Source organism: Salvia miltiorrhiza, chromosome 7 (genome assembly GCF_028751815.1).
Source record: "Salvia miltiorrhiza cultivar Shanhuang (shh) chromosome 7, IMPLAD_Smil_shh, whole genome shotgun sequence".
Lineage (NCBI taxonomy): Eukaryota > Viridiplantae > Streptophyta > Magnoliopsida > Lamiales > Lamiaceae > Salvia > Salvia miltiorrhiza.
The window spans coordinates 46,941,455-47,013,543 of record NC_080393.1 but is presented as its reverse complement, the minus strand read 5'-3'; the positions used below and the strand labels follow the sequence as shown (position 1 = coordinate 47,013,543).

At 39.7% G+C, this 72,089-nt stretch overlaps 4 protein-coding genes and 1 long non-coding RNA gene across 9 annotated transcripts in view; 4 read left to right on the top strand and 1 right to left on the bottom strand.

Annotated features, from left to right (window-relative positions):
• Positions 1 to 23,645: 23,645 nt before the first annotated feature.
• Positions 23,646 to 34,293, bottom strand: LOC130992811 (uncharacterized). 4 transcript variants are annotated; one of them, XM_057917561.1, is made up of 5 exons: positions 34,058 to 34,278; positions 33,849 to 33,977; positions 33,180 to 33,247; positions 32,191 to 32,390; positions 23,646 to 23,929 (listed from the first exon to the last, which is right to left on the bottom strand). In XM_057917561.1, the coding sequence occupies exons 1-5, from the start codon at positions 34,201 to 34,203 to the stop codon at positions 23,861 to 23,863; spliced, it is 612 nt and encodes a 203-aa protein (XP_057773544.1). In that variant the 5' UTR covers positions 34,204 to 34,278; the 3' UTR covers positions 23,646 to 23,860. The 4 variants fall into 4 exon arrangements, with proteins under 4 accessions (XP_057773544.1, XP_057773546.1, XP_057773545.1 ...); XM_057917563.1 differs by having other exon boundaries at positions 23,646 to 23,982; positions 34,058 to 34,267; XM_057917562.1 differs by lacking the exon at positions 23,646 to 23,929 and adding an exon at positions 27,580 to 27,829 and having other exon boundaries at positions 34,058 to 34,268.
• On the top strand, positions 30,485 to 35,773 carry LOC130992812 (uncharacterized). The gene is made up of 2 exons (XR_009091408.1): positions 30,485 to 30,834; positions 35,371 to 35,773. It is a non-coding gene; the product is annotated as an uncharacterized LOC130992812 (long non-coding RNA).
• Positions 35,774 to 56,364: 20,591 nt separating this feature from the next.
• LOC130994299 (uncharacterized) lies at positions 56,365 to 57,333 on the top strand. The gene has a single exon (XM_057919346.1). The coding sequence runs from the start codon at positions 56,365 to 56,367 to the stop codon at positions 57,331 to 57,333; it is 969 nt and encodes a 322-aa protein (XP_057775329.1).
• A 1,538-nt stretch (positions 57,334 to 58,871) lies between these two features.
• LOC130994298 (uncharacterized) lies at positions 58,872 to 60,941 on the top strand. The gene has a single exon (XM_057919345.1). The coding sequence runs from the start codon at positions 58,872 to 58,874 to the stop codon at positions 60,939 to 60,941; it is 2,070 nt and encodes a 689-aa protein (XP_057775328.1).
• A 7,424-nt stretch (positions 60,942 to 68,365) lies between these two features.
• Positions 68,366 to 72,089, top strand: part of LOC130992810 (chaperone protein dnaJ 13) — an 11,129-nt gene continuing 7,405 nt past the window's right edge. Inside the window, exons 1-5 of one of the 2 annotated variants that reach the window (XM_057917558.1) lie at positions 68,366 to 68,694; positions 69,620 to 69,906; positions 70,812 to 71,009; positions 71,095 to 71,209; positions 71,444 to 71,530. In XM_057917558.1, the coding sequence (XP_057773541.1) occupies positions 68,551 to 68,694; positions 69,620 to 69,906; positions 70,812 to 71,009; positions 71,095 to 71,209; positions 71,444 to 71,530 (831 nt within the window). In that variant the 5' untranslated portion in view covers positions 68,366 to 68,550. Of the gene's footprint in view, positions 68,739 to 69,619; positions 69,907 to 70,811; positions 71,010 to 71,094; positions 71,210 to 71,443; positions 71,531 to 72,089 lie in introns of both variants that reach the window. The other variant, XM_057917559.1, reaches the window with a different exon arrangement.

Here is a 72,089-nt window from a genome sequence, read left to right as displayed (position 1 = left end):
GTCTCCAATGGAGGAGAGAGAGAATGTCGTGAGGGAGAGAGAAGAAGTTGAAGAGCCGAAAATGATGAGAAATGACGGAGAGAGAGAGAGACTCATCGGTTTTAACAAGATTCTTATTCTCTAAGATAAGAAGCATTAAATGCTCAATAGTATTTTGTCTCCCCCTTAGCAGCAAGTCTCATCCGCCAATTATCCACATGTGAGAAAGGGCTTAAAATATTGATTGAGAGTGTAGAAGTGTGCGGCGGTAATATAAATCATGTGTGTTAAAATTTCGAAAATCATACTGACTCAAAAATAAGTGCACACATATCAGATAAATCACATAACGTCAATTTAATAGCTCACAAGGCTATCGCATTAAAACAGATCATCACTCGTCATTTATCTAATCATCACTCTAGCTTAATCCTCTTTATAGTGACTCTCAGTCACTACCTCGACTCTATCTCTCGTCTTTCATCTCATCTCAAAATCAATCAACGTCTCCATCTCAATTCTAACATCATTCTCAATTCTCTCAACATCATATTACCATCCATCGATAACTCAAGGGTTCTCTCCCTCTCTTCCTTGACTCTATGTCAAACCCATTATTCCTATTTTCTTAATAGGACAGTCAATTTCTGATAACTCGATATCCGGTAATTCTATTCCCGGTAATCGGAAGTAAAATCTCAACTCAATTCAATCAGCATCTCTAACTCAACTCGTTTCTCAAATCTCATCACTCTAACTCCATCATGAGTTTGTCCACTCATAACTCATAATCTCGCATCTCGACATCTCAGTATCCTCAATAGTGTTGAAACACTATCTCTCAACATAAGGAAAAGTACGGGGTGTTACATCCTACCCCCCTTAAAAGAAATTTCATCCCGAAATTTGAGTTATTCACCTTCGGGAAAGAGCTCTGGGTACTCCTCTTTCATCATCTCTTCAAGCTCTGGGGGAATACACTCCCGCTGATTTCAAGTAGCCCATCTATTGTGACTATCAAATTCTTCTTCGCTTTTTAGCCATCTAGAATTTTGTGCTCCGTAGCCATTAGAGTTTATTAGAGATTGGCTATTTTGCAACTGATGCTTTAAACATCTGATTACATCCATCTTCTCTTCAAGTTCTCATGTTGACTTTCTTTGATCATAATGTCTCCATTGGATTTTCACCAAGGAATCGACTTGTTCCTCAATTATTGGATCTTTCAGTCCAGTGTAGCATCAGGTCTCTCTCTTCGTAGCTCAAAACTGGTACCAGGGACTCTTCTTCTTGATGGATGACGTGTTTTGGATCAAACACGTACTTTCTCAGTTGAGAAACATGAAAAACGTCTTGGACGTTCGCGAAGCTCGGAGGCGACGCTAGTTTATAGGCTATTTGGCCTACTTCTTCTTAATACATCATAAGGTCCTATATATCTCGGTTTGAGTCTTTCTTAACTCGAAAAAATAACATGCTCCCCGAGATAGGGAAAACTCATATTAACAACATTTCTAACGTCAAAAGAATCTATCAAAGATTACTCAACTGTCGGATTTCCTTCTCTCAATTGCTAATCAATGTCATAACTCATGGTACGTGGTCTCACTTCTATTGGGGAAGTCTCTAACAGGTGTAAATTGTATGAGGCTGCCCAAGTGGCGCCTTCATGCAACAACGCATCAAACATCTTTCTGCGAAAGGTGCCATTTCTCGCCTTTTACTCTCTATTCAAAACGTCGTTTCAGTCTTGGCACGTATTCATACCTTCTTTGTCAAAGCAGCGAGATCACTAACCAGAGCAGCGGAATCACTGATCAGAACAGCGAATTCTAAAAGCCAGAGGAATCGAATTCCAAAGCAGCGGAATGAGTCGTCAGAGAAATGGCTTCCGCTCTGGCGCAGCTATCTCATCTCGTCATCAACTTATGTTTATTCCTCAGCGCTCTCGTCTCATCAAAAGGTGTAACTCTAATGCTCGATATCTCTATTTATAATCATAACTCCATTTCATCTTAATAAAAATCTCGTATCTCAGTACCGTAGTACTCTCTGCAGTGTATCGACACTACTATAACTCATAAGGGTATGGATTCACTCGTGATTCCATTCTTCAGCTCTTCTTTATCAGGCACGCTCAGTCTCTTTTCTTAAACAAAATGGCATTATATGCCGCCTCTTAATAATTCTCTACTCTCTCTCGGTTCGAAACCTTATCCGAAATCTTTCCACCTTCTCATCTTCTCATCCTTCTCTGCCAGAGCAGAGGAATCGAGATTTCTCTGTCAGAGCAGAGGAATCGGCGTCAGCTCTGTCTAAAACAAAGACCGCTCAACACATAGGCTCTATTGGTAGAGCAGAGCTCCTCGGTCGTGAGTCTGGTGTAATGCTCAGTACTTTGCGGGGGTATTATTATTACCTTCAAATTCATCTTCTCGAATTCCTTAATTCACTTCTCGAGTAAGGAAAAATCTTAACTCTCCCTGATTCTCTCTCCTTAACGCGTCAGTTACAACGTCAGAGGGATCACTTCGTCCGCGGAATCACTTTGTCAGCGGAATCCCTAACTCTCTGCCAGAGCAGAGCTAAAACTCAGCAGCACTCGGCAAAACAAACAGAACTCATTTCAACACTTCTAATCATCAATCCAAACCAGCATTTAATATCATAGCATGCTCAAGAACTCATATACACTTAAATCCTCAAATCGACTTATGAACTCCAAGATTTTTCCCAAAATCTTGGGTAACTCATCTCACTTAAATCATCATCAACCTTCTATAAACTCATGAATCATGCTCGTAGTCCTTCACTGACTCTGATCGTCTCCTTCGTTGCTCAAAGAAAAATTTGAGACTTTTACGATCGATGTACATCTCACATTGTGCTTCATAGAGATGGTGTCTCCAGGTCTTCAAAGCATGCTCTACGGCTGCTAAATCTAAATCTTGCGTTAGATACTTCATCTCGCGTGGTCTCCACTTGCTTTAACTCCTTTCTTTCTGACATTAGTTCCGCACGAGGGCAGAGAAATCGGCGCTAGTGCAGAGGAATGCTCTCAGCTCTGTCGTCAGAGCAGAGCAGAGCTCAACTTCAGTTCTGCTTCCAGCGCAGAGCTCGGCTATAACTATCGAAAGATAAGATATCTTTTCTCCCTTGCATCAGCACACATCTTAGACCATTTTTCGATGCATCAAAGTAAATTGCATACTAAGTCTCTTCTTTAGCTCTTGAAAACTTTGCTCACAATCGTTCGGCCAACCAAACTTGACCTCTTCAAGTCCAAGACTCGCATTTAACTTCTCAATTCACAATCTCTCTAACGCGATCCTCAACCGCTCTTCGTGTTCTCGTTTACTCTTCAAGTAAATCAGGATATAGTCTATGGAGACTAACACGAACTTGTTTAAGTATTCGTGAAAAACGCGATTCATGAGTTCCATGAATACAGTCGGGTCATTCGTTCAAACCAAAAGACATCATTATAAACTCATGGTATCTATGTCTCGTACGAAATGCCGTCTTCGGAAATATTTTCTGATCGTATCTTCAGCTGGTGGTATCTCATTCTCAAATCGAACTTCGAAAAAGTGCTCCCCCTTTGGAGTTAATCGAATAGATCATCAATTCGTGGTAATGGATACTTATTCTTTATCATCACTTTATTCATCTCTTCGATAATCGATACACAATCTCAAGCTTCCATCCTCCTCTTTTACTAAAGAACTGGTGCTTCCCACGGAAAAACACTAGATCACAAGAAGTCCAATTCTAGGAGTTCTTGGAGTTGCAACTTTTAACTCTCGCAACTCTGTGGGGCCATTCTGTATGGCGCTTTCTACGTCGGTGACGCGCTAGGCTCTAAATCAATCGTAACCCAAACTGTCGGTCTGGGGGTAATCCCGACAAAGTCTTAGGGAAAAACATCTTTATACTCTCGCGCGACTGGCATCATCAACATCTGCTTTGGATTTGTCTCTCCGGGTCGGATATACAACGTACGCGGTTGTATCAATTCTTCCCAAGAACTTTCTTGCTCGCAGTGCCGAGATGATCAGCATCTTCTTCCATTTTCTCTCAATGCCAATGAAGGAAGTAGGTTCTTGGCCAGGTGGCTAAAAGATATTCGTCTCTCCTTGCATTGTATCTTTACATGGTTCCCTCAAACCAGTCCATTTCAAAAATTATATCCAAGTGCCACTTAGGCATCAATCTCGGGTCTCTCACCTCGAGCTTAATCGTTCTCAACTCGAATTCTAAGTTAAGGCACACGGATGGAACCGTAGTGGTTCAGCCTATGGGTGCGATTGCTCTATAGAGGTTGTGGAACAGGCTCTTCGTTCGGTGTCGAACAAAAACTATGGGCACATCTTTCAATTCGCCTTTATCTGAAAACTTCTTCTATTCTTGTCTGGTGCTTTCTACTCAAGCGCGAACAGTCTCTGATGATGCGGTTGATTCGCCTGCGGGGCTGGTGGTTGCCTTCTTAACTGATGTGGTCAGTAGGTTGGCTGTTGTCGCTGTGGTGGAGGTAACAGTAGAGTTCCCTCCATTACTCTCGAGTTGCGGCTAAGCTGACTTGGTTGTCCTTTGCTTCAACTTTGCTGCCGATTCAGACACTGGTTCGAGTAGTGCCCGACCCTTCCGCAGGTGTAACAGCTGTTCTGTCTCATCTTACATCATCTCAAATGTAATTTATTGCTCTTCGTCAAGGCAACATTCCTCGCGGTTCTTGAAGGTTTACTGCTACTAGGGCAGTTGGGCCAACATAAGGCCGTATATCTCAGCTCTTTTATTGCGGTGGCGCATTCTAACTCTGCCACGGCTTCTTAGGGCTTTAACTTCGGTCGTCTCATTTTCTCTTTCCTTCTTGCCCTTGTTCAGGAAAAGGTAGATTGCACATTCAAGTGCTCTCACTCGTTAAAACTTCTCGTACCTCTTATCTCAAATCTAATCGAAACAATTCTGACATCTTCTCGTTCATCTCTTCTCAATATGTGGCATACCGAACCAAGTCACGAAACTGACGTTCGTATTTAGCTTACGGTTTTATTGCCTTATCTCATATCATCAACTCTATTTCTTTCTTCCATCGGTTTCTCTTTCTCAGCAAAGTCTAAGGGGACATACATCAACCTTAGAACTAATCCTCATAACTCACATATCATAAGACTCTTACTCAATCATCATATTATTTCCTAAATTCTCATAACTCAACATCAAAGACATATTCCATGTCCATCATCGTAACATCAGATCAAAGCTCTACTCAAGCATAGGGACTCTCTGGTCATCGTCGTATAGACACATAAGAAAATTTTCTCTTTCGAGAACTTGTACCCTAAGCGGGGCATAACGGAAATAAAACATCCCGTAATACTACGACGTTGCTACTTCCATACTAGTCGTCATCTCAGTCTGCTATCGTGAAAAACGTCATCTGTTCTAATCTGTCATCTCGATCTCCTTGAATCTGCTATTGCCTATTCTGGCTTAGCATCCCTTCCTCTCATCCTCGAAAAGGTTAACTTCCTGCATACTTGGCTAATATAAGAGAATCCATAATCGAACAGTTGTGCTCGTCCCGTAATAATATATTCTACGACTGCTCCCATAACTCGTGTTTTCTTCCAAAAACTCTTCTTGTCATACCATCCTAGTTACCTAGACATTCCTAACTCTTGTCGGATGTGGTAGGGACTAGGATGTAATGAATAAAAAAAATGTCTGATCTTGAACAAGACGAGCTCATGTAATGGAGTGATTCCATAATAGCCAGTGCTATCTCAAGGATAATGAAGAAGTTACAATCAAAGGAAGATCAAAAGCTAGAACAGAAACTGGAAATAAAACTGAGATATAATATGATGGGGGCAATTCAATACTGGAAGTAGAAGCAATCCACTAAGTGGAAAATGAATAAATTGTCCACTGTTTAAGCAAGGGGTAAGGATTTCCCACACAAATAGCTTAGGCTCGAACACAGTGGATCTTAGAAAAATTTCTCAATAGCAATTAGTTCATCTCATGTAGGAGTTCAAATGGATGCCGAAAAAAATTAAATACGACCAATCAGTATAGGGACTCAATAAGTCTATTCTCATGATTACTCTAGCGATAATACGCGCGGTCCCGGTGAAAGTACCTCTATTACGAAGTACCATTGGTCGAAAGTATCTATGCATCCTATGAGGTCTCCATAATACGTTCGCCCTATTAGGGTCGTGTCTATAAATCGCGATGAAGTCTCTAACTCTTATCGCATTATCTCAACTATCTCTCTCTGCTTCTCTTCTTCATCTTCTTCTCGGTTTATGTTCCTTCCGTTCCCTCTTCTTCTTGGAGGTATACTTCAAAGGAAAAGAATTATATAACTATCGATTTCGAAACTAGCCGTTCGTCAAAACAAAATACTAATTCTCTACTTCGCTTCTATATCTCATAAGTGATCTCAAAATTCTTGTCCACTCTTGTCTCGTTTATCCTTATTCAAAATTCTCGTCAGTCTCTAATTCTCATCTATCATCAAGCATCTACATCATCATCGTTCTCAAAGCTCTGTTAAAGAAAGTGAAACTCACTAATCATCAACCTCTCTGTATATATATAAGGAAAACTGCTTCTCTCTCTCGAGGTCTTTTACAAGAAAAAGGTCTTAAGTACCAAAGCTCTAACTCCAAAATGATGCTCTAACTATACAAGCATCATGGGTACTGAGCACCTATATGTTCTATACCATGCTTCTAGCTATGTACATTAGCTAAGCATCACTATAGATATATCTATACATCTCTAGATAGTCTCGGTCGTCATCTAACAATCTCCCATCTCGTCATCATCGTCGTCATCACCTGATATCCTACTCCAACATCATCAGTCGGTGCATCCTCACTTGACTCCGACTGTGTCTCCTCATACTCGTCTATGATCCGATACATGCTATCATCGCTCGGCTCATCCTCGACATTGGTGTCTACCGTCGGACCATAAACCGGCATCTCAAGAACAGGTACTCATGTCTCAACTCCGTCAGCAGTAATATGATGTTGCAATGGCTAGGTCCGTCCGCAGCCAACCGTCATCTCTGGAGTCTCCTCATCCGGATCCTTCTCATCACTATCAACGTGTGCTGGCTGGAGAGTCTCCCTCCTGGGTGTCTCGGAACGGTGGATATGAAATCGAGTGCACATACATCTGAAAGGCCAAAGTGCCTAGTTCAGGCAAAGGGGCAATCCTCGAATAAGAATCAAAAGGGAACTCGCTCAATCTGAGGCTCCGTAGGAACAATTGGCTGTGAAACATCAGACTCAAGAGAAACTGGAATCGAATCAGCTGGGGGTAGAGGTGCAATCGAAAATAGCTCCTCGGGAAGTGGGGGCATAACAACTAACTCCCCTCCCTGGGCTGGTCCCTCAAGCTCTCCATACTGCGGTGAAGGTGGCTCGCCATAAGTAAAGTAGCGGTGGCTCAAAGTCGCGATGAAGCCACGAAAATTGACGCTCATAAAACGCCCGAACTCAGTCCTCAAGATATGTTGCGGCACCAGCGAAGCCGCCTAGTCTTGCCACTTGGGTGGCAGCTGTGGAATCAAAAGCGTAATGACCTCTGCGCCATCGATCTCATAGGGAATAGCCCTCCTCCATCATCGGTGATAGTGTGCCCACAGTTCACCCAAGGTGTCATCCTCGTCCGGGATATACTCCCTGAACCATCGCTGCATCGCTATCTCAATATAACTCAGCATCTCATCCTCGTTTGGTACGGTGGGGTATCGGCTATACTAGCCTCAACATCTCTCCTCATCTTCCACATCGACTTCCTTACATCAGAATTCATCATCTCAAACGATTTCGTCATCAAAACAATACATAACTCATTAGTGCATCAAACTCAGTTCTCATCAGAAAAGCGATAAGAAACAACATCAACTTCTTACCTCGTTAAGCCGGAGGAGATGGGGTGCGGGGGTTTCGTTTCACAAAGACTCTCTCTAAAACTAGTCTAAGAACTCAAATTAGACTAGTACTCAATCAAGCAATTAACTCAGAGCAGACGACCTGCTCTGATACCACTCTGTCGCAGCCCGAAATCCCAACGCTAGTAATAGCGGGGTACGAGTATCGATACGACTAAAATAATTGAATAAAGAACCATAAGACTTGAATTGAACATCGGCGGAAGCTTACATCAAAATTATACCAAGGCAAAGCATTATAATTTGGCTCAAGAGTATATACGTCAACACCATTATAACTTCTTGAATATCAGGAATTTCAAGAAGAAAAGCAAAGTAGGTACTGCTTATTTTTCATATGGAAGTATAATATCCAGAGTAACACAGCAAAAAGTGTAACAATTATATGTATGAAGACATATAATCGCGAGTATATTGCTTGATTTTAAAGGAATAATGTATCTTCTCACTAGGGTTTCATCAATAAAGGAAAACAAAGTTCATCATCCTTAAGACTCTATCATCAAGGGAAAACAGCAAGAAAACTTCATCAGTGAAACCATCCCCACCAGCACCAGTCCAATCTCGCTCCAAAGCTTAACCTGCACATTTAGAAATATATGCAGGGCGTGAGTAATAATACTCAGTGGGCAAACGCCGGAAAAACATCAAAGGCGCTCTTAGAGCTATATGTTTGAAGCTTGCCATATCATCAGCAATACACAGAAATAAATTAGCATCAAAGAATATGTGCATGCAGTTTTCATAATCATAACATCATAAGTAAACGATAGCGCTATCAAAGTATTCATCATGTATGTACCACATCTACAACTCATCATTATCAGCACTGAGAAGTAGGCCTCCCTCTCAAGTACCGTGACTGGCCGACCCGAAGACGGCTCACAGTCACCTCTGTGCACAAAATCCCGCTTGTGGCAGGACCGAATTCGTCTCATCAGTAGAGGGTAACATACAAGCTCATCAAAAATTGGCAAGTCAAACAGTTCATAAACATCATTTATCTCAATATTTGATAAACTCATAAATATCATCAATTCATCATTTTAGAAAGCTCATACGATATTCGTATACTCAAAATATTGCCCACCTGGAGTCCTTCGCTTAAGTGCGGCTAGGAATAGGTGACTTACTTCTTCGTCTCGCTCGGGTCTTCATAAATCATCAACATCATCACGAAGGTTCATGTGATAAAACAAACCTCAGTTAGAACTCAATACTAAAAATCCATTCTCATCTCAATAATAACTCCTCACTCAGCGTCTATTTACCCAATGAAACTAAATCTCTAGGTATACTCAACCTCTAAGGTTTCACACGTCTTACACTCGATTTATCTCTCAACTCGGACCATACTCATAGCAAACAAGCACATAGGCATGCACAATCACATAAGCATACAACTTCACATAAACATATCACAAACAAACAAACAAACAAACATAAGTTTGACTCGGAGACCAGAGCAGAGAAATGCTCGGTGGTCAGAGTGGAAAACTCGGCAGCGCAGAGCAGACTAGCTCGGCAGAGCAGAGAAGAAAATACTCACCAGAGAAATCAATAGTCAGAGGAATGACTTCGTCAGAGGAATCGATCGTCAGAGGAATCACGAACTCTCTGTCATACCAGAGGAATGACTTCTCGGGTCAGGGCAGAGAAATGACGAACTCTCTGGCCTATCAGCAGAGAAATGAATTCGCTGGCAGGGCAGCGGAGAAATGAATTCTCTGGCATGCCAGCGGGGAAAAGACTTCTCTGGCATGCCGGCGGGAAAATGAACTCTCTGGCATACCAGCGGAATCACAACCCGGCAGAGCAGAACAAGACTCAAGGCAGAACAGTGCCATCAAGAGCAACTCGAAAACTCATCAACTTTTCATTCCCAAAAGCATCAAAAATTACTATCACTCAACATCATAGCCAACTCAAAGACTCATCTAAACTCTTCATTCATCAAACATTACGTTAATCTTTCATATATTCATGCTCATCATCAAATCATCATTCAAGACATAACTTACAGATTTTTCCCAATTCTTACATCAAACTAAATTTTGTAAAAACTCATATCTCAAGACTAAGTTTTGAAAAACACCTCTTAATCACTTCAAATCATCACGTATAACATACATCTCATCACATATAACACATTTCTCACCCCCTTTTTAGAAAAGAATCAGAAAGATTTTTAAAGGGCATGAACCCTAATTCCGAAAATGAAGAAAAAGTAGGAGGGGAAGTTTCTCATGCTTAAAAACATCTTTTTACGCACACATATCACCACATACATCTCACAACAAGTCTAGATCCAAAAGGTCAAAACACTTACTCAACAGTTTCAAGAAAAATGACGTCTTTTCTCGATTTCATCCGGTTATAACTCAACAATTCTTCTTGAAACAAGCGTGGAAAGTGTTTAAGGCTAGATTTAGCGGAGTATTTTATCTCAGTTATGGCTGGTGAAGCTTTGAGCTTAGTCTCCAATGGAGGAGAGAGAGAATGTCGTGAGGGAAAGAGAAGAAGTTGAAGAGCCGAAAATGATGAGAAATGACGGAGAGAGAGAGAGACTCATCGGTTTTAACAAGATTCTTATTCTCTAAGATAAGAAGCATTAAATGCTCAATAGTATTTTGTCTCCCCCTTAGCAGCAAGTCTCATCCGCCAATTATCCACATGTGAGAAAGGGCTTAAAATATTGATTGAGAGTGTAGAAGTGTGCGGCGGTAATATAAATCATGTGTGCTAAAATTTCGAAAATCATACTGACTCAAAAATAAGTGCACACATATCAGATAAATCACATAACGTCAATTTAATAGCTCACAAGGCTATCGCATTAAAACAGATCATCACTCGTCATTTATCTAATCATCACTCTAGCTTAATCCTCTTTATAGTGACTCTCAGTCACTACCTCGACTCTATCTCTCGTCTTTCATCTCATCTCAAAATCAATCAACGTCTCCATCTCAATTCTAACATCATTCTCAATTCTCTCAACATCTCTATTTTACTCATATTACCATCCATCGATAACTCAAGGGTTCTCTCCCTCTCTTCCTTGACTCTATGTCAAACCCATTATTCCTATTTTCTTAATAGGACAGTCAATTTCTGATAACTCGGTATCAGGTAATTCTATTCCCGGTAATCGGAAGTAAAATCTCAACTCAATTCAATCAGCATCTCTAACTCAACTCGTTTCTCAAATCTCATCACTCTAACTCCATCATGAGTTTGGCCACTCATAACTCATAATCTCGCATCTCGACATCTCAGTATCCTCAATAGTGTTGAAACACTATCTCTCAACATAAGGAAAAGTACGGGGTGTTACACTAGTACCTTGAACCAGATTCAAAAGCAGCAACAACCAGGGAATCTCCACAACTGATGAAGCCGTCGTTTAAGCTTCGCGCAAATAAATTTATCTTGTGCCTACAACTAGGTTATCTAGTACTAAGTCCAGAGTCGAATCCACAAGGAACTGAGCGTAATCTCTCCTGCAAGGGTGTATCTAAAAAGAGTTTTATTTCTGATGGTTCTGACCACAACTTGCTTATGGGCATAACAGGATTTCGGACCAAACTGAAATAACAAAAGTAACTTGATCAAATAACAAAACAATTCTGACTTGGGATTGACTCACTAAACATGAACTAGGCACTCGGTCATTGGTTTAAAGATGTTTCACTACACTTGTATACCAATTAGTTATAGGCAAAAGACAGCTACGCTCCTAATTGTCACGTGTCATGCACATAACAACCCTCTACATAATCTATCGTTTCAGTATATAACCCCTTAGAAGTTATCAGCTAATGGAAGTTAACTATCCCAGGCAACATCCACCCCCTACATTGGCCTCTCGGTTGAGAGTGCTTTGCCCAAGATGCATTCGAATTTAGATAGACCCAACTTGACTATTGCATGAAATATTTCACCACAGTCATGGCTCCAACACCCGTTGTACTCTCCGGAGGTCGATGGCATTTTGCCTTTGCCCAGAGGTTACTTGTGGCCTAAACTCCCTAGTTAATTAATCAAGTTTCCCAAACCGTATTTTAATCAAACTTAGTGTATCAGGAATACACGCGTGCAGTTATTATGCCCAAATTAGACCTCTCGAGTTAAGTGTTCATGCTTAGATCATCTCGCCCAAATCAGAATATAAAATTAGCTAGACATAAAGTAAATAACAAAGCAAAAAAAATATTGAAAGACATGAAGAAAAAGAGTTGAATTGAAATTACTTAAAGAAAATAAGTACTTACGACCAAAAGTGCCGTTCCAAACATAAACAAAGTAAAAACTAACTACGCCCACAGCCTGGGCAAAGCTCGAACCTTCAACAAAATAAACTCTTACGCAGCAGCCGACCTCTCAATGAATTGCTTTCCAGGCGAAGCCCTTCGAGTATTAACAGAGGCGATTAAGGCTAGGGAAGGCCCATCCCATGATGTTGCGGCTGGATCCGAATCTTGGAGATGCGACCAAATCTTCAGACCTAATATTAAAGAGATTTCTTTCCTTAGATGGACGGAGTACTGGTTTGACCCCGTCGGCCTCTTCTTGGTCGCTGCCACCTTCTACCCATATCAAACCTCCACACCGAGTTCCTACCTCGTCCGTCCGCTACGCTTCTTTGACCTTCCTTCTTTCTCCTTCTCCTCTATACCTGCTGAATCATACACGGTACTTTTGGGCAAAGGATTGATTTGCCCAACTTGCTGCTTTTCGAACTTTTGATCCTGAAATAGTTCATCATGCTCTCCAAATCCCCATGCATAAAAATTGTGCCTCTTTGATGGTATGCAGCAGCATCTTACCCCAAAAGCACATAGAGCGGGCCTGCCTTGGAACTACGCCCTCCCAGGCGATACGACACTAACAAAACAAGGAAAAAGACTATCTAGACCTAAATCAGACGCAGAAATAGAGCACAACATGGGCTCATCACACGCACACACAAGCGTGCACACAGGATTATGGTCAACAGATAGACTCGAGCAGACACAAAATAAAAATAAAATGCAAACGAGACTCAAAACACTAGCATAGCCAAAATCATGAAACAAAATTGCAAGAGAAAATAGCCAAGTAAAATATGCGCAACAGCTATAAAAGTATGCCATCAGTTGAGTCAAGAAGAGACTTATGGGCGTAAGGATGTTCCTCCCATCGCTCATTCTCTCAAGTGTTTAGGGATGTGTTTACGCTCTGGACATCTTGCTAGGTTTGGCCAGGCTTGCCTATCTTCTACTGTCTCCCCCTTTAGTCAAAGCCTCAGTGCATCTCATTAGGTCTTATATGAGTTGTAATGTGGCTTAAGACATAAGGTGGGACAATTTTTAGCTTGAGGCTAGGGTCTTCCTGAACTTCATTCTAGGCAACAGACATCGCGGATTTATGATAGACCTTTGCCCATTCTTGCGGGCCTAAGCAGACACTTCCCATGACACATTATATATATATATATATATATATATATATATTTTTTTTTTTCTTTTTGTCCTTTATTTTCTTATCCTTCTTTTTTTTCTGGACTTTTCTTTAGTGGGATTTTAATTTCCCATTTCTGCAATTTTTGCACTAGTCCTGGCCATAAGCTCCACTTACACTATCTCCCCTTCTTTTGCCCTTAAGTTCAGTTTGACCGGGACGACTCAAATCTTGGCAAAGTTATAAGTGAATTCAAATAAATTATTAAGTTGAAAAAGGGTTCACAAGTGATAGATGTAGGGTTGGTCAATTTGGTTATGTGGGCTAAAGAAAGAATTGCCTAAATTATTTAATACACCTAGACAATGTACACATGGTTCAACTAAGAATCAAGGCAAGTTCTAGCGTCCCCTAAGCGAGATGTCAATGTTCACACAAGAAAAAAAGGTTGTTCTGGGCATAATACAACATAAATATAAGCTTAAATCCTCACAAAGTTTTGCCCCACAGTCCTATCCATCATCCTCAACTACATGCGGCATGTATAGGAAAATTTATTCCTAAACTATTTGCGCAAAAATGAAACTCAACAACCAATCATGCTCAAATGAATCATAATAATGACATACTAAACACGACTCAAAAAACATAAAAACATGGGTCTTCCCCCCCCCCCCTCCCTCACACACACTTTGCTTTGGGCAAAGTGGGTGTGTAGAGGGGGTCGAAGAACATACTCAAAACGAACAAACAAAATAAAAACTAAACATGGCCAAAGCTTCGGGTGCCCTCACCATATGTTTTTCTTTGGGCAAACCATAAGTGAAGGCATAAGGGTTATCCCTTCCCTCAGCTCTAGCCAGACAGACACAACAAACAAAACCAAACAAAATAGAAAACACAAAGACAAACAAACAAAAAAAAATTAAAGACTCATAGGGAGGGTTTGGTCAAGACGAGGTTCTAGGGGGGGTACCTGAAACCTTGGTGCTTGAAGAAAGCGAAGAGCGCTCTCTGGGTCTCATCAATCTTGGCCTCCATTCTGGCCAACTAATCCTCTTCATCCTCTTCAGCAGGTGAGGTGGGCTCTTCCAGTTTTTCTTTCCCTTTGCCCACAGCAGGGCTCTGGCCTTCGATCGCCGATGTCTCTCGTTCTTCTGGGGTGATGAACCTGGGAATTCCTCCATCCTTCCAAACATCCTTCATCCTGATCAAGCTTTCCACGTTGAGCTTCTCTACCTCGATCTCTGCAATCTCAATTTCACAAGTATTTGTGAAGGCTGTGATAAAGTAAATGCATGAGAGGCGCTGTGATGGCTTGCCCATGATCGAGGCAATATGGTCGATGAGGAATGCTCCGAAGTTGAGCTTCACCTTCTTCCACATTCCCTAAAGGATATAGAGATCCTTTTTGAATATAGCATTTTCGATATCTGTTTTCCCGAACATGGCATAGGAGAGGATTTGATGGCAAACCCTAAGAGCAGGGTCCCTGATCCTATGCCCCTTCGTCTTCTGCGAGATGAACACTCTCCCATCACCTATGTCTGCCGACATATCGTCCCAATCCTTTGGCTGAAAATTCTGGACTCCTCGTTTTGCCTCCTTGTACTCCTTCTTCTGCAAGTCCTTGAGTCGGACCATCCCTAGGTTCTGATTCAGATCGTTGAGGGAGACATCCATTGACTCATCCTTGAGCATAAAGCTTATGCCCAAAGGACCGTAGGTGGAATGGATCTCCGGCTTGGCCGTGTCAAACACCTTCCTGACCACCTCCAAATAAGCCGTCGAGGGCCAATCCAAGAATGATGCCCATCTGATGTTGTCGAAGTACCTCCTAATCTTCTCAACCACGCCCAGATGGTGGAGTGATGGCATATCCAGGACCTTAGGAATTGCAATCCCCTTTTGCCCTTGGGGTTCCGCTGTTTTTTTCCTACTTCTCATGGCGGAAGTCGGCTCTCCTTTGATCGTCTGGAGTGGTGTCGTCTCTTTCATCTTCTTCTTCTTTCTTAGCGGCGTATCCTCCTCCACGTCTTCCTCCGACTCATCCTGCCCTTCCTGTGCTACAGAGCCCGAAGGCTCGTTTTTCTCCGTTGATGATTCTTTGGCAAGCGTTGCCGATTTCTCGGCCACCGGTTTCTTGCGCTTCGAGGAGGACGGCGGTGGTTTCTTCTTCGTCGAGGTTTTTCCGACCTTTTTGGTGCTTGGTGCTTCTTCTCATTCAGTAGCAGGCTGGGGCTCCATCTCTAAAGATGGTTATTCAACTCCACCGTGCGTTGCTCGATGTTTACCTCTTTCACCGGCGAAGGACTCTTGGCCACCGGTGGGGTTTAGCAAGTAGGTGTGTAGGTGATTTCCATGGTAGTCGGCTTTTTAGTGTGGGTCTAAACTTAGCTTTGGTTTTGGTGGGGGTTAGATTTTCTCTGGTGAGGTCTATCTTCGTTCCTTCATGAATTCCTTGGAGCTTGTTCTTTGGTCTAGTGGCTACCATGGCTATGGAGGGAAAGAGAGTTTTGTATGAGGGGCGGTGAGATTTTCGGGGTAGTGATTATGGAAGTTGAAAGGGAAGAGGGGTAGTGACGTCGTTGGTAGGCGGTTAGGGTTTGATAGCTGCGCCTGACACCTGTCACTTGATGTGACAGTATGTCACGCGGCTTCCCCGATGGTGAGCCCAAGAGCCCCTCCTGCCTTGAAATCGTACGCCTTTTCTTTGAAGTTGCATTGCCATTTCCTTTGCCCCTTGAAAATTTGCATAATGACAAAACTCCCGAGCGCGGGAAAATTTAAATGACAGAACTATAGGCATGACGTGGTACACCTCTTCTCAATATTGCTCCTCATCTTGGATCTGGTTTGTCTCTTCCTCCAGATCCGGCTTATGCCCATAATAAGCTTTCAGCCTCTGTCCATTGACCTTAAAAACCTTCCATGTCTTTGGGTTTTTCACTTCAACAATTTCATTTGGGAATTGAGCCTGTACTTCAAATGGTCCTGTCCATTTCGTTCCCAATTTTCCAATAGTTGAACTGCTTCTTCACTATTATTGCATCGTGGGTCTTCTTCATTCTTTCCCTGTACAACACCGCATTGTCGTATGTCTCCCTCCTGATTTCCTCGAGCTCTTGTATCTCCAACTTTCTTGCTCGCCCAGCTTCATCCCAATCATAGTTCACCTTGTTGACTGCCCAGAAAGTTTATGTTCTAGTTCCACGAGCAAATGGCATCTCCTGCCATACACCATCCAAAGGGGGTTTTGTAGGCTGTTCGATATGCCCATAAGGCATTGTCCATGCGCATGCTCCAATCCTTCCCTGTTGATCCCACTATTTTTCTTAGGATGATTTTGATGATACGATTGGAGAATTCAGCTTGGCCATTGGCTTGGGGTGGTATGCAGTTAAGACCCGATGTTGGACTCCATACTTCTTGAATAGGTTTTCGACCGAGAGATTGCAAAAATGAGAGCCTTGGTCATTGATGATGGCTTTGGGCACACCAAACCTGCGAAAGATGTTAGTTTTCAAAAACTGCACTACCACCTTGGAATCATTTGTTAGGGATGTCTTTGCCTCAACCTAATTTGAGACATAGTCCACCAAGAGCAGGATATATTGATTGCCCTTTGAACTGGGAAGTGGTCCCATAAAGTTCATACCCCAAATGTCGAACACTTCCAAAGACATAACTGGAATCATGGGCATTTCATTTCTTCGAGTGATGTTTCCTTCACTCTGGCATTGAGGGTAATTTTTGCACACGAGGTAGCTATCTTTGAACAAGATTGGCCAATAGAATCCGCACTGCAGAACCTTCCTCGCAGTCCATTTATGCCCAAAATGACCTCCACATTCCTTTCAGTGGTAAAACTGTAGAATGTTTCCTTGCTCCTCTTGAGGTATACACCTTCTCAACATCTGGTCTCCGCATAGTTTCCATAGATATGGCTCGTCCCAGATGTATTCTTTGCTTTCCTTCCTCAATTTCTTCTTCTAGGCATATGAGTATTCTGGGGGAATGTAACCCGAGCTGATGTAATTGCATAAATCTGCATACCATGGGTCCTTCCTTCTGTCTTGGGCATAGGTGAGTTGCTCGTCAGGAAACATCTCCCCTATAGGTTCCCCATTGTATTTCTGTATTATCCTGCTTTGATGGCCCGCCACTTGATTCTGTGCCCCATCTTTATCTTTGATCTCCACATCAAATTCTTGTAAAAGTAAGATCCATCGAATTAATCTAGGCTTAGAATCCTTCTTGGCCATAAGGTACTTCAGGGCAGCATGGTCGGTATAAACAATGGTTTTTCCTCCCAACAAGTATGACCTGAATTTTTCAAATGCGAACACCACAAACAATAACTCTTTCTTCGTGATCGTATAATTAATCTGGGCTCCATTGAGGGTTTTGGATGCATAGTAAATGGTGTGGCTCTCCTTCCCTCGCTTTTGCCCAAGAACTGCGCCTACGATATAACCACTAGCGTCACACATAACCTCGAAAGGCATTTCCCAGTCGGGTGGTTGGATGATGGATGCTGTGACCAAATTGTTCTTCAGGATATGAAAGGTCTTCTTGCACTCCTCATCAAAATTCCATTCCACGTCGTTCTGGAGTAGTCTAGTCACAGGCTGACCTATCTTGGCAAAGTCTTTAACAAATCTTTTGTAGAAACTTGCATGCCCAAGGAACCCTCTTAATTGTATGGCAGCTTTGCAATGATCTCGATCTTTGCTTTGTCCACTTTGATTCCCCTGCTCGAGATGACATGTCCGAGCACAATCCATTCTTTGACCATGAAGTGACACTTCTCATTGTTCAGTACAAGGCTTTTGTCCACACACCTTTTCATTACTTTGCCCAGGTTGGCAAGAGATGAGTCGAAGGTTTGCCCATAAACTAGGAAGTCATCCATAAAAACCTCGATGCAATTCTTGAGAACATTCGAGAATATGCTTATCATACACCTTTTGAAAGAACCTGGAGCATTGCATAGCCCAAATGTCATCCTTCTGTATGCAAAAGTTTTGAAGGGGCATGTGAAGGTTGTTGTTAGCTCCGGAGGGTCTCGAATAGGTGTATGGGGGGGGAATACACCTATGGGCTACTTTTCTTTTCTCTAAAAATAGAGGGATCTCAAGGTAGAGACCGAAACGAAACTTTACACGCAAACTATGACACCTGTTAACTTAAATGAGTTTTGACCAACAGGGTTGACGACTGATACTGAAAACTCTTCAGTAAGGAGTTATCAGTTAAGTTACTGGAACTTAACTGATGCACGTAAGGGCTTCAGTCGAGTTTGCTAAAACAGAGATGATATAAATCTTCCTGACTATCAGAGGATGAATCAGTCAGACTGATATCATACGCAGCTGAAATAACTTTGTTTCGTAATAGCCTCGGTTGAGCACGTTGTTAGTCTTAGGTTTCTCTTTACAGTTATTCAGTATTCAGTTTATCAAAAGTAAGAACACAAGTAAGTATGTAAAAACTGAAAGCTGTAAGTAACACAAAGACTTTTACGTGGTTCGAAAAATACTTTCCTACATCCACGGTCGGTTGATCAGACCAACAATCCACTCCGCAAGTGCTTAACTGGTGCACTGCCAACCGAACCGTGTGCTTGCCGGGTGAACACAATCGTTTCACTGAAGATTCCACTCTTCAGTACCCACACTTCACTCGTGTCAGATTTCTCACTCCTAGCACGACCTTGCACTAGGAAATCACGGAGTTAGAGTACCTTCCTGAACTCCTTTACCACTCAAACACTCTATTTGTTTCTCTCGAAATGAGGTTTGAAAAACTTGCCAACTATACTTCAAAGAACAAGTTCTTTGGAGCAAGTTTGACCTAGGCTTCTGGGTAAACAGAGGTTTGCCTAAGGTCTAAGAGAATGTGTGTAATCAACAGTGACTGATTTTTGGCTTTGGAATTCTCTTCTTTGATTCAAACTTTGGGGAGGTTAAGCTTTGAGCTGAGTAGCAATTTTGGCAGAGCTTCAGCTTATGTCGTTGAATCGGTGAAGATTGAAGTGATCCTCGAGCGCTACTTATAGGAGAGATCCTGAATAGATCCGTTGGTGGAGAACGTCTTCAAGATTTCTTCCGTTGGAGAGCTTTTTGAATTTGGGCTGAGGCTTCAATCTTCGAGGTTCCTTGTTTGGTGGGAACGGCTATCTTGATGGGCAGGAGATGCGACGTCTCTGATAAAGTAGCCACCAAATAGGAATGACCTCTGCAGAGAGGAATGATCCTGAGATCTTTGCATTTAATGCGGCTGTACTATGTGAGCAAGTGGCTTCCTTTGAACGTTGGAAGTTCAGTCCGAGGAAAAATGTTTAACTGATACTTGACTTTAGTATCAGTCCGCTGAGTTCACGGAGCACGCATTAAGTAATCAGTTCAGAACTGATTCTTCAACTGATACTTCAGTTGGTAACTCCAGTCTTCAGTCCTTCGTTCTTCAGTCTTCAGAATCGCAAACTAAACTAGAAACGAACTCTAACACTTGAGTTCAAACTGTTCTAGTCTATTACAAATTAAACCTAAGGATTTTCATATCATCAAAACAAGACACGATATTCCATGGGGTTCCCAACAGTTGTCTTGCCCTGATCCTCCTCTACTCCCCAAATCTGCATGTAGCTCGAGTAACCGTCTAGGAAGCAGAAGTATTGATTACCCGCAAGTCTCTCGAGCATCTCATCGATGAAGGGCAAATGGAAATGATCATTCCTCGTCTTTTGGTTTAGCTTCTGGTAGTCAATACATACTCTCCATCCCGTCTGAAGTCGTGTGGCAATAAACTCATGTTTCTCATTCTTCACCACTTGTATGCCCGACTTCTTGGGCACAACATGCACTGGACTTACCCACCGACTGTCTGATACTTGGTATATTATGCCAAGATCGAGTAGTTTGAGGATCTCCTTCATGACTATTTCCTTCATGGCTGGGTTTAGCTTTCGTTGTGGATCGCGAACCGGTACTGCATTTTCTTCCATGAGAATATGATGCATGCACACAATTGGACTTATGCCCTTGATGTCAGCTAGAGTCCAGCCAATTGCCTCCTTGTACATGCTCAAAACTTTCTGGACTTGCTTCTCTTCTTCCTGGGTCAGCTCGACATTGATAATTACGGGCAAAGTCTCATTCTCGCCTAAACAGATATATTTCAGATGCTTGGGCAAAGGTTTCAACTCCAACTTCGGTGTCCTTTCTAGGGATGGCACCAATCGATCTTCTGGCTTGATGTTTGGTATACTCAAAGCTTCAGTGTACCATACTTCTTCCTCCCAGGCTTCTAACATCTTGACTGCTTCCCTCATATGCTCATTGTGGGCAATATGTTCTACCAGGCTTCCTTGAATCACAACGTCTATTGGATCAAGAAATGTTATTTGGGGCAATTGATCTTCCACGATTTGTTCTACCAAATCCACGCTCTTGACCATCTCAGTGTTCGTAGGATGCTTCATAGCTTGATAGATATAGAAGGTTACTGTCTCCCCTGCAAACTGACACGTCAATTTTCCTGTATCACAGTCTATGCGTGTTCTGGCAGTTTTCAGGAATGGCCTCCCAAGCAACATCACCGGTTCTCGCGCCTTTGACTTCCCCATATCTAGGATGTAAAAATCTGCTGGGAAAATCAGTTCTTCGACCTTGACAAGGACATCTTCTAATATGCCCTCCGGATATACGTTCGACATGTCCGCCAACTGGATTACAACCCTTGTGGGTTTCAATGGTCCCATCCCCAGATCCTGATACATTGATAAGGGCATAACGTTGATTGAGGCCCCTAGGTCCAGCATGGCCTTCTCCACCTTCATTGTGCCAATTACGCAGGGAATGTAGAACATCCCTGAATCTCCACACTTTGTGGGCATATCACGTTGCAGGACCGTCGATACACTTTCGCCCACTTGAAATCTGGCATTGTCCGTATACTTCATCTTTTGGGTGCATAATTTTTTCAGGAATTTTGCGCATTTGGGCATAGAGCGCAAAGCAGTCAGTAAGGGTAAATTGATGTCCACCTTTTTGAATACCTGCAGCATCTCTATTAACTCCTCATTTTCTTGCTCCTTAGCTTGTCTTCCTAGGAAGGGTAGCCTGGGCTCAGGTTTAATGAGTCTTTCCACCTTTTTTTTTTTTTTTCAGCTGCTTTCTTCTTGATAGCTCTCTCCCGGGCAAACTCCTCTTCATCCGCTGAACCCATTCCAACTTCTTCTTGTTCTTCCTGGTCCACTTGTTCTTCTTCGGGTTCTTTGACTGCTGATGGTAACTCTTTCCCACTTCTAAGTGTCACAACGTTCATCTTCTTAACCTCCTCTTGGGTAGGAAGCTCTCCCTGCTTTTTCTCCAGGTTAGCAATGGCTTGGGCAAGATGGGATAACTGGGCATTGATATTTTGCATTCCTCCCCGAGTTTCCATCTTGAACTTCTCGGTCTCCTCCTAGGCTATTGCATTTTCTTGTGCCATGGAGTGCACAAGTTATGCCAAGGAAGGCCCTCTTGCCTGTTGAGGCTATTGTGAGTACTGTTGTTGGTTCATTGGCAGTCCCTGGTTTGCTCCCTGATGGTTGTTGTTGCCATATCTCAGGTTCTCATGTTGTCTCCACCCTTGATTGTTGAACTGTTGTTTGTAGGGCTCAAAAGACTTCTGACCATTATCTCTGTTGTTTCCCCCTTGTTGCCCAAGTGCGTTGACCTCCTCTTCACCCTCAAAAAGTTGAGGACATTCGTCGGTTGCACAGTGATGAGGAGTAAAATATGTCAAAATTCGATCAGCCCAGCTTCGAGCATTTCAGCCCTGACATCGAAAGAGTAGAAAAGACTCCGTACAGTATCCCTTACGAAGAGCCCGCCTTATAAAAGCTTATGGACCAGAGCAGAAGAGTTTTACTTAGGGAAAGTTCCAGAGCTGGAATAACAACATGAATATGGCACGGACCGGGTAACAGAGCTGAATTATGGCAGAGGAGGAATACCTTGTTTCCTCAAACCAAGCTATAACATCATTGTGGGAAGGCTAGCGCTGAATGCTTTCCAAGCTGTAATTTCTATGTACCATCTGAAAATGAAATTCCCTTAGAAGGTGGTCGCATAGGGAAAGTTATCGGGAACCAGATTACCTCTAAAGAATGCTTCGTTCGAAGCCTAACATCCCAAGCTGGATTTAAACAAGCTCAGAGTGAGCAAGGTGGGTCAGCGGAGAAGAGTTCCATAACTGGGGGTAGCTCAGGAAACACAGTAGAGAGGGCTGAGATTGAGTAGATTGGAAGAAATCCCGACAAACAACCTATGATGTCAACTGATGATAGATGCTTGCTGGTGGAATTATTTCCTGTGAAGATGGGTTTCACTACACGAGTAGGCACCGAAATGACTCCAGCTCTGGAAATGGAGGTGATAGAGTGCCTTCGGCGTAATGCTTTAATAATAAGTACTATTTGCAATATCACATCTTCTTTTATTTTTACTTTTGTTATTTACGTTATGTCCGGCTAAGTTAATAAGTCTAGGTTGGGTAAGACGAAACTAGTATGACTTATAAATCGTGAGGTTGTTTTAAGCTTAAGAATCTGCAATCTCACACGTTTCATATAAATGTGAATGTGTTTAGAAGCTTTCATAGATATCAATGGATTCTATTTCGTTCTTGCATAAATTATTCTTTTACTTTGCTAATGGATTAATGAAATTTTATTGTAGTACTAAGTGTTGAATGCGTTGAGTTCGCATCTAAATTGTAAGTCACGCACTTGCTTCCAATTGTCTATAGCATGTGAAGTTTTGGGAATGTATATGAGCATAGTAAGAGATAGTGTTATTGTTTAAATCTATGTGAAGCTTAACTACAGTTACTAGATCGTTTACTTTGGACGAGGCTCCCCCAAACGTAGATGTGTCATCAACAAATTGAACCAATTGTTTAATATATATTCTTTGTTATTATTTTAATACTTTACTTGGTATTAGTACCACTAATCGTACTACTCTTATTTGCTACAAGTATTTGTGTATGAATAGGTATAATTTCAAAATACATAGAAAATGTCATAAGATGCACGATATACGAAACATAGAAAATGTTTTTTCGAGCCGTTCACTTGACTTGATTTGTTTTCTTTTTGAGTAATATATTTTCACTTTAATAAATATGAACCTACATTTTTTACACCACATTCTGATTATTCCAATAATCAAGCTTAAAAAAACTAAATCATGTGAGGTTGGACGTAACGAGTAATAGTTTACCTCGTCTTAATCAGTTAAGCAAATTGTTTCTGAAAGACTTGCATTATGATGAATATTTGAATCCAAAAACCAAAATAATAAATTAAAAGAGAGTCAGAGACATTGGTGCGATTAACAAACCGATTAAGCTCCAAGCATTCACTTTTGTAAAATCTTTACGTCTTGAATAATCACTTATCCATTTTCTGCATCATTGATTATCAGTGCCTTTGGATTCTTTCTCCAATGCTTGTTCCAACTTCTCGTTCATTTCTTCCACCTTACAATTTACAAATGCCCATCCGCAAAAGATAAGTCCCAATCGCTGTTTAACTATTTAGCACCGAAAATATTGATTAATAATTTAAGTTTGCATTGTTAAACATAATGACTTTTAGGCGAAGTTTTTATTTCTCCCCTTTAATATGTTAAAAATTATTGGTGTTATTTGTCAAACAAAAGATGAAAAGCAAAAGAGTGAGGGATTAGGTAGACCCACAACCTATAAATAACACATCAACGCCCTACAAATGCAACAAGATGAACAAAATTGAATTTAATATCAATTCTCTTCCCGTTTCCCTTCTAATTATTTGACGTGATGGTGTAAGTTCGAAACAATTCTCTAAGTAGCATTTACTTAATTTTTACCGATTGATAAAATTCACAATTGAGTGTTTTTTACTTTCCAGAGCAAAAATTTTTTAGTTACACCAGGGATATGAATTAAGTAAAACAAACATAAATGATTAAAAAAAAAAAAAAAAGTCTTGGAACATAACAAAATTTTAATCGATCTAAATAAACATGAAATTAATTTTATTATGTTTATCTATCGTTGAGAGAGTGTTTACTTTTGAAGATTAATCTTATTAGATAAAAGTAATATAGATTAATCCATTCTTTACTGAAGATGAATTGAGATTTTAAACTATCTCAAAACTTATGACAATTTCTACCACTAATTAAAACTAATTTACTTTAATTTATATTATTAAAATGATGAAATTAAAAATATATTTATAATAAGGATAAAAATATCATGCAACTTATAACTATTAAAGATAAAGGATTCAAATACGAAGTTTGGTGAACTTATTTAGTTATATTATATAAACAATACAATAATATGGTTTTTAGACCAGCCAAAATCAAACATTGAAGGGCGTGACAGTTTCACGTGCCAACCCCAACTACCATATTTATTGGTTATCATGATAACTTATTATTGCTGATTCTCAATATATATAACGAATAAATTATAAAATTTACGAATAAATCAATATTACTTACGAATAATTGTATTGTATCTAATTAATAAGGTGAAAATTTTGCATCTTTCAGATTTCGAATACGGACGAAAATGCTTATTTACACGTTAATTTATCCATACATATTATTGACTTATTTACATATATTCACACACATTCTAATTCTCAATACATTTAGCATTTTCAACAGAACTTTTCTCTCCCTCTATATATGCGCTAAATAAAATACTTTTTAAAATAGGGTTAATTGCGTATAATATCACGAACTTTGCTTAAAATTCATTTTCCCCATGAACTTTAAAAAATCCAAATTATATCAAATACTTTGATATATGTTCAAATTGCCCATGATTTACTTCTTGATTATTCAAAACTGACCCCATTAAATCTGGAATATTCAGAATTGACTCCTTCACAAAATAAATTACAAAATAACCTCACCTTTTGAACTTATATATCAAAACACCCTCTAATGAATTTGTTGTTTTATAATTATAAAACATACACATCACACTCTCTCACGCTCTCACCTAAAATCGTATCAGAGTGGACTTTTATTGAGGAATTATATTATATTTAATTTATTTAAAGGGAAGAGACTTCAAAAAAAAATCATAGATCCGGACAATTATCCGAAACGTAATGCATACAGGCATTGGCAGAGCCAGAGGGGGGCAGTGGGGTCACTGGACACCCCTGTAATTTTTTAAAATTTCTAGGGGCATTTTTGTCATTTCACATATATTAATAAAAAGTATAGTTTCTATTCTAATTTTTAACATGAAATAATATAACAATTTTTACATATGTATATTATGAGTTCTTTCTAGTGCTATATTCTTTATTTTTTATTTTTCGGTGTTTACACAGAATTAGGTTCGATTTTTTTGCCAATTATGAGTTCTCTCTTAGAATATACTTATAAATGTTATTGTAATAACGAAACTATTATAGAGAGGCTCTACAGCATGAAAGATAGGAAAGAATATTCATAACATTATCACGAGTATTGAGTTTTATCAAAAATGCATCCTAAAGTTAATATTGAAGTGATACAGAAGCATGTTGGACCTTATTTTATGATTTTATTATAGCTTTATAATTATATAAAACTCATAAGAGTAATTTTGTCTGAATAATATCATGTTGGGGTTCTTTTATTATTTTGTACAAATATTAAACAGATGTGGGGGTATTTTTATAATTTTATATGAATGTAGGGTAGGTTTGTAAATATCATAAAAGTTGACATGGAAAGTTTTGAAAGTATTTGATAATTTGTGGGTTTTTTAAAGTTCGTGGGGAAAATGAATTTTAAGCAAAGTTCATAATATTACACACAATTAACCCTTTAAAATATAAAATAGAAACTATTTTCAACCTTTAAATCATCAAGATCTACGGTTGATTCATCACTTTATTGGATGAATTCATGCTCTTAAATTCAAATCTCATAGGTACTTAAAATTTTGGGTTTTGCAATTCACATATTTAAACAGAATATTCATAAGTATTTTATTTTATATAGAATTGAAACATTTTAACTGGTTCGCGTTTTTTATTTTAAGAACTTTTTTTAGCCTAACCACTCTCTCTCTCTCTCTCTTTATTATATATATATATATATATATATATATATATATATATATACTAACTATATTCAACATATTTTGATTTTTGCAATTCACATATTTACACAGAAAATCTCATAGTTAGCGAAAATTTTGATTTTCATAATTCACATATTTACATAGAAAATTCGTACGTATTCTATATAGATTCAAGCATTTTAGCATGTTCGCATTTTTTAATTTAAGAACTTTAGACTAGCCATACACTCTCTCTCTCTCTGTGTGTGTGGAGTGTTGAATAACTATATTAAAAAAATTAGTAAAAATTTTTCTCCCTCCAAGATTCGAAACCAAGTAAATTCTCCCAGATTTTTTCTTTTGGTTAGAAAACTTTTATTTTCAAGAAAGGAAAAAAGAATTTCCAAACTTTTGTGATAATGTCTTATTAAATGTTTTAGAAGAAAAGTATAAAATACTTATCTATGAAACAGGAGAAGAATCAATTGAAACTCATCCTCCTTTTACCACCCTACAAATTCAAAAGGGAAATAAAGAAATCTATGCTACTCCTATTAAAACTGAAACTGATAAAGGAGATTTTGATCATTTAATACACCAAAATAATTTTACAAATCTTGCTCTTCATACCATTGGAAATCAAACAAATAGAATTCAAGAAATCCTCTCTCCTAAGGCCTCTAAAGTCTTTAATAGAGAAAAATGTTCTAATACCATAATGATTAAACCTCCACCTAATCTTAAAAAGGAAAATTTTCCTTTAAGCTCGAAAAAAGATGGAGAATTCCTTGAAAAACTTATTAACAGACTTCAAAAGGTTAAAGTCAAAGGAAAAGAAGTTGAATCTCCATCTTCGTCCTCACATCATATTATAGTTTTAACAAAAGAAAACTCTAATACTTCTGAATCAAAAGAAAAGCTAAAATTCTTAATGCTACTATTATTGATCCTATTTCCAGGAAAGAAGAATCCGATGTTGATACACTAATTTATACTATTCTATCTAATTTTGTTGGAGCTAATGAGCTTCAGTTAAATAAATCTCAAAAGCAATTAATGAATCTAAAATTTTCAAAGCTTTTTTATTACCAATGGTATAAAGACGTTTTTATGACCAAAGTTCTTACTAGAAATTATTGTAATATGAATTTCTGGAACGAAAAATTTATAGCAGGTCTTCCTCCACTTTTTGCAGAAAGAGTTAACAATACATTAAAAACAAAATTTGCGAATGGTAACATTCTATGGGAAAACTTAACCTATGGATATATTTCTGCAGAAATAATTGCTGAATGAATGATACTCTGCAATGACATCAAGCTGAAACAATTTGAATTACAACAAAATGAAAATATAACCATTTTAGGTAATTTTTGTGAACAACTTGGTTTATATAATGAGAAAGAGTATTCTAAAAGATTTCTTCTTTAACAGGTGGAGCTATGCTCTCAAGTTTCCAAACTTCAGGGAGACTAATTTGACTCCTTTGAATAGTTTTAAGTATCACCATATTATCCCTTTTTAAATCTGTTAAAAATAGGGTGGTTTCTCCCTTTTCTGAACTTATTTGTTTAGAATTTATATTAAATCTTGAAATTGTCATGTTCATTACTTTATAACGAATTCTATTGACAAGAGCAATGTTTTCAGTTTTGGCTTTCATATTAAGACCTTCTGTTTTAATTTTTAATGTTAACGAATCCAAATACTCCCTCCGTCCCGCGAGTCTTGACACGTTTGGGTTCGGCACGGGAATTAAGAAGTTGTAGATTAGTGTTTTAAGTGTGTAATTAATAAAGTATAAAATTGATAAATTAGGAGATAGAAGGTAATAAAAGTGATAAAGTAGGAGAGATAATATAATAAAGGTGATAAAGTAGGAGAGAGAAGGTAATAATTATTACCAAAAAAAGGAAACGTGCCAAGATTCGTGGGACGGCCCAAAAAGGAAAACGTGTCAAGATTCGTGGGACGGAGGGAGTATTTGGATCTGTCAGGGGCGAATCCAAGATTTGTCGATAGGAGGGCCTAAACTCGAACCCCCGAGCCAAAATTTTCGAGCAGTTTGTACAATTCATTTTATGTGTAAATAGAAATTTAATGAATTTAGGATTAAAATTCGATCACCGACTATAACAAATAATTATTCTCTTTCAATTGATTCAATAACATATGCTAACGCTACCCCTGCAAATTGTACCATTATAGTTGAAGGAATATAAAAAACTATATCTATATATTTTTTTAAAAAAATAATCTATCTTCTACAAGAATAAATTAATTTTTATTTTTATGTTCAAAGATTTTTTTTTTTCTGAAACTTGGACTAGGCTAAAATAGAACTATGTAGATATTAGGCTAAATATATTTAATATATATATGACGAAATTTTGGGGTTGCACTGGACTCTAGCCCAGTGCAGCCCCTACATAGATCCGCCCTTGTCTGTTAGCGAAACAGGATAATTAGGACAATAACAGAAATAAATCCATCACAAAGTGATGATTCAATTATTCCTCAACGAGAGTCTTCAAGTCTAAGATGTCTTTCATCTCGAACCATTGTTAAAGCAGAGACATTTAGTCCATATCTTGTTAAAGGTTTAATCCCAATTTGAACAAGACTAACATGAAGAAATTTAAACTTATGTTGTTTGTGAAATTTTATGAGTTTTTCGGATAAAAGATTAAAGGAATCATATCCTCCTTTTAGAGGAGTTGTTTCTTCTATTGTCTTTGATAATATAATCACTTTTAAAATCAAAAGATCCTTTTTTATACACAGTTGATTTTGAGACTTCTGGTAATTTCTAATCTTATAATTCTTTATCAAAATCTTCAGCGCGAATAATTTCTTTATTTTTTGTAGATAATTTATTATCTGATTTTTTCATTAAATTTTCTTGTGGAAAATGTTCTCATTAATTTATTCATTGTAAGTGTATGAAGATACTGTCAATGATTTATTCTTACCTTACCACAACAAGCTTTACAGGCATTACAGATACCCGACTTGGAGCAAAACTCGTGTAGAGCTTCAAGACTTACAATTTATAGATTGTTTCAAAGGCTTGAAAGCTTTGCTTGGTGATTTTTAATTGAGGAATATAAATTTCATTTTTAACGTTTTCAAGACAATTTTCAATATGCTTAATTAGTTTATTAATACATTTAAACTTTTCTCTTAATTCTAGTTGATACTGGAACAGTTACAATTCAGCATATGGAAAAAACCAATAAAGAGTCTGCATTTTCCAAACTCATTATTAAGAGAATTCTTTCCGCCTCAAATTGGGGGCTTCCAATCCAGAAAACTTGAAAATTTTCAAGGAATTCCCTATTATAACTATTATGTTTATGTTAAAGCCTGAGATAATATCTTCCTTTATGAAAATAGTGCTCGAAAACACTCATGGGGGATAAAATTCAGCCTCGATGACGAAAATCAAAAAATTCCAAATTGGTATTTCTCTTTTTTCTTTTCATGGGAGTATCGCCGATGATATTTCCAAAAAATATTAAAAATATTTGGAATTTTTTTAAAAAGAAAATAACCATCTAGAAAATATTTCAGCAGTTTTACAATTTGTAAATCATTATCAGGTCCCATGGATTGTTAGATGGGATTATAGTCTTGAAGACCAACGTTTCGATAAAATCGAAACAAAGATGACTGCTACCATACTTATAAGAAGAATTCTTCTTAAATGGCGGCCAAAAGAAAATTTCTTTGAAGAAGGTAGAACCTATGACAAAAGAGGAATTTTATCTCTCAAACCATCTGCCAACATCATGAAGAACATGAACGCCCAGGCTCCTTCTCATGATGCACTTCTTAAAGAGCTTTTTCAAAATATGAACAAAGAATCTGTTAATTCTTTGTACAAAGAAGTTTTTGAAAAATCCTATACAGATAATGAGAGAGCTCCCTCGACCTCGGCATTTGAAAATGAAAGAAAACTTGTTGTTAAAGAATAACAAAATTTTGAAGAATCCGACCAATGGATGAAGATGAAAATGATTCGAATTTTGATCTTGAAAAATTTCAAGAAGCACAGGACCCTAATAAGGAATGACGAAAGCAGTGACGATTCTGGCTCACTCATTCACCTTTAGAAAATTTTGGCAAAAGATGCCTTTCCCTTTTTCACTTTTTGACATTTTGGGAAAAATTTTGTCTGATGTCTCTTTTCCCTCTTATTTAAGGTTGTATTCTCTAAAGAGAAGGGCACGCTTGAATTTGCTCGCCCCCTTCTTCCTCTCCCTCTATAAAATATTTGTAATCATTTCTTTTGTTGTTTGAAGATTTGAAAAAATTCTTCATATGTAAGTTTTAAGTTCATCATGAAAATCATGAGTTTAATTCGTTCAGATCATAATTTTATATTTTATGCTTATTATGATTATGTGATACTAAGTAGCAATTGTGCTGTTTATTTTAAAAAATTAAGAGAAAAAATTAAATGTATTAATAAACTAATTAAACATATTGAAAATTGTATTAATAATTCCAAGTTTAAGTGAATACGTTAAAAATGAAATTTATATTCTTCAATTAAAAATCGCCAAGCAAAGCAAAAGTGATATAACTATGACCATTTTCATTTAAAAAATAGTACTTTCTTCGTGTACGGCTTCATTTTTTAATTTGCTATTTTCAATTGTTCACAAATTGACTTTCTACTCCTTTTTTGAAACAAATAATATCACCCTTTAAGTTCTCACATATTTACCATAAGTTACTAATCGACCTTCATAGTCTTAACTATCACAACTTTACCAAATATACTTTTAACTTTTTTTAAATTTTAATCTTTAAATAAATATTACTTTTATATTTTAAATCAAATATTTATCTAAAATATATCAAATTAAAGTTGTTAGCGTGATCTTTAATTTGATATGCATATTAAATATTTTATAATTAATTAAATTTCACAATTTTAGAAAGAAATCAAACAAAAAACAAGAAGATAAATAAAAATAAATAAAAAGAAAAAATACAATTTATAAATAAACCTTCAATTTTATTATAACCATAAATTTGTCACTCAATTTTGAAATTGATTTCAACTTAAAATCTTAGATTTTTAATATAGTATACATATTATTACTAATTGACCTCCATAATCTCACTAATTATCACAACTTTTCTAATTTAGGGTCTACTCACCAAATATACTTTTAACTTTTTCTTAATGTTCATGTCTACATAAGAAGTGAATTCGTGAACAAAGGGAGTAAGATACAGGAGAGGGTATAGAATATATGTCGTCTATGATTAAGTGGGTGAACATCACTTGAGATTCAGTGTATTAAATTTGATGTTTTTATTATTTTTAATTTTTTTATTTTCTTTAAATTTTTTCAATTTTAATTTGTATATTTTCTTAATTTTGTAATTACTAACTAGTTAATTCCACCAAATAAAGGTATGAAACTATTTTTAGCATTTAATTTTATTTTATTTTTTATTAATATTTTATTATTACAATTGATAAATCATAAACTAGAATATATAATATTAGTAATAAATTTTATTTTTATAAAAAAATATTATAAAATAAATAAATATAACAATAAAACACGATGATACACAAAAAATTACAAAACAATCTCATCTGAACTAATATAGGGCATAAAAAAAAATCGGAAATCATGAAAAATAAATAAGAAATGTACCTTATCCATTAAATCCTCAACCATTTGGGTCTCCTTGGCTGTTTCTTCAGCCAAATCCTCAACAAAACTCACAACCTGCTTTAGCCCTCCCTCCGGCAGGGCCTCCGCCAAGTCCTCCGCCACTTTGTCCACTTCCTCCGCAGCGTTACCTACCGCGTCAGCTATTTTCTCCACCGTCTCCGCCACCACTTCAACCTCCTCTGGAGCAATTCAGATTAATTCATCAAAAGATATTAAGTGCTTGTTTGGTTCAAGTATAGGAATGGAAAGGGAATGAAATCAAATAAATTAGTGGAATGATAACAATAACCATTACTTTTATTGAGCGTTTGGTTAAACAATGGAAATGAATCTTTAGTAAGAGATTCCCTTTCTTTTGTTTCTCCTCTATTTTGAGGGGTAACAAATTAAGTGATTGGGTTACCCTCAAGTAAGAGTAATGATTAACTCATTACCCAAACCAAACAACAAGTAATTGATTCAATTAATTGAATCCCTTTCCAACCTCTAAAAACATTCAACCAAACGTGGGCTAAATACCTAATAAAAGATTACTACTGAAGGGCTAACAAACTAACTTTTCTTAAATTATGGTTTTGCATGTGAATTAATTTTTTTCATCAAAATACTCGAATTTTCAATTATTATAAATTTTCATATGATTATCAATTGCCCTCAAATTAATACTATAAAAATGGACATTTGAAATGTTTAAATGATAAACATATCAAGCGGTGCAGTTTGATGCCTATGACACTTCAATTAAACACAATGACATTAATTTGCCATTTCAACTAATCACTATAACATTTGTTGAAGATTGACAATCGTATGAAAAATAAAAAATAATTAAATGTTTGTATATTTAAAAGTAGAACTTTTAATGTTTACGAAATCAAAATTAAGTGAAAATTTATTTATTTAGTCAGAGCTACACCTTACGAGATAGAAGTAGAATTGAGAATGCTTAATTAAGAGACGAATCATACTTGACACTGTTACAAGCCATTGGATCAGGAAAGGCACTCCCACCGCTAATCCCGCGATCCCAGCGAGCCTGCCAAAGGAATAAAACAATCCCAAATTGATTAAAAGAAAAAGAAAAAATATGTTCATAAATGGTGAAGATTAAATTTACTCATTTATCAAACGTGTCGAATCAAAATTGGAAACGCAAAGAAACTATGCAGTGAAAAGTAAGTAGAACTCACAAACTCAAAAATAAATACTCTTGGAATTCAAACCCCTTCCATACGTCATAAATATAGCATTTTAGTTGGACACTAATTTTAATAAAATAATTAATAGATGTATTTTTAATAAATAAAAAATTTCACCATATATAAAATGAGTTGTTAAAAAATTTTAATAAAAAATTTCACCATATACGTCATAAATATAGCAAAATCTCAATATTCAAGATTAGTTTTACATGACTCTATCTCATTAAAATGAACTCCGACCTTTGAGTATAAAAATATTAAATTATGCAAAGTAAATGTGCGGAGGGAGTAAAATAAACTGTATCATAGTTCGACTAATTCAATATAAAGTTGATGAAATGCACATTATTTGAATCAGACTTTAAGAAGGGAAAAAAAACCCTAAGCCGTAAAAATGATAAATCTGGAGAGAGCATACTAAAATTGGCAACTGACCATGGATTGTCAGAGATGCCTTCGACGGTGGGGAGAGAGAAAGAAGAGAGAAGATCTCCACCAGCGGCCGAAGAAGAAACGAGATCCGCAGCTGCTTCCGGCGAAGTAACATTCCTAACAATTAAATCCCTGCGCGATCGAATTAAAAGCACTTAGATATTCGCGATCAGCTAACAAGATGAAATCGGGAGAGTGAGAAACGCATGTACTTCTTGGAGCTTCTTATGTTGGGGAGAAGCTGCAAATTGGTCTTGCTGCGAATAAGGCAACTGTTTTTGGGTAAATTATGAGAGATGTTGTTGGTGCTAGGGCAGAGATCAGTAGGGGAGAAGCAAGAGCGGGATGAAGTGGCCATCGAATCTCAATAATTTATATCATCACTCTCTGTAAAGCCTTTATAGTGGGATGTGGGAACGGACGGATCTGTATCAATTCTCTATTTTTATTCGTGCATGATATTTTTATGATTTAATCTATTAAAATATCTATTTTGCTATAATAACAAGGGTCAAGTACCAAATTCACCCATATCGATGGCGTCCCTATCGCGTACAAGACCTTATAATCAAGGTTGGAGCTGTTTACTACCTCAACATGGCAAAATCGCCGTTAAAATGTAGGGGTATTTGGTGTGATTTTGTCGCGTTGAGGTAATAAATAGCTCTAACTCTGACTATAGGGTCCTGTATGCGATAGGGACGTCATCGATAGGGATGAATTTGGTATTTAACCCTAATAAAAACTAGTAAGTAGTTCGTCGAAATTTGATGGAGATCTATTATTATACTCCCTCCGTCCCGCCCAAGATGCTACATATTCCTTTTCGGGCCGTCCCAACAAAGATGTTACATTTCTATATTTGGCAAAAATAAGGAATTTAAACACTTAATTAACACTAATTAAGTATTTCTTTATTATTTTCTCTCTCCTACTTTATCATTTTATTACTTTCTCTCTCCTACTTTATCACTTTATTATTACACACTTAAAACATTAATCTACAACTCCTTAAATCCCGTGCCGAAAAACAAATGTAGCGTCTTGGCCGGGACGGAGGGAGTATAAATTTGTGAAATTATTTTAAAATAAAAGGCTGTAATATTTAGATGTATTATGAAATACTCCCTCCCTTCGTCCCATTATTTATGATTTGTATTCCATTTAGAGGTGTCCCTAGTTAATTGGCTTATTTCCTATTTGAAAAAAAGTTAGGAGTTAATTAAGAATTTAGTTAAACACTCCCTCCCCCTCCCCCTCCCCACACACACACATATACACATTGACGTAGCCAGACTTTTCAGTCAGGGGGCCCAAATATTTTTTCAACTTAATTAATTTGATCAATACTCCCTCCGTCCACAATTTAAAGTCCCACTTTGGTGTGGGCACGGAGACTAAGAAAGCTGAAAAATGTGATGTGGATGAAATATAAGGGTAGTTGACTAAAGTGATAAAGATAGTTGACTAAAGTGATAAAGGTGTTGTGAGTGGGTCCACTAGTGATGATGAGTAATATGTGCAGAGCAAAGGAATGGACTTGGACAGAGGCAGCACTCGGGTCAGAGAAATAGGCTCGGTCAGAGGAATGGGCTCGGTCAGAGGAATCGTTGATATCAGAGGAATGCTCCACCCGCGGGATAGTAAACGGTAGAAATGACCACTTCACCCGGGAAGCGCCAGAGAAGAAGAATCACTCGTTCGCAGAGGAATCCAAAGCTCCGCGATACATACGCTTCTCTGTCGCTGAGCAGAGGAACGAGCGAAGGAAGGCAAAATTACCATCGTACCCCTGACCACGCGGGGAACATGACCCCCAAACTGAAATTACCACTTTACCCCTAGAATGTACTCTATAAATACCCATGCACCCATGTTATGTATTTTCACGTGCTTTCCTATCAATACAACAGCAAACTCAATTTCTCTCAGCAATTCAACTCTTTTCTCTCGACTTTCACGTTCGACACTAGGTAAAACTCATAATCTAGATTAGGTGTTGATAAGATGCTTTATCAGCTAGTGATAAAATGTAGTAAATATAGAATATAAAAATGATAAAGGTGTTTTAAGGTGGGTCCATTAGTGGCAAAGGGTAGTAAATATAGAAAAAGAAGAAGAGTAAAAATGGACAAAAAGCATAATAGAGCTTTAATTTGTGGACAAAAAACTAAGAACAAGTAGGGCTTTAAATTGTGGACGGGGGGAGTATTATTTTTGGATCGTCTCAGTTAAATTAAATAATTTTCTTATATAGAATAAATACGCAAATTCTCCTGTGCAGTCAACCGCATACGATGCGGATGGTTTGAAAGTTTACAATTTTTCATAATAATATTTACTTTTATTCATAAGAACTTTTACTTTTAGTTATTTTCACTCATTAATATTTTTATTCTTAACTATTTGATCGAGTAATCATTGTCGGAATAAAAAGTAATTATTGTTACAATGAAATGTAATATTTATAAATTATTATATTTATTCACGATAATTGTTACTTTTATTCATGAGAACTTGTACTATTACATAAGTATACATTTGTACGAACAAATATATATCTTATTGTTAGGTCCCGGGGGTCTCGAATAGGTGTATGGGGGGGGAATACACCTATGGGCTATTTTTCTTTTCCTCAAAGTGAGGGATCTCCAGATAGAGATCTAAACGAAACTTTACACGCAAACAGTGATGCATGTTGACTGAAAACAGTTTTGACCAAACAGGGTTGACGACTGATACTGAAAGCTCTTCAGTAAGGAGTTATCAGTTAAGTTGCTGGAACTTAACTGATGCACTTATGGGCTTCAGTCGAGTTTGCTAAAACAGAGATGATAACACTCTTCCTAACTATCAAAAGATAGATCAGTCAGACTGATATCATACGCAGCGAAAATTAAACTTAGTTTCGCAATAGCCTCGGTTGAACACGTTGCTGGTCTTAGGTTTCTCTTTGCAGTTATTCAGTATTCAATTTATCAATTGAAACAACACAAGTAGTAAAGTAAAACTGAAAGCTGTAAACAACACAGAGACTTTTACGTGGTTCGGAAAAACCCTTTCCTACATTCACGATCGGTTGATCAGACCAACAATCCACTCCGCAAGTGCTTAACAGGTGCACTGCAAACCAAACCGTGTGCTTGCCGGGTGCACATAACCGTACCACTGAAGAAAACCCTTCTTCAGTACCCACACTTCACTCGTGTCGGATTTCTCTTGCTTAGCACAACCCGCGCTAAGACTCTCAGAGTCAGAGTACCTTCCTGAACTCCGAATCACTCAAACACTCAAATCTTTCTGTCTGAAAGGAGGTTTGAACGGGTGCCAGCTTTACTGCAAAAAACAAGTTCTTTGGAGCAAGTTTGACCTTGGCTTCTGGGTAAACAGAGGTTTGCCTAAGGTCTAAGAGAATGTGTGTAATTAGCAGTGACTGATTTTGGCTTTGGAATTCTCTTATTCGATTCAAGCTTTGGGGAGGTTAAGCTTTAGGCTGAGTAGCGATTTTGGTAGAGCTTCAGCTTATGTCGTTGAATCGGTGAAGATTGAAGTGATCCTCGAGCGCTATTTATAGGAGAACTCTTGAATAGATCTATTGGCGTAGAACGTCCTCAAGATTTCTTCCGTTGGAGAGCAATTCGAATTTGGGCTAAGGCTTCAATCTTCGAGGTTCCTTTTCTGGTGGAAACGGCTCTCTTGAGGGACAAGAGATGTGACGTCTCTGATAAAGTAGCCACCAAATAGGAATGACCTCTGCAGAGATAAGATCCTGAGATCTCTGCATTTAATGTGGCTGTACTTTTGTGAGTACGTGGCTTCCTTTGAACGTTGGAAGATCAGTCCGAAGAAGAATGTTCAACTGATACTTGACTTTAGTATCAGTCCGCTAAGTCCACGTGGCACGCATTAAGTAATCAGTTCCAAACTGATTCTTCAACTGATACTTCAGTTGGTATCTTCAGTCTTCAGTCTTCAGTCCTTCGTCCTTCAGTCTTCAGTCTTCAGTCTTCAGAACCGCAAGCTAAACTAGAAACGAACTCTAACACTTGAGTTCAAAACAGTTCTAGTCTATTATAATTACGACCTATGAATTTTGGTATCATCAAAACAAGGATTAGGATATTCCACAAGGTTCCCAACACTTATGCTATTAAAAGTAACCCACCGCATGGGGTGCGGTCAATCGCACAGGAGACCAACCCGAATAAATATATAGAAAGAATCATTTAATCATTTATTCATTTTATTACCAAATTACTTAAGACATTAGTTTCTTAAATTATCTCAGAAAGAAGTTTGAACAATTTAACTGGGACGAGAGAGTAAAAATGACTGTTAGGTCCGGAGGGTCTCGAATAGGTGTATGGGGGGAATACACCTATAGGCTATTTTTTACTTTTACAAAGAGTCAAAACGAAACGTTAAACACAAACTCACACAACCTGCTTTACTGAAAAGAGTTTTGACCAAAACAGGGTTGACGACTGATACTGAATACTCTATAATAAAGAGTTATCAGTTAAGTCAAAAGACCTTAACTAATATACGTAAGGCTTCAGTCGAGTTTGATAAAAAGAGATGTTATGAATCTTACTGACTATCAGAAGATAGATCAGTTAGACTGATAACACACGCAGCGGAAAACTTTTGTTTCGTAAAAGCCTGTGAGTTAAGCACGTTGTCAGTCTTTAGGTTTCTCTTTGCTATTAATCAGTTTTCAGTTTACGAAGGGAAGAACACATATAAGAAATTAAATACTGAAAGATGTAAATGACACAAAGATTTTTACGTGGTTTGAAAAACACTTCCTACATCCACGGTCGGTTGATCAAACCAACAACTTCACTGGGCAAGTGCTTGCGGGTGCACTGCAAACCGATGCTCGTGCTTACGGGTGCACAGCAAACCTGAACGTGTGCTTGCGGGTTCACACAACCGAAATAATTGAAGATCCAATCTTCAGTACCAACATACCTTCTTGGATTTCTCACTCCTAGCACACACTGGGTACTAGGACCTCACGGAGACAAAACACCTTTCTGAACTCCTTTTTCACACAAACACTCAATTCGGTCGGTTGAAGAGAGGTTTGAAAACTTACCAACTAAACTTCAAAGAACAAGTTCTTTGCAGTTAGTTTGACCTAGGCTTTGGATAAACAAGGTTTGCCTAAGGTCTAAGAGAATATATGTAATCAGTAGTGACTGATTTTTGGCTTTGGGATTCTCTTCTTCGATTCAAACTTTGGAGAGGTTAGGTTCTGAGCTGAGAAATGATTTTGGCAGCGTTTCAGCTTATGTTGTTGAATCGGTGAAGATTGAAGTGATCCTGGAGTGCTATTTATAGGAGACGTCTTGAATAGATCCGTTGGCGGAGAAGGTCTTCAAGATTTCTTCCGTTAGAGAGTAATTTGAACTTGGGCTGAGGCTTCAATCTTCGAGGTTCCTTGTTTGGTGAGAACGGCTACTTTGAAGAGGCAGAAGATGCGACATCTCTGAAAAGGTAATTAACAAAAACGAATGACCTCTGCAGAGAAAGGACGATCCTGAGATCTCTGCATTTAATGCGGTTGTACTCCTGGAGTGCGTGGCTTCCTTTGAACATTGGAGGTTCAGTCCGAGGAAGAATGTTTAATTGATACTTGACTTTAGTATCAGTCCGCTGATTCCACGTGGCTCGCATTAAGTAATCAGTCTAAACTGATTCTTCGACTGATGCTTCAGTCGGCAACTTCAGTCTTCAGTCCTTCGTTCTTCAGTCTTCATAACATCAACTAAACTAGAAAAAGAACTCTAACACTTGAGTTCAAGCAATTCTAGTCTATTACAAAAGAAACTTATTGATTTTGGTATCATCAAACCAAGGAATAGGATATTTCACTAAGTTCTCCCAACAATTTTCCCCTTTTTGACGATGACAAAACCACACAATAGTTCTAAGCAAGAAAAAGACTGAAATCAAAGCACAAATTATTAAACAGAGTGAATACTATTCCCCCTTAACAATAGAACCTAAAACTTGTACTTCGAAGAAAGAACACAACAGTTCAACTAAACAGAACGAAGAAAAAACTGAAAAATAATAATCAGAGCCTGGACAAAAAGTCATTGTCTTCAGGTTGAGATCAAAGAGAAGTTCTTTTCATTTAAAAAGAAAGACTGATAAGGCATCAGTTCTAATTACATGAAGAAGGAAGAAGCATCAAAGAGGAGCCAAATCTAAAGATTATGGCTTCTGACCATACAAGTTGAAGACAACCATCCTAATTTTGTCAAAATCATCTGAACTGTAGTTTGTAGGCACATTCCAGATATTGCAGATGGTCTTGACTTCTCTCTTGATGGATTATCTGTTGACGCCGTTTCTGATTCTCAGAGGGCAAATCATCGTCTTCAGGGAATTGGAGATCGAAATTCCAGCTTCTCTTTGAGCAGACTGCATTCTCTCAACCATTACTCTTTCAGGCCAGTTCACAAGAAAGTATTTCCATGCTTCTCTTTGGAAATCCCCATTCCTGTTGAGATTGGCGAAGACAACCCATTTGGTGTAGCTTTCTTTCAGCTTTTCCCACCATTCATTCATGTCAGTTGGTATCCACTGATCTTGTCGATCAAATTTATCCAAGTAGGATACCAAGAGTCCTTCGCTGATGTACTGCTTTAATCTTTGTTCTTCTCGAAGCATTTGTGGGAAGGGTTGATGAGTTTGTTGAATATCTTCACCCATATGGAGAGCCTTCTTGGCCTTGGGCTCTGGGTCTCTAGATGATGAGCTTTCTTCTCTTAATCTCTTTCTGTTGTATTATCTTGAGGCAGAAGGAGCTTGAGCAGAGGGGTTGGTAGCGCGTGAGAAGACATCTTGGGATTTGGCAAATGCTTGTGCCAAATCTGCAGGAAGGTCAGGTTCCAAATACTCTTCCCCCTTTTTGGCATCATCCCTAGGGAGAGAGTTGACTTTCCTTTGAAGATCTTTTATGTCACTGAGCATTGATTGGATGAGCGTGGAGTTCGACGATTCTCGAACCTCGTTGAGCTCGCTTTCAAACTTGGCAAGTCTAGCGCAGATGGGACGGAGCTCTTCTGCAACCATAAGTTTGGCATCAGTTGCAGTCATGAAATCTTTCATGAACTCAATGTGCAGTTTTCCAATGTGATTGGAGATCCAGAAGATGTTGCTTGGACTTGATCTCAGCTTCCAGGACTTGTTGCTGCAGCTCGTTGATGTCCTTTTGCACTTTTGGAAATCCAGTTTGAAGTGGAACCAAATCTTGTAGGAGGTTAAGGTGATCAATCTCTGCTTTCAGAATTTTTCGTCGAAGAGAAGTGATGCGAACATCATTATTGATCATGTCATCTTTGGCCTATTCTTCAACAACGATGAGATACTTCAAGAATTTGGCACCATAGATGTCTTGACGTTCTCGCTCGTGCCTGGTCTGGTTGAATTGTGTCATCTTCATGTTCAACCAGTGAAGTATTGTGTAGAGCTAGCGCTGCGTTGCTCTCCCAAATCGGGTAAAAAAATAAGATATTACAACCCTGCAACTCATTTAAGACGAAAAGCTTTTACTCTAAGACTATGTCAGTAATGACCTATAGCTCGCTATCAAAGCAGCTTATAGCTCGCGATTTGAGCAACTTATAGCTCGCGATTTGAGCAGCTTATACTATGTTAGAGGTGGCTAGTAGCTCGCGGTTAAGGCAACTTTTATAGCTCGCGACTTAAGCAGCTTGTTCCCTACTCGTAGCTCGTGGTTAAGGCAGCTTGTATAGCTCGCGACTTAAGCAGCTTATACTATATCAGAGATGATCTATAGCTCGCGGTTAAAGCATCTTATTGCTCGCGATTTGAGCAGCTTATACTATGCCCGCGTCAATTATTCTTAAATATTTTGTCAGTCTTGATCTCTTGCTCTTTGTGATTTTTTTTATTATTTTTTTTATAGAGGGTATATACCCCACTCCCCTCGGTTAACATGTGCATGTCGTAAATAAACATGTTATGTGTATGCGTGTGGTTGGTGTTCATACTTGTGATGATTGTAACAAGGCTGGCATAACTATGATCCCCAAGTAAAATAATTCAAATCGTGTTTCAAATCCTAGCACATATGTAGAAGGTGTGTAGCTTCGTATTAGTCAATTCATGTTTCAAGTATAGACTCATATGCAGAAGTTGTGCAGCTTCCAAGACAACATTATAATTTCATAAGTACTTATCAAGGATAATATAAGTCATGATTTTACCCAAGTGATAAAATATAATATTTCCTAATCATGCTCACATGCTTTAATGAGATAACATAATGATAAACTTCAACTTAGCGAAGTACCTGGGTCGCCACTAGTTAGTGGGTTATCTTTTTTCATGTTATGATGTTTATCATATTTGTTCAAGTTTCTCGAAATCTGTTTATCCTGTGCTGTAAAAATTCTTAAGCACAACAATTAGTAAAAACACGAGAGCCCCTAAAGCCAGGGTTGTAAATTGACGTGGTAAAGAATTATGAAACCTTGAACGTATGATTTATTATCACTAATGCCTTTTAATATGTCTACCATAGGTAATTCATTCTCCCATTCACAATTGGTAGCAGAGTTTAGAGAAAATCAAAGCTCATATCATCATGATATATATACACGGATGGCCCTAGCCAAGCATTTCATGATAATGTAGATTACAGAGAAAATCAATGCACCAAATCTCCCATAATATTGACTCTTGAAATTGTTACATCCATTAGCAACAAATAAATTTGACTACATAAACCTCAAACCTCACTGCCACTTATCCCATTAAATGTTTAATGGCCCCGTATGAACACAAATCAATCCGTCTATCAAGGCTACTCAATTCATTGAGAAGAAGTGATAAAATTTTGAGCTCACTAAGTTTAGCAACAGCAACAGATATTTTACCCACAATCATATGATTCTCATCCAAACAATTCAACCAAAAAATAATGCCATAATCATGCATGCTTGCATCTTTCCCCAGTTAATTCAAAACCAAATGAAATTGAGAAAGAGAGATGACTCAGCTTCTTCGTTGACAAGCAGGTTAATGTTTTCCTCGCAAGGTATTCTCTTTGTTATCAGCTCAAGTGCAGCTGATCCATCTTCTTGTTCCACGAATTCCCCTTTTTCCTTTGCCATTATGTCTTTCTCCACATGATCCTCGCATTAATCAATAAACAATCACAATTAACTTTCGAAGTACAAAATATATCCTCAAGTTCAATCATAAAATCAAATCAAGCCCAGAAGGCATAAGATGTCTCTAGTCATATTGCTTCTAAGCTATGCAAGTTCAAAGATGAGATATAAAATCAACTGTCACCCATTTATTTCACAACCTTCAATGGAAAATAGTACCATATCGAAAGAATTGATGTCTCGAGTTGTGGATTAAGCAGAAACTCAGAGAGTAGTATCAGCATTTCACAAGACCACCATTCAAGGCAGACCATGACAACCGAAGGGACAACAAAGCTGGAAAACTCCCTCATACTCGATAAAATGTTTTCTTAAAATACATGACACTATAGCCCAAATACCAATTTCAAGATTGACAAATTAAATATTGTAGTTTTCATCAAATCCCCTCGAGGAATGCATTTTTTGAAATCTCAAATATGAATCACGATGACCTAATATGTCTCATATTCCTAGCATTTCTAATATCGTTCTGCAATTTTTATTCAAATCTTTCTTATGTGGAAGTGTAACACCCCGCACTTTTTCTTATTAGTAATAGTGTCGAGACACTACTGAGAGTGTCGTAATAATGATATATTAGATTTTTGATTATTTTAGATGAGATGGAGTTTATATATAGATGGAGATATGAGTCTGTTAGAAGTTGATGATGGAACTAGAGAGTGAACAACTTTGAGAGAACGAGTTGAGATAGAGTTGTTGATTGAATTGAGAAGAGATTATATTTTATTTCTGATGACGGATACCTAGCTATCTGCGAGACTAATTGTTTTATTATGTTCGTAGGAACATCTGGTTAGAAATAGAGTTGAGAAAGGTGAGTGAGAATCCCTATAGAGAAGAGTCGAGTTGAGAGATGATCTGTTTGATGATAAATGTTGATTGTTTTGACGTGACATTATCTAAGATTATTTGATTGACTGATTATGTGACTATTTGTTACGTGTGCTTTGTGATTGAGTAATTATGATTTTTCTTGAGTTTAATAGCACACGAGATTTATTTTGAAACCTTTAACGAACGAGATTGATTTTATTTTCAATCGGTAAATAGAGACTTTACTATTGACATTAAAATTTTCTTAATGGAATGTCTCGAATTTTAATTCTCCGAGATAAGTATGGATTTAATTATGGAATGACGACGTGTTATAATTATTTTTGGCCTCATGAATGCTTAGTTTAGATTTAATTAGTGAGTGTTGTTACATGATTTAATTTTCCTACACTCACATTCATTATTTTAATAAGTTTAACATGTGATTTTTATTAAGTGGCCAAATGGGTGTAGAGATCATTAAATGTGCATTAATTGCACAAGAGGCTTAATGAGCAAGTTTAGATAAACAAAACCAAAATTCTCTCTCCCCTCTCTACCCTAACCTCACCTCCCCCCCCCCTTTCTCTCATTTCTCCTCCATTGAAGAGATCACTCAAGCTTCTTAGATCATCTCTATACAAAAATCATCCATAGAAATCAAACTATCCACCTCTATATCCTTGAAATCAAGAGTTTGGTAGTGTTGGGAACTTAATGAACTATCCTAATCCTAGTTTTGATGATGCCAAAATCAATAGGTTTCACTTGTAATAGACTGGAACTGTTAGAACTCAAGTATTAGAGTTCTTTTTCTAGTTTAGTTCTTGTTCTGAAGACTGAAGACTGAAGACGAAGGACTGAAGATGTCGACTGATGTAAGGATTAAGGCAAAATCAAATACTGATATTTGACTTATCAGTCGAAGGATCAGTTTCGACTAATTACTTAATACGCGCCACGTGGATTCAACGGACTGATACTAAAGTCAAGTATCAGTTAAACATTCTTCCTCGGATTGAACCTCTGAAGTTTAAACGAAGCCACGCACTCCAGAAGTACAGCCGCATTAAATGCAGAGATCTCAGGATCGTCCTTTCTCTGCAGAGGCCATTCCTTTTGTGATTACCTTTTCAGAGATGACTCATCTCCTGCTCCTCAAAGTAGTCGTTCTCACCAAACAAGGAACCTCGAAGATTGAAGCCTCAGCCCAAGTTCAAATTACTCTCCAACGGAAGAAATCTTGAAGACCATCTCCGCCAACGGATCTATTCAAGACGTCTCCTATAAATTGCGCTCGATGATCACTTCAATCTGAACCGATTCAACAACATAAGCTGAAACGATGCCGCATTCGTTACTCAGCAAAACCAAGCCTCCCTAAAGTTTGAATCGAAGAAGAGAATCACAAAGCCAAAATCAGTCACTGCTGATTACATATATTCTCTTAGAACTTAGGCATATATTGTATATCCAAAGCCTAAGTAAAACTGACTGTAGAGAACTTGTTCTTTGTAGTTTAGTTGGCAAGTTTTCGAACCTCTTTTCAACGGACCGAATTGAGAGTTTGTGTCGAAAAGGAGTTCAGGTCAGTGTCCTATCTCCGTGAGATCTTAGTACCCAGTGTGCGCTAGGAGTGAGAAATCCAACCTAGTGTGTTGGTACTGAAGATAGGCTCTTCAGTTGTTTTGGTTTGTTGTGTACCCGCAAGCACACGTTCAGGTTTGTTGTGCACCCGTAAGCACACACATCAGTTTGCTGTGCACCCGTAAGCACATGCCCAATGAAGTTGTTGGTCTGATCAACCGACCGTGGATATAGGAAGTGTTTTGCAAATCACGTAAAAAATTTTGTGTTATTTACAGCTTTCAGTATTTACCTTCTTACTTGTGCTCATACTTTCTTAAACTGAAAACTGATTAATTGCAAAGAGAAACTTAACTGCTGACAACGTGATTAATTTCACAGGCTATTTCGAAATAAAAGTTTTCCGCTACGTGTGTTATCAATCTAACTGATCTATCTTCAGATAGTCAGTAAGATTCATAACATCTCTCTGTTTAACAAACTCGACTGAAGCCTTACGTGTATCAGTTAAAGTCTCTGACTTAACTGATAACTCTTTTCTGAAGAGTATTCAGTATCAGTCATCAACCTTGTTTTGATAAAACTCTTTTCACTAAAAAGGTTGAGTCAGTTTGTATTTAAAGTTTCATTTTCAAAAATAACCTATAGGTGTATTTCTCTCTCCCCCCATACACCAATTCGAGACCCTCCGGACCTAACAATTGGTATCAGAGCAGGTTGTTCGCAAGAACAATTTTGCTTTGATCAAGTTCTACAAAACTAGATCCTGTTTAGAAGGGCTGTCAAAAGTTTTCAAAAAGGGTTTTCGTCTCTTTTATTTTCTTCTCTGCTTTTATGTGCCCCTTTCCTGTTTTCTTGTTTCTTTGCTATGTCTTCAGATCCCTGCAGTTCATTCTCTCCTCTTCACTACGAAGAAAATGAAGACAAACAGCTTGATAAAGGAAAGACAATTGCTGAAGAAGAACTTGAAGATTCAAGCTCATCATCAGACTCCACTACTTCAGAACGAGATCTTCTTGAAATCAAAGAAGTAGAACAAGCTTTAGCAGCATACAGTGATCAAAGGATAATCTTTGAGAATGTTCTTGTACAGAAACAAAGACTGGAAATATTTATCGCCAAAACAACCTCAAAGATGAAGGAAATCACCATGATCACAGCTGAAGAAGAAGATGAAGTAGAATTGGCTATTGAGTATGACAAATTGGAAAGCTTGATACAGACAAGTCAGAATGAGAGAAATCAACTCATACACCTTCTCAGAGACGTAGATGCAAATCTCATTTGGACGAGAAGAGAACTTGACATGGCGTTGATCAGAACTGCAACTACAACAGTCAAGTGTGAGCAATGGGTTGAATTCGGCCAAAAGAAAGTCAAAGTAAAACTCTTCCCTTCCATTTCAAGAGAAGATTATCTTGAAATGAAGCAAATTGAAGATGTCAAGGGAAAGAGAACTCTGACTACAAGTTCCTCACTGACAACCAAGCATCAAGAAACTTCGACTGATGACTCTTATCGCAAGAAAGAAGATCAGTTGTCTATCCTCCAGCAGACTTATCATCTCGACTTATCGGACTTTCTCTCAAGGCTATACAGACTCTTCATCAGACGAAGAGAATGAAGAGAAGACTAAAGAAGAAGAATCAGATGAGAACATGCGTCAATACAACAGTCAAAGGGGGAACCTCATCGACTGATAACTCAGATGTGACGCCACCAGTCAACAACTGAAGAAGAACAAAACATCAATCAGGAATTCAACTGGCTTGTTTAAATCAGTTGATTTGTAAACCTTCTTCTCAGTTACTAAAAATGTTTGACTGAAATGTTTATATTAGGAATAAGTTTAAGTTTTCTGCGCTATGTATGCTAAGCTATTTAACTCCTTTTATGAAAAATTAACTAGAATTTATTATAAAGCAGTTATCTCCACGTTCGCACGATCCCACTCTTTTTACTAACAAGCGGAATCCACGACACGTGTTGATCCCCTATTTGTCCGAATTTCAAAAGTTCATTGAAACCGCCTAGGACACGTTTTTCCATAACTTCTTCCACGATGTTTCACCTCCTATAAGGATTCACTCAATCACTCAGAATCTCTTGCCTCAAATCTTGACACGATCTTTTCTCTGTGAATATCCTTCAACTTGGCTAATATTTGAATCCACATATTTGCCTGTGAGATACTCTCTTAGTTTTTGCAGAAACTCTCTAAACTACTCACAATGGCAAAATCCACCACATCCGACAAACAACAATCTGTTTGTTTTGAAGCTTCAATCACTCGTGAAACATTACTGAATATGGAAAGTGAGACATTTGTAATAGGACGGAGAGAGTAATATTTAAAACTTCCGCCAAATTTAGTGTCCTCATACATTAAAGTTTCTCTGATTAGACTATGTTTTGTAGAGTATATCAAGTAGGGGGGTCGATCACAGTCGTGTACTTGATTTAACTATTCAAAGTTAATTTCTGCACCTTATTTTCTAAACACATTTATTCAAGTAAACCAATCCAGCCGCACGGTAGGCCAATCCTATTGGGCCCGATGTCATCGTGAACCACCAAGGTTAACAAGTCGAGCATTGTCTTTTGTTAACTTGGGGAGGCGCGACAATATGCAGGTTGAGACATGACTAGAGATAGAGAAAGTCGAGCAGAGCCTTTTGTTTAACTTATCTAGATTTTAGAGCAAACTTTCATGTCTTCATATATAACCTTAGTTATAAGTCTTTCTGCTATTGACTTTGGTATTCCTTATGTTTAAATTTGTGAACCTTGTTATGCAATGACTACTCATATTTAGGTACTCACTAGGCTTCACCAAAGGTATTAGCTTTATTAAACCTCGACCCTTGAGGTTTTTCCTCTTCATTTATTGTGTCACAGATTGCATATATGTTGAACGTCAAGTCCTATGTATGCCAAACATGATCCCCCTTTTTTCCGCTTCTAGATTTCCTTCCATAATCACGACTCGAGTTTGTTATCCTTAATTAGCAAAATGCGATTATGATATGATTTATATTCTAATTCCATTGTGGTGTGATGGTCCTAAGCAAGAAGACTCAAATGTATGAGATGATGAATACACCTAATATAAAAAAAAATCATTTTCTTGCCTATTGAGTCATTAGGTGTCAACTAGAGAGCTTGACTTTGGGTAACGACTTTGTTATTCTTACTAATAGAGTTATCTGAATGTTCAAACAAATGACTCAACTACTAAAGTGTTTATTAGTGGAGACATCTCACCTATTGATGGCTAAAACATCTGATCAATTGGATGGGTATTATACCTCATTGACTGCTGAGCCTCAATTGATCTGAATTTGAGCACGTGGAATAGTTGGAGAGGGGGATGAGAGGGGGTAACAAGATCAAAACCTCCATTGATACTAAACCAACCAAGTTTCTTAGCGCACCAACTACGCATACTTTGAGGCAACGAGCTGCTAGATACAGGATTAGGTTTTATATCCCGCTTTTTAAGATGACATATCTCTTCAAAATTGTCGTTACTCGAAGTGAGATTATGTAGACATTCAGCTGCGTATTCATTTGATCCTAAAAGGATCTTAGAATCAAGAAGAGTGATCATCACCTTCAGAATCACTTCTGCAAGTTCTTATCTCCCTTCCAATATATCATATATATTTTTGAGCATGCTGGCTGCAATCGATTTTGAATGAAATTCCCACTCCGACAAACGTCAATCAACAACCTCATCCAGCCATGGCCAACAACGGAGCAAGTTGTCTTATACAAGATTGCTATTATCTGTACGACGATGGTCACTTTCTTCGCATAGTACAAGAAAAGCTAATTATAGGCTATAAGGTAAAATAATAATATATAATTATTTTAAATAAAGAACTACAATAAATAAAATCAAGGCTATGAATAGGATTACACTTTGGACTTTAATTTAACACTTAATCTGTACAAAATTGAAATGTCACATAATGCACAATGATTTGTACATTAACACTAAAAAAATCTCTAGAAAATATTATTGTAATAAAAATTAGTCTAAAATTTATCCAAAAATGACTTTTTATACTTGCTTCGTCTTCAAAATGCATTCTCATTTGATAATGACATGACCAAAACGCAGAGAGATGGCTCATTTTTTCTCTCTAGGGTTTCTCTCCTTGGCTATCGGCTCAGCCGCTCCTTAAGTTTTTCGGCAACCTTTGTCCACCATCCAGCTCTGGTCTTCTCCGGATCGACGATGGCGTTTACGGCGTTCCCTAAAGTTTCAAATAATTTAGACTCTCCTCCTTTGGTTCATGTTGCGTCTCCTAATTTTCACAAGGAATCATCTCCGTCTGCGACATGTTGGTCTCTCGCTATCGATGACATGACTGGTGCATTGTTCCCTGAGATATTTGTGGCTGCGCAATCTTCTGGGGTTCCGCCGCGCGATATTATTTTGCTTCAGCCGCCACAGCCTTCTGCAACTAGGGTTTCTGCCTCCCCTCTTTTTTCGTCCGATTAGCAAGTGGCTGATCCTTCTATCGGGGTCACAGATGCCATCAGTTCTTTTCTGGTCGATGGTTCTAATGGCCCGCTCCAGCCATGCTCATCCGATTCCATCCAGCAGCTGCCGTCTTTTGCTGTTCCTTTTTCTAAGGTTGACGTGGTCACATCGGGTGATGTCTCTAGAGTTAATGGTTTACTTTCCTCGTCTGCTGCTCACGCTTCCGTTCAGAATTTTGGGACTCCGACCGGGGGTTCTAAGAGACTACAGCAGTCGGGTGTTGGGGTCCAGTTTTTGAACTCTATTTAAACTAAGTACGGAGGCTGGAAGTTGTTGGCTCTCCGACCAGGTCCTGCTCTCACGCCGCCGATTTTCTTTTCCCGAAAACGGTGAATATGCTATCGTCGGGCTCACGTGTTCAGCATGGTAATCCGCCTCATGGTCCCCCTCATCCGACCAAATCCTTTGTGGATACTCTCAAAATGAAGGTTGGGCGTCCTGCTGACATCCCGACACATGATTTTGCCGTTCTAAAGCCTACAATGGAGGATGATAGACCTTGTCTCACCTTATCTTCGGCCTTTCACCGACGGCTAGTCCGTTCTTTTCAACATGCTATCTATGCTCATTTTTTTCTTCGCAAGGGCGATACGCCGAGGTTTGCGGCTGATCTTTATACGGAGCTTTACTGGCTTTGGAAGCCTTTTTTGCCTTGGGAGGTTATTCCACTAGGCAAAGGATTTTTTACGTTGAAGTTCTCATCTCAGGAGAACTATGCGGTTGCTTTCTCTAAAGCTTCCTGGCGCCTTTGCACCGACATACTTCATCTCCAAGCTTGGGCTCCTAACTTCAATCTCCATAAGGCTGCTTCCTCTATGGCTCAGGTATGGCTTCGTATATTTAATCTCCCGCATAAATTTTGGCATCCTGAGGTTCTTTCTGGCATTGCTAGGCATGTTGGTACTCCTATTATCATTGATGCTATGTCTACTAGAGCCTCTGTAGGTTATTTGCGCAGGTGCTTGTTGAGATGAATGTTGCTTCCAAGATACCAGAATTTTTAGATGTGAAATGTGATGATGATTTATATGAAATTGAATTTGGTTATGAGAATTTGTCGTATTTTTGTTGTATTTGTTCTGTGGTTGGCTATGCTATTGACGACTGCAGGAAACTTAGCTCTGAGAAGGATCCTGCTTCTCCGACCAAACACAGTGGGCATGATGATCAGAGATTTCGTGGTCGAAACAGGAAAGGAAAAAAGAAAGAAGTTAGGAGTCGCTCTGTGGATTGGCGGCCCAAATTTGCTGAGGCTCGGTCCTCTTCAGTTGATGGGATTTTGAATGACTCTGGAACTTCTCTTGATTTGATAATAGCTCCAGCGGTGGTTGGGGCGGGCTGGTGTCTCAACCTCCAACTCTTTTGCTTTGCTCGAGGGGGAAGAGTTCTTGGAGGCTGATACTGGGAAGGGTCGGAGGACATGGATATCGTCTCTCCAAAGCAGTCACATCCTTCTTCTAACTATGCAGCTTCAGAGTTGGGCCGGGATATTATGGTTGATAGCCCATCATTGGCGTGCAAGTTGAAAATACTGTGACACCTTTGGCTAATACTTCTTTGAGTGGGCAGCCTGGTCTGCCTCGGTCTTCATCTCGTGAGGGGGAAGCTACTAGGCAGGATCCTGTTGCGGGCATTTCACCTTGGATTTTTTGGTGGCTTTTCTCGACATTGCCTTCGATATTGTTTCGGTCCCCATCTTTGGTATTGGGGATCGGCGTGCCTGGACACACTCGAACTTTGGTGAAGTGACTTCAGTCTCTTACTATGGATCATCTGCATCCCAGTTTTTTGCAGATGGACTGGGGTAAGTGGATTTGGGCATCTTTTATCCTGGTCCGTAGATCGATTGTTACTTGGCGTGTTATTTTGGGCCATCTCCCGACGGCTGGCCGGGCTTTCAGGGGCCTGGTTGTTGCCCCATTTATAGGGCTGCTGGGGAAGATATTGATCATTTTTTTGGGATTGTTCGGTTTCCAGGCAAGTCTGGAGTTCTCTGTTTACCTGGTTCCATTTGGATGGTTCTTCGATCTTGGATGTCGGGAGTCTTATCATCTGGGCTATGCAGGTTCAGGCCAGTCGGCAGGTGGTTAACCTTTGGAGGGTCGGGGTCATGTCCACTATTTGGAGCATCTGGAATCAGAATACGGTTGTGTTTGATGATGTCCCTATTTCTACAGTTGCTTTGACGGTTCTGATCAAGGCTTTTATTCTTGAAGCTTCCCTTGTCAACCTGGGTGAGATGGCGAATTCAGTGGAGGAGTTGCTTGTTCTTCATGGCCTTGGGATGCCGGGAAAGCCCCATCGTCCTACCTCTTATATTTATGTGTTATGGTTGCCTCCTCCACATCCTTGGCGGAAGATTAATATTGATGGTTTGGTCCATGGTTCGCCTCTTTGTATTTATGCTGGTGGCATCATTCACGATTCTAACTCGGTGGTCGGGTGCTTTCATTTTTTCGCTGGTAGAGGTTGGGCTTTTGAAGCCGAGCTTTTTGCTCTTATCATTGCCTTGGAACAAATTGTGTTTCAGGGCTGGGATTACATTTGGATTGAGACGGATTGCACTTATCTGATTGATCTCTTCCGTTCTCGCTCTTCTTCGGTCCCCTAGCGCTTCTTCAGCAGGTGGAGGAAGATTCTCCAGGATGTTTATGGTTTACATATTATTATCACTCATATCTTTAGAGAAGGGAACTGTGTTGCTGATTTCCTAGCTTCCTCGATAACTGATGAGGGTTATTGGTCTTTTTCTATTCCTGATATCATGTAGCTGGTTTGGGATGACAGTCAGTATCTTCCTTATGTGCGGATCGTGTCGTAAGCGCCTTTGCTTTGCCTGTTTGGGTGTTGTGGGGGTTTTTGGTTCCCTTTCTTGATCGTTTGCTTGTTCTTGGGTACTCCTCTCTTGTTGATGACGGCTCACTTGTTGATTCTGGGTCTGTGTTGGTTTTGGTTGTTGTCCTGGTCTCTCGTGGTATTTTACTGCCCGTGTTGTGTAATTGGTTTAATGTTTTGGGTGCAACATCTTGATGAGCAATTTTTGACGTGATTTGTCCGGTAGAAGCTATAGGGAGTGTTTTCATTGCAATAGCCTAATATCTTATCTTGGGGTTGTAATGTATGGTTAGTTGTTGAGTTTTTTGATAGCTTTGGGTCTCTGCTCCTCTGATGGTTTCATTACGAGCATGAGAAACCACGCGGGAACATTTTGAATTTCCTCCAAAAATGTTTATCTCGTGAAGTTGGCCTATCTGTTGAGAGCAAAATAATTTGACCTTTTTAAAATAAGGGTGAGATCTGATTGTAAAGGCAATTGCATTAGGGAATTCACTCATAGTGGAGAACTGGGTCTGATCGGATTGAATTGTATCATTTTGTTGTTGCATCTTAAATCATTAACTGTACACACTTCACTGGGACTGTAGATTTCAGGAGAGATTTGGATGGTTTGGTGAGAAGAATCATTTGAGTTGCTTTCTGTGGCAGTTGAGGAGGTTGCTTGAGAACTAGCTTTTGCTCAAGTATGGGGGGTCGGCTTTCCCTTTGGTGTGCGGTTGTGCTTGTTCTGTGTTTTTTGTTATTTCTTTCTTGCTTGCTTTTTTGGTTGTTTTGTAGGTGGTTGGTGTGTCTTAGGCTCTTTCGCTTTGTTCTGGTGCGCTAGTCCCTGGCCGTTCGGCTGCCCTATGGGGTGTTAGAGTTTTTTGGGCCACCCACGTTGTCTTGGTTGTTGGGTATTTTATTTTGTCTGCGCAGGTGGTTTGTGTGCTTTTGTCGGTTCGTTTGGTTCCTGCTTTATGGTGTTTTAGGAGTTTCGTTTCTCATGTCCACTTTGTTTGTTTTTGTTTTGGTCTTTGTTTCCGATTGGTAAGCCAGGTCTCCTAGGGGCGATGGTTTGGCCGGAGCCTCTGAGGTTGCCCTTCTCCGCTTACTGCTGGATTCTTGTGGTTGTTTTTAGACAGGTACTCTTTTTTCTCTTTACGGTTATTTAAAGAGGTTTTAATGAGGCATGTAGTGGATAAAATCCGACTGACCAGAGGAGTCAGCAAAATCCTCGCCAGAGGAGTCAACGAAGTCCTCGCCAGAGGAGTCAGCGAAGTCCTCACCAGAGGAATCAGCGAAACCCTCGCCAGAAGAATCAGCGAAGTCCTCGCCAGAGGAATCAGTGATCCCTCTGCTCTAGCAGAGGCGCGATCCCTCTGCTCTGGCAGCGACATGACCCATCTGCTCTGGCAGAGGCGCGACCCCTCTGCTCTGGCAGAGGCGCGATCACTCTGCTCTGGCAGCGACATGATCCCTCTGCTCTGGCAGAGGCGCGATCCCTCTGCTTTGGCAGCGGCATGATCTCTCTGCTCCGGTATAGGCGCGATCCCTCTGCTCTAGCAGCAGCGCCATAGTAAACATTTCAACACGAAAGTATACAAACTGGATTATAAGCTTACGAAAACCTAGTCAACGTGGCTGACTAGGTCAAACGAAGGTTACGACAAGTGGACTCCGAAGAAATCGAAACCGTTAGGGTTTCAAGGAACATTCCAACAAACCCTAACCCTAGTCATCCCTCCGTAGGCCCATAACCTATATATACTACCTCACTAACACAATCGAGGGACGCCGTCATTAACATTCATACTGATACTTACGATTACGCACTCTCGCTGTCTCCGGCCCCCCCTGCTCTACCGTTCCGTCTCCACGCTCTCAACTTTCAAAGGTGTCGATTGTTTGACTAGCCCCGCTAGTTCAGATGTGATCGACGTTGCTTCCGTAATTGTCGGATTCATCCCCAACAATTTGGCGCCCACCGTGGGGCCCTAGCAATCAAGTGAATCAACACACTTTCCACAAATCTCTACGAGCATCGATCATGTCTGACGGTCGTGACGGATCCGAAACTCCCGACGCTCCTCAAGTAACTGCTCAGGCTAACCTAGCCGCCGAGATCGCCGCCCTGACTGAACAGATGAATCAGGAGCGAGAAAGGTGCAAAAAGTTGGAAAGGGAGAACGCCAACTTGTATGACCGCCTCGAAGCTATGGAGCCTATCGAGATCATCGAACCTCTCGGCTTCCGAGCCCAAGTGTCTTCCATGCAGCCTTTGGGAGATACACCGATCACTCGCAAGGACGGATCCAACCACCTCATGACGGATCCGTCATCTTCGGTGAGAAACCGTAAGGTAGTTGGTAACCAGACTGACCCTGGTCGTATGACTTTGAATGCAGGTATTAACATGACAACATCCGCGTTAGAGCAAGTGCGGGAACTTGGGCAACCCAACCCGGACGCCAGAACGTCAGGAACACTCCGACAAGATGGAGCAACCATCACCGGAGGACAACATGCTCGAACCATCTTCACCACGCCGGGCGTAACAATGAGCAATGCTGCCGTTGGAGGCGCACAACCTGCCATACTGGGGCTAAATCAGACGGCCACGCCGCCAACCCAGGTTAACCAACAGCCTGACGGACACGGTCCAAGGGAGTTCACCCAAGACCAGCCGCTCACCAATGAATTCACTCAATCAGCCACAACCGGCCCATACGCAATCAGAGATGAAGAATTGGCGAGAAAGCTGGCGGAAATGGAGGCCTTGATCCAGCGAATTCCCGGTGTCCCGGCACCCATCCACAAAAGTTCAGAGAACTGCTATGCCGACTCGCCATTTGTGGATGAAATTGCCTTGGTGGAAATGCCCATCAAGTTTAGCTTTCCGAGCATGCAAATGTTCGACGGCACGACGGATCCGACCGACCACATCGCTCAGTACAAGCAAAGGATGTTCACTGCCGCAATTCCTCGTGAATTGAGGCAGGCCTGCATGTGTAAGGGGTTCGGTTCTAGTCTGACAGGACCGGCCCTCCAGTGGTACACTAACCTTCCAAATTATTCTATTTCAAGTTTTGCTCAACTAACAGATATATTTGTGCAGCAATATGCTGGTAGCAGGAAACTTGAAAAGATATCGGAGGATCTTTACGCCATGGTGCAACAGTGTGGCGAGTCTCTTCGAGACTATATCAGCCGATTCAACAAAGAAAAGGTGTCCATCACCAATTGCAACACCCAAACAGCGGTCACCGCCTTCCGAAAGGGTCTTCTACCCGACTCAGACCTCTACAAAGACCTCACCAAATACCCTTGTAGAACAATGGAGGACGTCCTTGCCAAGGCATGGGCACAAATCAAATGGGAGGAAGATCAATACAACCACCACCGATCTTCACCAAGCAGAAACACTAGAAGAGACTCCAGGGTGGATAGAAGGACAAATGATAGGCGGTCTGAGCCTTACCCATCTTCACGACAATAATACAGAAGGAGACAGTATGACCAACCTTACGAGATGCGACCACGTGAAAAGGCCAAGATACCAGAGTACAACATATCTATCTCGCCAGCCGAGGCGGTCTTAGCTTTCAAGAATCTAGGCAACAAAGTCAAATGGCCAGAAAGGATGAGGGCCCCAGCCGACCAGAGGGACAGGTCCAAGTGGTGTGAGTTCCATGCAGACCATGGGCATCGGACAGAGGATTGCATCGCCCTCAGATTGGAAGTGGCCCACCTACTAAACCAAGGCCACCTCACCGATTACCTAACCGAAAAGGGCAAGCTTACCCTACAACAAGGAAGGGATAGACAAGAGAAACACAGGGACGACAGCCCACCAGACCCGCCACACCATGAGAGAACTGTGAACGTGATATCCGGAGGCTCCGAAGTCAGCGGAATCACCCACTCAGCCGCCAAGAGACACGCCAGACAGGCTAGATCAAGCAAAATAGGGGCTCCGCCTTCCGGCAAAGCTGGACCAACGGATCCAACCCTAACAATCAGCTTTGCAACATCCGAATCAGACAAGCTTCTACACCCCCATCATGATGCTTTAGTTATTTCCATTTATATTGCTAACTGTTTTACAAAGCGTGTGCTAATAGACAACGGTAGCTCTGCCAATATTTTGTTTTGCAGTGCATACAGGGAGATGGATTTGGATGAATCCAAACTAATCAAGAAAGCGGCCGTACTCGTTGGCTTCAGTGGCGAGATTACGACTACTGTAGGGGAGATCGATCTTCCCGTCTACGCAGAGGGAGTCAACCTATCCACTAGGTTTCTCGTGGTAGACGCCCCGTCAGCATACAACGTCATCTTAGGCCGTCCGTGGATCCACGGAATGGAAGCAGTACCATCCACCTATCATCAAGTCATACGATTCCCAACCAAGTGGGGAATTAAGGAGATCAAGGGAGAGCAGAAGGACTCCAGGGCGTGCTACCAAACCACTATGAAAGCGAAAAACCCGTCTTTATAGCAATTACAGCAAGAAGCTCCGTCCCATTCAAAGCACATGGGAGAACAGGAACACCCAAATTATACCCTGCAGTGCGCTCAAGACATGAGTCAACACACGGAGCTGCAGAGAAATCGAAATCTGCAGAGCAGAGAAATCAAAATCTACAGAGCAGAGAAGTCGAAATCTGCAAAGAAGAGAAATCGAAGTCTGCAGAGCAGCGAAGTCGAGGATTCTTGGCAGAGCAGCGAAGTCGACGAGCTGCCAGAGCAGATGAGTCGAAACTGCCAGAGCAGCGAAGTCGACAAAGGCCAGCGCAGCGAAGTCGACGAGCTGCCAGAGCAGAGGAGTCGAAGCTGCCAGAGCAGCAAAATCGACAAAGGCCAGCGCAGCGAAGTCACCGAGGTGCCAGAGAGAAAGTCGAAATCTGTAAGGCGCCAGAGCAGAGAAGTCGAAATCTGCGGAGCAGAGAAATCAAAGTCTGCAGAGCAGAGAAATCAACAGACGGAGCACTATAATCGAGCTGCACAAGCGAAGAGACCACGCAGCCTGAGGAGGAGATGGTGGAGATAGATGAAATTCAAATTAATGCGAGCTTTCCAGACCACAAAGTTCGGATCGGAGCACAACTCGAACCAGAGCTCAGAGAGAAGCTTATCAATTTCCTATCTGATTACTACGATTGTTTCGCCTGGTCCCACGAGGACATGACAGGGATTGACCCTAGTATTATTGTTCACAGGTTACAGGTCACCCCGGGCTACCCACCGAGGAAACAGAACCGTAGAAAGTTCGCACCGGAGAGGAACCAAGTAGTGAATGATGAAGTCACAAAGCTCCTCAAGAATGGATTCATTCGAGAGGTCCACTATCCCGAATGGCTCGCAAATGTGGTGGTGGTCAAGAAAAAGAACGACAAATGGCGGGTCTGCATTGATTTCACTGACCTCAACAAGGCGTGCCCGAAAGACTCATTCCCACTGCCACACATCGACATGCTCGTGGATGCGACAGCAGGCCATGAACTGATGAGTTTCATGGACGCATATTCGGGATACCATCAGATACGGATGCACCCTGACGACGAGGAGAAGACGGCCTTCATGACCAACGTAGCATTATATTGCTACAAGTATATGCCATTCGGGTTGAAGAACGCGGGAGCAACCTATCAGCGCCTGGTCAATCGGATGTTTGCAAGTTTGTTGGGGCAAACAATGGAAGTCTACATGGACGACATGTTGGTCAAGTCCATCCACGCGAAGGACCACATTGATCACTTGAGGGAGACGTTCGAAATTCTTAGAAAATACAATATGAAACTAAACCCTACTAAATGTTCTTTTGGTGTCAATGCAGGAAAGTTCCTAGGTTACATGGTTACTCAGCGAGGAATAGAGGCAAACCCGGCTCAAATCGAGTCGATCCAGAGAATTTCTTCCCCCACTTGCGTGAAAGACGTCCAAAAACTAGCGGGGAGAATAGCCGCTTTAAGCCGTTTTATTTCAAGATCGTCCGAAAAATGCCACCTCTTCTTCAACACTTTGAGGAAATAAAAAATGTTCGAGTGGACTGAGGAGTGCGAGGAAGCCCTAAAGCAACTCAAGCAGTACTTGACTAGCCCGCCATTACTCGCAAAACTAAGGAATCACAGGACTTTGTTGGTGTATCTGGCCGTCTCTGATACAGCCGTCAGCGCCGTGTTGGTCAAAGAGGAAGAGGGAAAACAGTCACCAATCTACTACGTGAGCAAGTCACTACTTGATGCAGAGACCCGATACAGCCAGCTAGAGAAGCTGGCCCTTGCACTGGTCCATGCAGCGAGAAAGTTACGTCCATACTTCCAATGCCATCCGATCATAGTCGCCACCACGTATCCCTTAAAGGCCATACTCCATAAGCCGAAACTATCCGATCGATTGACAAAGTGGGCAGTGGAGTTGAGTGAATACGACATCACATATAAACCACGGACCGCCCTTAAGTCTCAGGTACTAGCAGATTTCATTGTTGATTTCACTCCTGACCTTACCATGCAGGCCGACAAGGAACTATGTTGCATGACCGAAGAACCCGATCAAACGGGGATTTGGAAACTTTATGTTGATGGATCTAGCAACGTACGAGGGAGCGGACTTGGAGTCGTCCTCTCATCACCACGAGGAGACAACATTGAGCGGTCAATCCGATGTGATTTCAAAACAACCAACAATGAGGCTGAATATGAAGCCATGATAGCTGGACTCAGACTAGCTAAAGAAATTGGGGTAAAATGCATTAACGTATTTAGTGATTCTCAACTTGTAGTTAACCAGATGCAGGGTACATTTCAAGCCAAAGATACGAAAATGACGGCTTACCTGGGCAAGACAAAAGAACTCCAATCGTGCTTTGAGGAATTCACCATCAATCAAGTGCCGAGGGGGGAAAATGGCCACGCTGATGCTTTGGCCAACCTAGGGTCAACAATTCAGACTGCACAACCTAAAACCATAACTATCACTTGCCTTCAATATCCAGCAATCCAAAAAGGTGAGGCCGAAGAGCAGGTGACCGAAGTATCGGTCGAACGAACATGGATTACCCCCATAATGGAATATCTCAAGAGAGATATACTCCCAGATGATCGGAACGAAGCACGTCGGCTCAAAGCTCAAGCAGCACGGTTCTGCATCATTCGAGGTAAACTGTACAAACGTTCATTTACTGGCCCCTATTTGAAGTGCATTAACCCTGCAGAAGCAAGATACGTCTTGTCCGAATTACACGAATGTGAATGTGGCAACCACTCGGGAGGCAGAAGCCTCGCACACCGCGCCTTAACCAATGGTTACTACTGGCCCACAATGAAAGCAGATGCAGCTAAGTACGCCAAAAAATGCGATAAGTGCCAACGATTTGCCCAAATATCACATCTGCCCCCGGAACCCCTGACTGCTATCACTTCGCCATGGCCATTCATGAAATGGGGGATGGACATTGTAGGCAAACTGCCCATTGCGCCTGGACAGAAGGTATACATGTTGGCAGTGACCGATTATTTTAGCAAATGGATAGAAGCAGAGTCTTTCCACCAAGTTCGCGACAAAGAGGTCAAGGGGTTCATATGGAAGAACATGATCTGCCGGTATGGGGTGCCCAAGGAGATCGTCATGGACAACGGGTTCCAATTTATAAGTGCAAACTTTCAAGACTTTTGCAGGTTTTGGAACATCAAGTTAAGCTTCTCAACGCCAAGGTACCCCCAAGCCAACGGGCAAGCGGAATCTTCCAACAAAACCATCATGAACACATTGAAGAAACTACTCGAGAAGGCCAAGGGAAGGTGGGCAGATGAATTGCCCGGCGTGCTATGGTCCTACCGAACAACTACAAGAACATCGACAGGGGAAACACCGTTCTCCCTTGCCTATGGGATGGAGGCGGTAATCCCAACAGAAAACGAAGTACCCACCGCCAGACATGAGCTCACGACAGACGACGGGAATCAAGAGGTCATGTGCCACGAGTTAGACCTCCTCGATGAGAAACGAAACAAAGCAAATATCCGACTAGCTTCCTACCAACAAAGCATCGCCAGACATTACGACACACACATCCGCACCCGCACATTTAAGCCGGGCGATTGAGTGTTACGAAAAGTGTTCCAGAACACAAAGGAAACAGTTGCGGGTAAATTAGCCCCGAATTGGGAAGGACCGTTTCTGATCACCAAAGTGGTTGGACACGGAGCATACAAAGTGCAATCAACGGACGGACGTGACATCAGCAACAGCTGGAATGCAATCCGTCTCAAACAGTATCACGCTTGAACTCTACGCTACTACTTTACTTCATAAGGTCTTCCGAGACCGACTCAATCTACTACATGTTTACTGACCTTTCCATGCAGGTCAGAACTACATTCGGACTTGATCCCTTAATTGGGTATGTAGGCAGCTCTAAGGAGCGCAGCCCCCCTCCCCCTCCACACTTGTCTGACCACGACGACAGTTTAGCCTTAAAGTTCATCAACTAAGTCTAAATGGGGGGAAAAATTTTCACATACAAGGCGCAAGCCCCGTCTCGCCCCGAACACCCTGAATTTAGCCTTAAGTTCATCAACTAAGTCTAAATGGGGGGAAAAGTTTTCACATACAAGGCGCAAGCCCCGTCTCGCCCCGAACACCCTGAATTTAGCCTTAAGTTTATCAACTAAGTCTAAATGGGGGGAAAAATTTTCACATACAAGGCGCAAGCCCCGTCTCGCCCCGAACACCCTGAATTTAGCCTTAAGTTTATCAACTAAGTCTAAATGGGGGGAAAAATTTTCACATACAAGGCGCAAGCCCCATCTCACCCCAAACTTCTTGAATTTAGACTTAAGTTTAAACAACTAAGTCTAAATGGGGGGGAAGAAAACTTCATGTAAAAGACGCAAGCCCGTCCCACCCTGAACGTCCTGAATTTAGACTTAAGTTTCAACAACTAAGTCTAAATGGGAGAAGAACTTATATATACAAGGCACAAGCCCGTTTCACGCAAAACCTGAGGTAAAGACCCGTCGTGTCCATCAGCGCAAAGCGCGCATCTCCCAAACTGAAAAATTTTCGCTTCGCCAGAGAATTGGCATTCGCCAGAAAAATGGCTCTCGCCAGAGAATTGGCATTCGCCAGAAAAATGGCTCTCGCCAGAGAAATAGCTCTCTCCAGAGAATTGGCATTCGCCAGAGAAATAGCTCTCACCAGAGAATTGGCTTTCGCCAGAGAAATGTTTCTTGCTAGAAAAATGGCCTTCGCCAGAGAAATCACACTTGCCAGAAGAATGGCTCTTGCCAGAGAAATGGCCTTCGCCGGAGAGATCGCCAAAAGAGCAGGGAAATCTCCCGCCTAGAGGTAAATTTACTCTTATACCCTCGACTACGCGAGGCGCATGTTTTAGCAACGAATTTACTATTTTACCCCCGGTATGGGTTTATAAATAGCCATGTACGCGTAATCTGAAACCTACGCTATCTTTGCTTGCAATACTACAACAATTTACTCTCGTGCTCTCAACAATCCAATTACTCTCTCTCACCTCTCCGATCAAACACTAGTTACAATTCGCGGTTCAACAATAATTCACCGATTGATTCTATATCTATTCACTTATGACTCATCACCACCGTAACGTCCAATGAGATGAGATACATTTTGGGCCTTTGAAAGTGCCACAGATCTAGGACGCCCATTGTTATGTCGCCATTGACCATTTAATTCCACGTTTTTCCGGCGCACCTGTTTCACGCAAACTGCCGGGGATCAAAGAAAAGGGCAACGCCCTGCTCACTATGCGCACCCTATACAAGTTAAATTGCACTCCCTAGTTGAAAAAATTCCAACTATGGAGTGGGGGACCAACTGTAGTGGATAAAATCCGACTGACCAGAGGAGTCAGCAAAAACCTCGCCAGAGGAGTCAACGAAGTCCTCGCCAGAGGAGTCAGCGAAGTCCTCACCAGAGGAATCAGCGAAACCCTCGCCAGAAGAATCAGCGAAGTCCTCGCCAGAGGAATCAGTGATCCCTCTGCTCTAGCAGAGGCGCGATCCCTCTGCTCTGGCAGCGACATGACCCCTCTGCTCTGGCAGAGGCGCGACCCCTCTGCTCTGGGCAGAGGCGCGATCCCTCTGCTCTGGCAGCGACATGATCCCTCTGCTCTGGCAGAGGCGCGATCCCTCTGCTTTGGCAGCGGCATGATCTCTCTGCTCCGGTAGAGGCGCGATCCCTCTGCTCTAGCAGCAGCGCCATAGTAAACATTTCAACACGAAAGTATACAAACTGGATTATAAGCTTACGAAAACCTAATCAACGTGGCTGACTAGGTCAAATGAAGGTTACGACAAGTGGACTCCGAAGAAATCGAAACCGTTAGGGTTTCAAGGAACATTCCAACAAACCCTAACCCTAGTCATCCCTCCGCAGGCCCATAACCTATATATACTACCTCACTAACACAATCGAGGGACGCCGTCATTAACATTCATACTGATACTTACGATTACGCACTCTCGCTGTCTCCGGCCCCCCCTGCTCTACCGTTCCGTCTCCACGCTCTCAACTTTCAAAGGTGTCGATTGTTTGACTAGCCCCGCTAGTTCAGACGTTGGTCGCCCCTTGTTCAACATCGTTCGTCAGCTTTGATTCAACTCCCGGGACTCCCCGATCTCCCGGATATTCCATTTATTATTGTTTTCCTTTATCATCTACTTATTTTCGTTACGTTACTTACGTTAATATTCATATTCGTTCACTGACTTGAGCGTCGGAGGCCCGTCCATCGACACCCCCACCGGTGCTCTTCGGAGGGCTCTAACGTTATTTGTGGTCTCAGGTTGCTAGTGCCCGTCGATCCAGACGTGACCGACGTCGCTTCCGTAATTGTCGGATTCATCCCCAACAAGGCCCGACCCTCAGTTTGCGCCTGTGCACTTATGGGTTTAGGTTCTTCTGTTTTTTTTTTCGCTTTTTCTTTAATAAAATTTCTATTTCAGCATTTGATAATGACATGGAATTTAAGAAAATGGTTTTGTATGCGTGAGTGGGATAAGAGTCTCATTTTTGTTGTGAGTGAATTGTGTGTGGTATACATACTAGGGATGAAAATGAGAATGCATTTTTTAGATAGATAAAAATAAGAATGAAATACATTTTAGACCATGTTTATCAGCAACCACCCAACCATCCAACTATCTTCAATATTTAATTAATTTCTCTCTCTTCCACATCATTAATATTCATCCCAACTCAACCACCTCTATTTTTGTTGATTTATCAATGACCATCTCAACCATCCAACCACAATATTATATATAATTATTTAATTATTATTTTTAATCGTAAGAATTTTAATAATCTTAAATATAAATTAAAATATTGTAAAAAATCAAAATAGAAAAAATAACAAATTAATAACAATTCAAACTACGACAAACTAAAAATTTAAACTACAAAAATTCAAACTCAAAATTGGAAAAAAAAGAGAGGCATAATCCATATTAAGTATTTAATTATAATTGCTAAACTTTGAGAATTTGAAGGTGTGTTAAAATATAGCAAGAGTGGTCTTTATTTGTAGAGAATAAAAAAAATATAAATTTTGATATTTTTAATTTATTTTAAAAATATTTTATATGAAGGATATAATAATTTTAGAGTGGATTTTGAAAGTAGCCACTTTCATATAGTGAAAATAAATTTTACCCACTCAAATAAAAACATAAAAAAATACCCACTTTTTGTGTTAAATGACTAAATTGCCCTTCTATATAAATAGGCAAACCCTAGCCTCCTCTCATTCTCTCATTTTTTTTCTCTCTCTCTTCTCTCTCTCTTCTCTCTTCTCTCTCTCTCTCTCTCTCTCTCTCTCTCTCTCTCTCTCTCTCTTCTCGATCTGGAACTTGCTGAGGCCGAGGACTGCGGCGGCGACCGGCTTCCTCCGCTGCTCCCGGCTGTCCTCTTCCTCGATCAGCGTTGGCGGACGGCGGAGCACCGCCGGATCGAAGTTGAAGCTGGTCAGCGGCTGGTCGGCGTCGACGACCTTCCGATCGAGGAACGGCGGCGTGACGGGGCCGGCTGCTTCATATTTTATAAAATTCTCGCTCTCTCCTCTCTGTCTCTCGCTCTCTCGCTCCCCCTTTCTTTCTCTTCTTCGGCCAGTAGCTGCACGGCGAGCTGAAGTACGACGGTGGCGGAAGGTGCTGCGCCAGACGTAGATCTCGCAGCGGTCGAGGGCGGAGACCGATGGCAGCGCCGTCGAGGATGTTGCAGGTGATGTGGTGCACCGCCGGAGTTGGGGTGAGGAATTCATCGCCGGAGTTTGGCCTTTTCTTCTCGAGATGCAGATTTGATGCTATCAGAATTGAATTTAGATTTTGAACCAGAGTTTGTTGCCATTTTCTTGTATTTGTGTGAACGAATTCGCTTATGTTGGAATTTAGGCTAAATTTGAAGTTATCCCCTCTTCTTCTTTCAATTTTCTCCAATCAATTGGTGAGTCCGAAATTGAATAGCAGATTCGATTATATGCCATTTAGAAGAGAAATTTGAGGAAAAGTTGAATTCAATTTGAATTTAATCGGAAAAAAATATAAGTAACGAAGAAATTGATGAAAATCGCGCAATTTTGTACAAATGTTCTTGAATTCACAACCAAGTTTATGAATTCACAACTGAATTATCGGCGTTGGTTGTGAATTCACAATTGAAATAATGTTGATTGTGAATTCAAGTTTTATTGGTTGTGAATTCACAACTTGAAAAAATGTTGGTTGTGAATTCAAGTTTTATCGGTTGTGAATTCACAACTTGAAATAGCGTGGATTGTGAATTAACGCGAATTCACAACTAACACTATTTATAGTTGTGAATTCAAACTTTAAAACTTGAATTCACAACCAAAATAAATTTTGGTTGTGAATTCACTGGTTGTGAATTCGTGGGTATTTGTAAAAAATTTATATGCAAGAGTAAAATGGTAAATGTGGGTATTTTTTTAAGTTTTTATATTAGTGGGTAAAATTTATTTTTACTAAAGGAAAGTGGCTACTCTTATATATTAACACATAATTTTAGGAGTTAATATATAAATATGGCCACTTTCATATTATAAACTTAAAATTTGTCCACTAAGATAAAAATTTTAAAATTTGGCCAGATTTGATGTAAAAGTACAATTTTACCCTTAACATAAAAAATTAAAAAATGGCCACCCACCCTCCCTCTTTCACACGTCATTCTCTCCATCATCTCTCTCTCTCTCTCACGCATCCTTTCTTCTCTCTCTCTCTCTCCTGCGGTGGCCGACGAGAAACACCGCATCGACCAGCTGCGCCGCTTCTCCTTCTCGCGGCGGCGCGCAGCGGAGGAACACCCGCTTCTCCTGCTGCTGCCTATTTCCCACCGTTCGAGAACCGCAGCCTCAACGAGGCCGCCATCAGATCCATCCCGATCTTCAAGTTCGGGAGCGAAGCCTCCTCCTCCGACGACGACGCCGCGAAATCTCAATCTCAATCTCGCGATTGCGCGGTTTGCTTGAACGAATTCCAGCGGGGAGAGAAGTTGCGCACGATTCCGAATTGCAGCCACCTCTTCTGGTTGCAGATCTGTTAATTGATTAAGACTGAACCAGGAATCGGGTCAGGAGATCCGAACCGACCCGAATCGAACGGTTCGGGTTGGATGGATCACTGCTATGTGCGCAGGGTGAGGCCGAGTGAGGCGAATGGTTTCGCGGTGTATACGAGGAATAAGAGGTTGAAGAGTACAAGTGTGGATAGAACTGCTTGTGCGGCTAAAATTGAGGGCGATTCTGCAGTATCAGTTAAATTTGAGGATGGTGTGAGTTTGAAAGATGAATTTGTTGTTAATGGTGGTCATGCGTTGAATGTGGATAAAGCTGTGGTTAATTTGGGGTTTTTGGGAGGGGAGAGTGAGGAGGAGATGATGGAGATTGAAGTGAAAGAGGAGCCTATTCCTTTGGCGGCAGTGAGGACCGTTGGGAGACGGAGGTTTACGCGCTCTGTGCTTGTTGACTCTGAATTGGAGAATGGGGATTCAGGTAATCTGAGGGATACGGTGATCTTGGAGGCAGATGGATTGGTGAGTGAAGAATTGGCGCTGTTGGGTAGTACCAAGACCATCAGCCTGTGGTTTAACCTTTTGAATTAGAAACCAGCACCGTGTGGTTTGGAGGCGTGCTTCACAATGTTTGATTTTGAGGATTAAAAGTTTGAATTAAAAATCAGTAACGTTTGGTTCAGAAATTTGATGTATAATGTTTGATTTTGAGTTTAGAATTTTGAATTAGAAACCATCAACATCTGGTTTGGAGGTTTTAAATTTTGAATCATTTAAAATCACAACAATTTGATGGTATTTTGCAACAGTTTGGAGGCTTAGAGGAATTGATGTATTTTGATGGTAGATTGAGTTGTTGTACAACAATTTTTTGATTGAATTGATGTATTTTGATGGTAGATTGAGTTGTTGTACAACAATTTTTTGATTGAGCTGTATAATTATTTTTTTAATGTTCTTAAATTCACAACCAAATTTATGAATTCACAACAACTTAATGTTTTTGAATTCACGACCACATCTATTAATTCACAACTTAATATTCTTGAATTCACAACCAGATCTATTAATTCACAACTAAAACTCGAATTCACAATGAAATAAATTCTATTTTTAGTTGTGAATTCAAACTTTAAAAACTCAAATTCACAGCTACTTGAATTCACAATCAAAATAAATTCTAGTTGTGAATTAAATTCAGGTTGTGAATTCGACTGATTGTGAATTCACAACCAACATAAATCTGGTTGTGATTAAATTTTGGTTGTGAATTTGTTTGTTGTGAATTCACAACCAAAAAATTCTAGTTGTGAATTAAATTTTGGTTGTGAATTCGACTGGTTGTGAATTAAATTTTGGCTGTGAATTCGACTAGTTGTGAATTCACAAACAAAAAATTCTGGTTGTGAATTCGACTGGTTGTGAATTCTCAATTCACAACCAGTGTGAATTCACAACCAAAAAATTTTGGTTGTGAATTCACACTGGTTGTGAATTGCGGGATTTTTTAAAGGGGTGATGTAAAGTGGACATTTTTTTAATTTTTAATGTGGAAGGGTATTTTGGTAACAGTGACCATTTTTTAATATTTTTATCTTAGTGGACAATTTTTAATTTTACAATATGAAAGTGGCAATTTTAAAAATCCACTCTAATTTTAGCTATTTAAATAAATAAAATCTTCCAAATCAATAAATTAAGGACACGTGTCATATTATCATTGGTTCCTTGTTGAAGGAGAGAGAGACCAGGCTGGTCTCATTTTGGTGATGGTCGACCACCTCCAATTCCAAACCATTCAATTTTTATTTTTATTTTAATTTGCTTATCCCACGTGGTGGTCGAACTAGTTGGCTAAAAGCAACCGATAAACTTAGTCTTAGGGAGAAAAATGTGTATTTTTCAATAATCAAAATAAAAATAAGTAATTAAGTAGTGCCCCCATTGTTTGTACGAACGTTGAAAAGGGCAAGAACGAAAGTTACCCAACGCCCAAGAAAGGCAAAAGAAATGCGTCTTTTTTACAAGGAATCTTCGGCACCCCTCTTAATCAACAAATTTAACTTCCATAGTCTCTCTTCTTACTTGACTGTTTTTTTTTTGCCCTTTTTCTCCTAAAGCCCTTAAAACCCTTTTTCGCTCAATGACTGAAAAAAATGGTGAAACCAACAACAAACAGCTCTACGCTTTGCTTCACGTTTCGCCGGAAGCTTCCGATGAAGAGATTAGAAGGGCGTATCGCCAATGGGCCCAAGTTTATCATCCGGATAAGCACCAATCTCCTCAAGTACTGAATGAATATCGTTTGATGCGACTTAATTCACTAATTCAGTCTGCTTCTCAGTCTCTTTCTTTCTCTTCCCCTTGTTGAATTTCTGCTATGATGCTATGTTAATTCTGTATCTGTCGTTTGGTGCGTCTTCCTAAATTTCTGCGATGAGTTTTCTGATGCTATGGTTGTGGTTTGTAGTGGTGGGTAAGGAATGGATGGCTGTGGTTTGTGCGAATAGTAATCACATTATATTATGATTTCCTTCTTTATATTACTTGAGATTGAAGGATGGATGGCCTGTGTGGATTATACATTATGGTTGATGTTCATTATCAGGAATTTGATTTAAGACTGTTCAATTAACCAAGACTTGGCTTGAAATGTTGACAAAACAATATATTAGCAAGTCACATTCCAATATTAGTAATCTCCAGAAAAAGCTGGTTGCTTTGATTTATTATAAGATAAAGCAACATTAACAATCTATAGAAACAAAAGAGAAAACATTTTTAGTTGTCTTCAGAGTAATGCTAGTGACTCGAGACCTAACCATTTCTAGGCAAACATTTTCGCTGTTGTGAAGTGTCAACATGCTGTGAGCCACTAAAATAATTTATGATATGGGGTAATTCTGATTAGATTTCTAGTTTACTGCATGCATTAACAGGTCAACAACGAAATAGTTCTTCAGTTAGTTAAACTCTGCAAGAGCAAGTGCTTATGTTTTGTTAATCTTCATTGTTTTCAGTATATCTTGTCAATCGAGTTCTGTAAATTCTTATGTTTGGTAATTTTGGTATCTCAGTGAAACCCTTGTTAGAGTTAATACTTTTATGTGTAGTTTTATGTTTCTGTTTGAGAGTTGGTTTGTGCAAGGGCTGTTTGAGGCATGGTATGACTACATAAGTTGTCTAACACATAATGTGTTTTCGCTGTTTAGATGAAGGAGATTGCAACAGAGAACTTTCAACGAGTATGTGAAGCTTATGAGATTTTAACAGATGAAAATAAAAGGATCATATATGATATCTATGGCATGGAGGGACTTATTTCTGGCCTGGAGCTTGGCCCTAAACTTGAAAAAATCGATGAGATCAAGGAAGAACTTGAAAGATTGCGGCATCAGAGAGAACAAGAAAAAGCCACACCCAATATCCGATCATCTGGTTCACTTTTGGCAAATTTGTCATGGCCTGATCTTTTAGATGGTGATGGTTTTATGAGAGGGTATGACCTTTACTAAATCCTTTCAGTCTCTCAGCATGAATAACATGCTTTATTTTGAATACTTTTGGAAAACTGTATATGGGGGAGAGAGTGCTTGATGTTCTGATTGCTCCACCTTTTGGGGATCTGTCACTGACAATACTTCTATTGCCCACTTCTCTAGTATTTCTAGACTTTTACACTGTCTTTTATTTAAGCAAAACTTAGAGGGCTTGATAGTTTTGTTTCCATCCTTAATTTTCAAATTTCACTTTTTCCATTGATGATCATACTAATTGGTTTAAGTTTAAAATGAAAGGTTAATTGCTGCAAACAACACAATCTTTATCCGAATTTACAATTTCTCCGCGACTTTTAAATTGTTGAAATTATAACTTTGCCTTTAAAATTTTGCAATTACAAATTCTTTGAAGTGAAGTTGGTTCAACATGTCCCGCTAAAACCACATTGTTTTATTGCTGAAAAATTGGGGATGTTTTAATTGCAAAAAAGTTAAAGGTAGAGTTGTAATTGCAACTTTTAAAAGCCATATGAAAATTTTAATTTATAGGCTTCAAAATGAGAGCATATTTGTTGATTTTATATTTTTGTAATTGTAATTTATGCCAAGAACCCCACTTTTTTAAACTATGGTTGGAAATGAAATGTATAATGGTGGGTCACGTAGAATGACAAAGTAAGGTTGATAAACAATATTGGAAAAGATGTCTATTTTGGCCAGCTAAAAATTTGTGAGTGTAGTTTTAGTATTCAATCGATTTGTCTGCCCAATGAATTTAGCTTATGTTTGATATTATGTTGATCCTAGTTTAGTGGGAAGTATGTAGCAAGAAAAGTCTTGTTATGACACTGTGCCCTGAACTTTTATTTTTTATTTTTTCCCTAACGCGCTTGCAATATGTCAGGATGGCTATGGCCACTGAAGTTCAATCTCAAATATCTAAGCGCACTTCTCTTGATATTGGTGGTAATTTGGCTGTTAACGAAAATTCTGGTGGTGGTGCAGCAACTGCAATCCTTAGGCATCATGTATCTCAAGTTTCCTCTGTAGAATTAATGGGATCTATTGGCTTGCAATCATTGGTAGGAATACAAATTTCCCGGTATGACATTGGATTTTGTATATTGAATAATTTATGCTGTTTGGTTTAGATGCCTTAATAATTTGTATTTGCATTATGCTTTCAGCCAGTTATCTGTTCATTGTAATGCATCAACGGGCATTACTGCGTCTTTGCGAGATGGCTCTCTGAATCTTTCCAACACCTGGACCCGTCAACTGTCAGAAACAACAAATGGAAATGTATTGTTTTTCTGCATCTATCTTCTATGTATAACGACTAACTGTTCAATGTTCTTGTTTCTGCATGAGTGCAGGACAAGAAATTTAAGGGTTAGAATGTAAAAGGTTCTTGCATAATATATGGGCAGCTACACCTTGGATACATATTAAGTCAATAGAAACTATTTTGACTTTAATGTATATACTCCTTCTCCTTCTGTCTTATGCTATGTTTTTGCTGTTTTGATTTTACAGATACAACTTTCTCTAGGTGAAGAGTCATCTATAGGTATTGGCTGGAGAAAGAAAGAGCAAAAAGTGTCTGCTTCAGGAGAGATAAAGGTGGCCTCCTTTTGCAGTTAAATGGTTTTTTGTTTTGATAGTTTATTTAGTCATTTAGGCAAAAGAAAGGTCTTCAATAAGATAATGCACTGTGGATCTCTGGAAGCCCACTCTCCCTATCTCCTCGCTTCCAAGATCACAGTCACTTTAAAAGTGAGAATGAGTTGATTGCATGGCTATTGGCTTAGATGGATAGTTATATGCCATTTAGCATTGAACTTCATAATTTAAATATTTATCTAACATTTCTATGATGTATATGCATATTAGCCCTTGCTTAAAAAATGTTGCACTGTGTACTTATTTTGCACATAAGAGTACTTTTTTTAGTCGAATTTACTTGAAACTTTTTTTTTTTTTTTTGAAGTTTGGAGCTGTGCAAAATTAACAATATGCGTTTTTCTCATATTAAAAGTAGCAGACTCTAGTCATTCATGAGAATGCTGTTTACTTTGAAGTCACTTTTAGTTTAATATGCTAACTTTAGTGTGGGAAATAGTTTTCATATTAAAGCCATCAAGAGTTATTTGTGCTAATGGTGATTGCCTTCAAAATAAAA

Coding starts and splice junctions, on each gene's coding strand:
- LOC130992811 (XM_057917560.1), bottom strand. CDS start 34,203: ATGGCCACTTCATCCCGCTCTTGCTTCTCCCCTACTGATCTCTGCCCT. Junction 33,248..33,848: donor GGCATCTCTGACAATCCATG/GTCAGTTGCCAA, acceptor TTCCTTTGGCAG/GCTCGCTGGGATCGCGGGAT. Junction 32,391..33,179: donor ATGGCTTGTAACAGTGTCAA/GTATGATTCGTC, acceptor GAATTGCTCCAG/AGGAGGTTGAAGTGGTGGCG.
- LOC130994299 (XM_057919346.1), top strand. CDS start 56,365: ATGCGACCACGTGAAAAGGCCAAGATACCAGAGTACAACATATCTATC.
- LOC130994298 (XM_057919345.1), top strand. CDS start 58,872: ATGTTCGAGTGGACTGAGGAGTGCGAGGAAGCCCTAAAGCAACTCAAG.